Source organism: Mustela nigripes, chromosome 2 (genome assembly GCF_022355385.1).
Source record: "Mustela nigripes isolate SB6536 chromosome 2, MUSNIG.SB6536, whole genome shotgun sequence".
NCBI lineage: Eukaryota > Metazoa > Chordata > Mammalia > Carnivora > Mustelidae > Mustela > Mustela nigripes.
Window position 1 is genome coordinate 207965097 of NC_081558.1, and position 72089 is coordinate 208037185.

The 72089-nt window shown below is 43.5% G+C and overlaps 1 protein-coding gene and 1 pseudogene across 1 annotated transcript; both read left to right on the forward strand.

Moving 5' to 3' along the window:
• The first annotated feature begins 16637 nt into the window (after positions 1-16637).
• LOC132010653 (mRNA turnover protein 4 homolog) lies at positions 16638-17356 on the forward strand (annotated as a pseudogene).
• A 10576-nt stretch (positions 17357-27932) lies between these two features.
• On the forward strand, positions 27933-52097 carry IFNAR1 (interferon alpha and beta receptor subunit 1). Its single transcript, XM_059392278.1, has 11 exons — positions 27933-28123; positions 32300-32423; positions 36882-37060; positions 38976-39133; positions 39259-39397; positions 41494-41608; positions 44139-44338; positions 44443-44600; positions 47395-47545; positions 48419-48564; positions 49516-52097. Exons 1-11 carry the CDS (start codon positions 28051-28053, stop codon positions 49753-49755), a joined length of 1683 nt encoding a protein of 560 aa, XP_059248261.1. The 5' UTR covers positions 27933-28050; the 3' UTR covers positions 49756-52097.
• Positions 52098-72089: the final 19992 nt, after the last annotated feature.

The following is a 72089-nucleotide window of genomic DNA, read 5'->3' on the forward strand; positions in this document are numbered from 1 at the left end:
GGAGTCTAGCCTGATGGGAAAGGAACTCACCACACATCCTCATGGGGCCCCTGTCCTGATGCCCTTAGCTACCAAGGCATTCTGGTTCCCTTCTCACATCTGTGGGTGCCCATTGTAGCCACCTGGAGAACATTAGAAAAGCCAGTGTCCTGGCCTTGCCCTGACCCATTAATTCCGGCTCTCCGGGGGAGGGATTCAGGCATCACTCTTTTGTAAAGCTCCCCCACGTGATTCTAGTGGGCAACCAAAATGGAGAACCATGGCTCTCTTTGAGTGTTTATGCTGCCGTCCAGAAGACAACCATGAGCGGGCCCAAAATGGTGCCTCTGAGACCAAGTCGCCAAACTGGTGCTTGATACATAATCTAATTGCAGTTTCGACTGCCCCTAGAAATGCAGTCTTAACTGGTCAGTCACAGGTGTTTCCCTGAGTGCCAAGGAGTCTGCCACAGGGCTCCCCTTCCATCCCCCAAGGGAAGATGCGGTCATCTGCTTGATAAGACCCCTTGCTCTTCCCTCAAGGGAAAGCTTTGCATGGAACAGTTCTTTGCTCCTGCTAATAACTTTTGTGCCCTACCCTCTTTCCAAAAAATCCTTCCATTTGGTACATCTCAGAGCACTCTTCTACTTTCTAGATGGGATGCGGCAACATTCACGAATCATCGAATAAAGCTAGTGAGATCTTCAAATTTACTTGGTTGGGTTTTTGTTACTTAACAGTAGCTTGTGAGTACCTGCTAATGGCACTCCCTGGGTCTTCCTGTTCTCCAGCCTTCAAAGGAGGCACTCTTGCTTTTAATGCCCAGCTAACACGGTCCACCCACCATCCTGTGCTTTTCTAGGAAAGTCAGAGGTCACCCGGGGTTGTAAGCATCTCTGGGAAGTATTTTTGTGGCCGACATCTTCCCCTTCCCCCAGCACTGCTTCAGGCTTCTGACATGCTCACCACAGGCCATCTGGGAAACAGTTGTGGGTGCTGCTACCCCTTTCCCTGGGCCAACACCTGTCACAGAGCCTAGTGCTAAGAAATGTCTATTGAATCAATAGCTAACACAAAATGGTAGACTGCAGCCTTCTAGAACATGCAACAATGGCACACGTGGATGGTAACAAGAGTCATTAACATGTATAGATCAAACAGAGCAGATTCTGCTCAGATTCAGTAAGTTCACAAAACACCACTAAAACACAGGAAAGAGAGCAACAAATCCAGTGAAAAATTCCCAGCTAAAAGAAAAAAGGGTTCTATTCTGTAAGGCAATCCTGACTACTCCTTAATTGAGCTGAAGTTGCTTTTCAGACCCAACCATACATCAGGAATTACTCAGAATGTTACTGCATCTCCATCCATTCCCCATTCTTAATATTTTGGTTTCTCATCACTAAAAGGTAGCCTCTACTTTAGCTGGCAGTGGAAGAGCCCATTGGGAATCAGCCCCTTAATGGCAAACTCCGTTTTCATGTTAAAAGCCATCTTGGAGCCCAAGGACCAATCATGGAGTATTTTTTGGAATGAGCTTTTGAAATAGCTGGCTAGCTATTTAGAGAAGCCCAGCATCAAGGTGTTTCTAGATCCAGAGTTTGGTCCAATGTTCTCGGTGCTCATTGAATTCTCTGATCATCCTTAGAGGCAGATGTGAGAGTTAAAGGGTTCCTGTGCCCCCAGGTTTGTTTTTTCCCTCAAAGACTGGCTTTGCCTGTTCCTGTCAAGATGGGCTCCTGAGGCTACCTCCATCACTAGGTGTCTGCTTGCAGCTTCCGTCATAGGAAATCACATCTAATTTCTCAGATTCTCTTTCTCACCAAAAGGTGAGGAAGAAACAAATGCAGAGATAGAATAAGGGTAGATCAAATAACTGTGGAAGAAAACTTAAGTTAAACAAAAATCGCTGTTTTGCCTTTCTTTTTCTAACCTTCCAGAAATTAACACAGTCTTAAAAAGTGACAACAGATTGCATTTGCCAAATAAAATCAGGGAATGCTCATATTTGAGTGCTTCCAATCTGAAACTGGAGGATGGTTTTGTGGCTGATCACAGCCCAGGAGGGCCTCCAAGAAGCCACAGAGACATGCAGTACTAATATCAGTGCAAAAAACACAGGAAGTGCTCCTTTTAACCTCAAGGGAGTTCATGGCCCTCTTCCGTCCTGCCCAGCATCCTGTGTAAAGTGCAACTTCAGTACTTTAAAAACTAATAATAATAGCATCTTTCCTGAGATGTAATTCAGCTACCACACAATGGGCCCATTTGAAGCAGACTAGGCAAACGTTTTAGTGTATTCACAAAGTCAGGCAGCTGTCACCACCATCCACTTGAGGAACATTTTCATCTCCCCAAAAAGAGGTTCTCTACCCATTCAGCAGTCCCTCCCATTCCTCCTTCCCCTTTCAGCCCTTGAGAACTACTAATCTGCTTTAGATGTCAGTGGATTTGCTAGTTCTGGGCATTTAACATATGTGGAATCCATACAGTCTGTAAGCCTTTGTGACTGGCTTTTAAAAAAAAAAGATTTTATGTATTTATTTGAGACAAAGACAGAGACAGCATGAGTGGGGCAAAGGACAGAGGGAGAGGGACCAGCAGACTTCACACTGAGCACAGAGCCTTTATGTGGGGCTCAATCCCAGGACCCCGAGATCATGACCTGGGCAGAAGTCAGGCGCTTAACCGACTGAACCATGCAGGCACCCCATGACTGGCTTCTTTCACTTAAAAGAATGTTCCTAAGAGTCACCCATGCCATACAGTGTGTAGCCAAGCTTCATTTGTCTTTATTGCCATTTATTGCTTGGTCACCATTTATTATATGGATAGACCACATGGTGCTTATCCATTCACCAGCTGGTGAACATGGGAGTCACTTCCACTTTTTGACCCCCATGAATAAAGCCATTGTGAACCTTTGTGTATAGATTTTTGTGTGAACATGTGTTTTCTGTGCTCTCGGGCAGATACAGAAGAGCGGAATTGCTGGGTCATATGATAATTTTCTGTTTGGCTGTTTGATGAACTGCCAGCTTGTTTTCTAAAGCAGTTTCATACTTTCTAAGTCTCTCTGAACTGTGCCTCATAAGGTTAATGAGGTTAAACCTATTACCAGCAAGACCCCACTGACCACCCTCTCCTTCTTCACGGGAATGGTAACTTCATCTTTGAGAGGCAAACAAGAAGAACTCAAATGGCCCACCCTGTTGAACTCAACCACTGGCTCACACCTGCACAGATGGACCAGGGAGAGGAAAGGGCAGAGGATAAACACCGAAAGACAAGTATGGCTGGCTGTCCAGCTGGCTCAATATATCAGTATTGGATAAATCTCATGAGTGCTTTCTCAACTCAAAGTCTCCATCTCCAGCAAGTCTCTTTAAACTCATACTTATTCTCTGGGCCATGGTTAATGGATTCTCTGCATTATGCATCAAACCAGAGAATTTAATGATATGAGGACCCTGATCTGCAGTTTCCTTTGTCCTCACCACCCCAGCCTCCACACCAGCCCTTCTCCAGGAGCCCCACATCCCCACATTTCTCAGATGAATCACAGGAGCTGGCTCTGTAGGTGGGTTTGCAAAGTCTTCTAGTCTCAGAGGGGGCTCATTCCAACGGCCCCTTCGCTACACCCATCTCTGGCTTTGGACTTGCCTGGAAGCACGTAGTCCCATCTGTCCTTTCCTGTCTGACCCACTCTCTGTGATGGTGAGCCAGAAATAGAAATAGCAGGTGAATAGTTCTGCTTCCTGTTGGGTCTCCACTTACAATTCACCTTCTATCCAGAACAATGGGCTTGCCCCTCTTTGTTCTTCTTGTTTCTCAAGAGCTCATAAAAGACTCTTGGCTCATTCTGGTGCTGCAGTCTCCCTCAACACTCTTGTTAGAAGGTTCTAGCTGCTCTAAAACAATTGCCTTTGGCTGTGTGCCCACTTAGAATCTTTAGAATGGATCCTCTTTGAGTCTGGGCTCAAAAAACCTTAGTGGGTAAACATTTATTTATGACATTCCTCCTTCTCCTTTACATGTTACTATATAGTCAGAATTTCAATTCTTAGCACCTCTTCCTGACCACCATGCCTCAGTGGCAGCCTTAATTTAGACTAAAACATTACAACTGGCTTTCTTACAGTCTATGATTTCTGTGCCTCTCAGCCTTTCCATGACTGGACCATCATGGAGGCTGTGTTTCTCCTCTTAGACCACAAAAGCATCATGTATTAATTACATCATGGAATTAATCAGGCAGTAGGATGGAAATAGTGTGGTAGCCTGGAAAATGCTTCCTCCACCTCCCCCCCCCATCTCCCCACTCCCCACCCCCCCATCAAAGATATCCAGGTCCTAATTCCTTGGAACCTGTGAAAGTGGCTTTATTTGGGGTGGGGTGGGGGAGGTCTTTGAAGATGGGATTACGTTTAGGGTCTTGAGATAAAGACATTATCCTGGAGTACTGTCATGGGCCCTAAATGCCCTTATAGTGAATGAGTGAAATCTTACAGACTAGCTTCTCCTTCACGGTGTTTCCCATAACAATAGGCTTCCTCAAAATGGTCACCAAAAAAAGAAGATGGATGATCTAGGAACTGGGGAAGCAGTCAGTTATACAAAATTAGCATATTATGTCTATATATTCCCAGAGGGGGAATACAGCACAGACCATTTTTCAACATTTGATGATAAGGTCCTTGTTTGGAAAAAGACCCATGAATACAGATGCCAGTCAAGGAATGTAATATTGATTTAGTGATAGCTATGTGGAAAAGAAGAGGAACTAGCCTAGGCAATAATATAGTTAGAAGCAACTGTGGCCGGGGCACCTGGGTGGCTCAGTCAGTTAAGCATCTGACTCTTGATTTCAGATCAGGTCATGACCTCAGTGTAATGGGATAGAGCCCTCCCACCACCACAACCCAACTCCCCCAAATCAGGCTCCATGCTCAGCAGGGAGTCTGTTTGTCCCTCTCCCTCCCCCCTCTTGCTCTCTCTCTCTCTCAGATAAATAAAAATCTATTTTTTTTAAGATTTTATTTATTTGACAGACAGAGATCACAAGTAGGCAGGGAAGCAGGCGGGTTGGGGGGGGGGGGAGCAGGCTCCCCGCCAAGCAGAGAGCCAGATGCGGGGCTCGATCCCAGAACCCTGAGATCATGACCTGAGCTAAAGGCAGAGGCCCTAACCCACTGAGCCACCCAGGCTCTCCAGAAAACCTTTTCTTTTCTTTTCTTTTCTTTTTTTAAGAATAGCAAATAGTTAATGATGTCGCAAAGCATAAGGAATTAACAAATACAATTAAGTTCTGGAAGCCATTCCTTTCAAATCTGTAGATAAGACAAAGCTGAGATAAGTGATGAGCATATTAAATGAGACACTCAATAAGACTTTTGGCAAGCAGTGGTGGGCTAACACTAACAAGATATCCTCAGCAGGAGCTATTCATTGAATCGGGGTTTCTCGCGGCTGAGTGCCACAGAGAAGAAGGCAGGAATTGAAAATGAGCTGGAGAGTGTATTTGACGTCAGACTGGGCCTGTGGTGATGGTGTGCTGAGCTGTGTCCTAGAAAGCTAGGTAACTTCCGCCTGCATTCTCCAAATCCCAGCACACAGACCATGAGAACCATCTCTGGAGCCCTCCAAGGGCTTGCCCTTGACCCACCCTGTTTTCTAGAGAAACATCAAGTGCCAAGTGGAGCACCCGGGTTAAAGACATAAAGGAGTTCTTTGTATGATTCTCACAACTTCTCTATAGGCTTTCAATTACTTCAAAATAAAAATTTAGGGGAAAAAAAAAAGGAAGAGGAAAACTTAAGGGTCCAGGACCTGTGTCAGATCATACATAGAAAACTACATTTTGGTCCTGTACCACCATGAGAACCTGCCACACATTATGGAAAAGGTAGCAGGATAGGGATGCTTTTAAAGGAAGTCGAGATACGATGGGGCCAACCTTTGTGTGGCTGTCTCCTGGAGGACTAGTGAGAAGACAGAACAGTGCGGCTGGGCTTGAGAAGAAAGAGCTCGCTCCTTGAAGGCAGGCATTTCCATCTGTCCCTTTGGTCTAAGAGGAAAGAAGCTGTCTCAAGAGGTGATGGTTTTCTTCCAGTATTAAAGTGATCAGTCAGGGTTGAATTAGATTGCCATCTGAGCTGGATCAATGGTATTAAGGAGACTTCCCACCCTAACTTGGTGGGTATCTATAAGGCTATTTTAAGAACGTCTGGGTGGCTCAGTCAGTTAAGCATTGGACTTTTGGTTTTGGCTCATGCTATGATCTCAGGGTCGCTCATGAACTCAAGACCTGCATTGGGCTCCACTCTGGGTGTGGAGCCTGCTTGAGATTCTTTCTCCCTCTTCTTTTGCCCCTTCCTCCCTGCTCATGCTATAAATACATAAATAAATAAAATAATTTTTTAAAAAGCTATTTTAGATGCCCAGGGAGGCAGAATTATATAGATGGTACATCTCAAGACTCACTGTGATTGGTTGTTTGCTCAAGACAGGCTCACTTTATCTCATAGTTTTGTCCTATTCAAGAATAAATCTTAGATAGCTAATACCCAAAATAGCTGAATAATTTACACAACTCAAGAATGGCAAAACAAATAATCCGATTAAGATTGGGCAGAGGACCTCAACAAGCATATTTCTGGAAAAGACATACAGATCGCCAACAGACACACAAAATGATGCTCAACATCACTGACCACCAGGGAGAATCAAATCAAAACCATGATGAGATACCACCTCACCTGTCAGAATGGCTACTATCCAAAAGGTAAGAAATAACGAGAACACAGAGAAAAGGAACCTTTGTGTGCTGTTAATGGGAAAGTAAATTGGTGCAGCCACTGTGGGAAACAGTGAGGAGGTTCCTCAAAAAATTAAAAATAGAGCTACCCTATGATCCAGCAACTACTGGATATTTATCCAAAGAACATGAAAGCCCTAATTCTCAAAGATATATGTATGCCAATGCTTATTGAAAGACTATTTATAATAACCAAGTTATGGAATCAACCAAAGTGTCCATCAACAGCTGAATGGATAAAGAAGTTGTAAGGTACACACACACACACACACACACACACACACACACACACACAGAGGAATATTACTCAGCCATAAAAAAGAATGAGATCTTGTCATTTGGGACTACATGGATGGACCTTGATGATATTCTGTTAAGTGAAGTAAGTCAGATAGAGAAAGACAAATACAATATGATTTCACTCATATGTGGAATCTGAAAAGTAAAACAAATAAACAAAATATAGAAACAGAATCATAAATACAGAGAACAAACCAGTGGTTGCCAGAGGGGAGGGGATTGAGCGAATGGGCAAAACAAGTAAAGGGGATTAAGAGGTACAAGCTTCCAGTTATAAAATACATAAGTCATAGGGATGAAAAGTACAGGACCGGGAATATAGTCAAGAACATTGTAATAACATTGCATGTTGACAGATGGTAACCACAGTTGTTGTGCTGAGCACAGAGTTGAACACCTGAAACTAATATCATGTGGTATGTCAACCACACTTCAGTTTAAAAACACTGATAATCATTAGGGAGAAAAACAATAAATCCTAGAATTAGAATACAATAAATTGTCCATAGCTCTAGATTTCAGAGAACCTCAGAGCCATGATGTGAAATAATTTGCAACTAGTGAAGATGAATATATACAAACGATGGGAAGTTGTACTGAGTTGAATAAAGTCCCTCCAAAATTCACAACCACCCAAAACCTGAAAATGTGGCCTTATTGGAAAATAGTGTCTTGGCAGACACAATTAATTAATTTAAGATGAGGTCATACTAGATGGGCATAGACCCTCGTACACTGCCTGGTGTCTTTTAAGACAAGACACACAGATACACACAGGGAGAAGGTCACATGCCTCTGGAAGCAGAGATTAGAGTAACATGTCTATGAGCCAAGAAATGCCAAGAAATGCGAGCCACCATTGGAAACTTGGAAGAGAGGGGGCATGCCCATCTGGCTCAACCGATAGAGCATGTGACTCTTAAGTTCAAGCCGTACGTTGGGTGTGGAGCCTACTTAATATCAGAAAAAGAGAAAAAAGAAACTAGGAGGAAGCAAGGAAGAACCTTCTCCAGAACCTTTGGAAGGAGCATGACCCTGCCACATCCTGACTTCAGACTTCTACTCTCTAGGAGAGTGAGAAAATAAATATCATTTTAAAGCACACAATGTGCTGTAATTTCCTAAGGCAGCCATAGGAAAATGACACTTCAGTGAAAGCCTCCATCCCTTTTGTGTGTGTGTAGTTTTTTAAAGATTCTGTGTATTTATTTGAGAGAGATAGAGAATGATCAGAAGGGACAGAGGGAGAGGGAGAGAACCCCAAGCCAACTCCACCCTGAGCAGGGAGCCCAATGCGGGACTCAATCACAGGATCCCAGGATCACGACCTGAGCAAAAGGCAGACACTGGATTGATTGAGGCACCCAAGCACCCCATGCCTCCACTGTTTTATCCTGACCAGATATAACCTCCTTTTAGTGCTTAAAATGGGGAGGGAGAGCAGGATGTCCGGAACTCTTGCCCTCTCCTCTGCAATGGACTTCTGTGAGCTGTCTTGTATCCTGGACACAGTGGTTCAGACAAAGCTCGAGCCAAGCCACTTCCCTGAAAAAGAAAAGGAAAAAAGAAAAAAAAAGAATAGTTTATCTCAAGTGATGGAGACTCCATGGGATTTTCTTCCTGAGTCAAGTTCACGTGTCTCCTGGCTGCTTTCTCCTGGCTCCTGTCTAGACCAAGCAGACTCCCAACGATGCCTTTGTGGCCACACCCATTAGCACTCTTCATGAAACAGTCACTCACTAGTGGGCTAGCACTTTCTGAGCCCAGATTAATTGCCTTGGTTCAGGACTAAAAATATACCCAAAAGACTTAGCAATGGGAGTAAAGCCTCTGAGCAGGAAAAATCATGGCAAGGACAGACTCAAGGCTAGATTGAACAATTCCACAAGAATAGGAAACCCAGCATAGCTGTGACTCCCCTTCCTTTGGGGGCCGCGCTGCACACCTGCCCCAACGAGGCAGGAGAATAGCCAATCCCTGTGAAGCAATAGCTATGTACAGGCCCTGTTTATGCATTTGCCGATTTTTATTTAATTTCCACAACAATCCTATGAAGCAGGTACTATTATTTGCGTCATTTTTCAAAAGTTGAAACTGAAGTACAGAGAGAGTAAGTAACTCACCTAAGATCACACAGGGAAGAAGTGACAGAGTCAAGCCACGGTTGGAACCTAAGTGCACTGCTTCAGAGTCTGTGCTCCTATCCACCTGTGACGGGCAGACTAAGAAGAGCACCCATGCCCCCATCTCCTGGTAGTCACAACTTTGAGTAACCCCCTCTCCTTGAGTAAAGATGGTTCCTGTCACTCAACAGAATATGAGAAAGCTGATGGGATGCCGCTTCCATATTTAAGTTCTGGGGGATGGTAATTTCCATTTTACTAGCAGACTCTTTTGATTGTCTTCTTGGCAGTGATAAAAACTTAATCAATTAAGCTCTTCGAAATGAGAGCTTGATGAAAATGATGAGCCAAATCATGAGATCCTTTTAAATTCTTTCAATATCTTAAAAATCTGATACACACGAATACAATGATTACCAAATTTTCAGGAGGAACCCTAAAAAATATGTTTGCAAAAATGTCAGTCTCCCGGATCTAAATTTACTTCTTCATTGTCTTTGCTTTTCCTCTTATTCTCTCTTTTTCATATTGCTTCCCTGGGGCGCTGGAGACCTTCCCTCTGCCTCCCTGGGTCCATTCTCCCTTCATCTGCCCTGCTCCATGCTCTGGGAGACTCACTGTAGAAAATGCATCAACAGAATCCTTTACCCCAGTCTTTGCTTGGGTTTTATCAGCGGGAGGCATCAGCTCGAGATTTGAGGGTGAAGGAACAGTGAGGTGTTGGGCTCCTTTCTAGAGGAGTCTGTATGAGTCGGCTGTGTCTCTCAACAGAACGTCATATACCCTGTCACTGACCCCAGCTCCCTGTGGTGTGAGAGTGCCTCCCTTTCTCCTCCAGGCGTGGAACTGATAAGCTCCCCATGCTCTTGCTCCTGTATTTTTCCTTTTCGGTTTCCCTTAACCCTGCCCATCCCTCTACGGGAGAGTACCTTCACGCCACCCTCCCCAGTCACTCCACTGGAGCATGCTATCTCTTTCCTTCTGGTCTGTGACTTATAGACTGGATTACAATTTTATTTGCTTGACTTGGAGAGTCAGAGTGACCTTTGCTGACCAGTTAGGTGACCAATACAGATTAAGATTGAAGATTATGAACCAGGGACAGAAGACTTGGATCTGCCACCTAGAGGATTCTGTCCAAGTGGAATAGACTCTTTATCTTTTTTTTTTTTTAAGATTTTATTTATTCATTTGATAGAGATCACAAGTAGGCAGAAAGGCAGGCAGGGGGGTGGGAGGCAGGCTCCCTGCTGAGCAGAGAGCCTGATGTGGGGCTCGATCCCAGGACCCTGAGATCATGATCTGAGCCTAAGGCAGAGGCTTAACCCACTGAGCCACCCAGGCCCCCCGACTCTTTATCTTTCTAAGGACAACTTTTGTCCATTACCTGAGGACCACCCAAGTGATTGGCTCTAACCAATCAGTTTTGCTTTGATTTTTTTTTTTTTTGTGCCCTTTGTCTTATAATTCTTTGAAAAAAATAATGCTGTTTGAAGGTCTTATCTTCAAAGTAGAGCCTGGGTGTTTGTGATGCAACCAACATAAGACATTTTGCAATGACTTTTTCAAAACCCCAGAGACTTACCGCTATCTGTCATGTGACATATTTACTTATGCTCATTGTCTACTGTATTAGTCAGAGTTCTCTGAGAAACGAACCAATCAGATTTGTTGTAGGAATTACTTCACATGATCGTGGAGGCTGAGAAGCCCCATGGTCTGCTCTCTGTAAGCTGGAGGCCCGGGAAAGCTGGTGGTATAGGTTTCAGACCAAGTACAGAGGAAGACCTATGTTGCCTTTCACAATAATTTCTTTTCTTTTGTTCTATTCGGGCCTTCAACAGATGAGATGAGTGCCCCCCACCACGGCGTGTGTCTTCTTTACCGCTGGATCCCCAGCCCTTAGAACAGTGCCTAGCACTTAATAAGTGCTTAAGATCTACTCATTGAACACATGAATGAATGAAGTAAATCACGGCAAATTCAGATCCAAAGAAAGACTTCTGTGTCCCTTTTCCTGGTCCGTGTATTACATCCTAGGACTCCCCATTTTCAGATTCTTAGACACTATATGTACCTGATTTGGAATCAGCACACATATAACCTTTCTCACATTGTTCAATTTGTGGTTAAATTATATCTGTACCCATAGCTAGGACTTTGACAGCATTGGTTTCTTCTCTTCTGAGTGGAAATGCAAGCACTTTCCTATTGATTCTCTTCCATTCCTTCTAAAATGCAGAATTTGTGGCTGAGATCCTACCCCACTCATTTCTTTCTCTCTTCTGCCCTTGTCCCTTTGCTTCTGTCTTTATCACAGGAGGCTTCATGCATTAGGGCTCTTTCTTTCTTTCCTTCTTTCTTTCTTTAGGGAGGTAAGGTGGCTGAGAGTCAGCCAGCATCAGGAAAGTGTCCCAATCAGGTCCCTAAGGTGCGCAGATTCACTGCCCAGCTGCAGTGCACATTGGGGACAGACCTGGGGGATGGAGTGAGAAGGCAGAGGGAAAGGGGTCTTTTGTCCTCACAGGTGCAGACGGTCCAACCTGTTCACCCTCAGACCTTCAGACCGAACTGGCCAGAGACCTTCAGTTGTCTTGAGGTACTAGGGTTAGACTGCTGAAGGGCCACAGAGAGAAAGGAGAGGGAGAAAAGTGTCTCTCCTAAGGGCTAAATTGGACACCCCTTACGCTTTCCAGCAGGGGCAGAGCAGCTGGTTCCTCTGGGGCTTTGGATCCTCACCAAGGAGTCACCTTAGCTGGAGGTCGTCAGTTCCCCCAGGAGCCCTAGAGTTGGTCCTCCAAGGAAAAGTCAGGAGAAATTGCCAGAGAATACAGGGAGATCCCAGGGCCAGAAAAGGCTCTCCATGCATTGTCCACCAAATGTGGGATCCCCCAGTTGGATAGGGACCACCAAATGTGGGGCAACTCAGTTGGGTGGAAGCCCACAGATGCGGGCAAAGAATTCACACAAGGCAGAACAAAGGAGAGAGTTTTGTTGTTGTTGTTTCAGCATAACAGTATTCTTTGTTTTTTGCACCACACCCAGTGCTCCATGCAATCCGTGCCCTTTCTAATACCCACCACCTGGTTCCCCCAACCTCCCGCCCCCCCTGCCCCTTCAAACCCCTCAGATTGTTTTTCAGAGTCCATAGTCTCTCATGGTTCACCTCCCCTTCCAATTTCCTCCAACTCCCTTCTCCTCTAACTCCCCTTGCCCTCCATGCTATTTGTTATGCTCCACAAATAAGTGAAACCATATGATAACTGACTTTCTCTGCTTGACTTATTTCACTCAGCATCATCTCTTCCAGCCCCATCCATGTTGCTACAAAAGTTGGGTATTCATCCTTTCTGATGGAGGCATAATACTCCATAGTGTATATGGACCACATCTTCCTTATCCATTCATCCGTTGAAGGGCATCTTGGTTCTTTCCACAGTTTGGCGACCGTAGCCATTGCTGCTATAAACATTTGGGGTACAGATGGCCCTTCTTTTCACTACATCTGTATCTTTGGGGTAAATACCCAGTAGTGCAATTGCAGGGTCATAGGGAAGCTCTATTTTCACTTTCTTGAGGAATCTCCACACTGTTCTCCAAAGTGGCTGCAACAACTTGCATTCCCACCAACAGTGTAAGAGGGTTCCCCTTTCTCCACATCCTCTCCAACACATGTTGTTTCCTGTCTTGCTAATTTTGGCCATTCTAACTGGTGTAAGGTGATATCTCAATGTGGTTTTTAATTTGAATCTTCCTGATGGCTAGTGATGATGACCATTTTTTCATGTGTCTGATAGCCATTTGTATGTCTTCAATGGAGAAGTATCTGTTCATATCTTCGGCCCATTTTTTGATATGATTATCTGTTTTGTGTGTGTTGAGTTTAAGGAGTTCTTTAGAGATCCTGGATACCAACCTTTCGTCTGTACCATCATTTGCAAATATCTTCTCCCATTCCATGGGTTGCCTTTTTGTTTTCTTGACTGTTTCCTTTGCTGTGCAGAAGGTTTTGATTTTGATGAAGTCCCAAAAGTTTATTTTCACTTTTGTTTCCTTTGCCTTTGGAGACATATCTTGAAAGAAGTTGCTGTGGCTGATATAGAAGAGATTACTACCTATGTTCTCTTCTAGGATTCTGATGGATTCCTGTCTCACGTTGAGGTCTTTTATCCATTTCGAGTTTATCTTTGTGTACGGTGTAAGAGAATGGTCGAGTTTCATTCTTCTACATATAGCTGTCCAGTTTTCCCAGCACCATTTATTGAAGAGACTGTCTTTTTTCCACTGTATATTTTTTCCTGTTTTGTCGAAGATTATTTGACCATAGAGTTGAGGGTCCATATTTGGGCTCTCTACTCTGTTCCACTGGTCTCAATGTCTATTTTTATGCCAGTACCATGCTGTCTTGGTGATCACAGCTTTGTAGTAAAGCTTGAAATCAGGTAACATGATGCCCCCAACAAATCAATCAATGTGATAGAATAAATTAATAAGAGAAGAGAGAAGAACCACATGGTCCTCTCAATTGATGCAGAAAAAGCATTTGACAAAATCCAGCATCTGTTCCTGATTAAAATGCTTCAAAGTATAGGGATAGAGGGAACATTTCTGAACTTCATAAAATCTATCTATGAAAGACCCACAGCAAATACCATCCTCAATGGGAAAAAGCTTGCAGCCTTCCCGTTGAGATCAGGAACACAACAAGGATGCCCACTCCCACCATTCTTGTTCAACATAGTATTAGAAGTCCTAGCAACAGCAATCAGACAACAAAGAGAAATAAAAGGTATCCAAATTGGCAATGAAGAAGTCAAACTCTCTCTATTCGCAGATGACATGATTCTTTATATGGAAAACCCAAAAGACTCCACCCCCAAACTACTAGAACTCATATAGCAATTCAGTAACATGGCAGGATACAAAGTCAATGTATAGAAATCAGTGGCTTTCTTATACACTAACAATGAAAATACAGAAAGGGAAATTAGAGAATTGATTCCATTTACTATAACACCAAGAATCATAAGATACCTGGGAATAAACCTAACCAAAGAGGTAAAGGATCTGTACTCGAGGAACTACAGAACACTCATGAAAGAAATTGAAGAAGACACAAAAAGATGGAAGACCATTCCATGCTCTTGGATCGGAAGAATAAACATTGTTAAAATGTCTATACTGCCTAGAGCAATCTATACTTTTAATGCCATTCTGATCAAAATTCCACTGGTATTTTTCAAAGAGCTGGAGCAAATAATTCAGAAATTTGTATGGAACCAGAAGAGACCCTGAATCGCTAAGGAAATGTTGAAAAAGGAGAGAGTTTTTGAACACACTGCAAGGGAACAGCAGGAGGGACAGCAAACCAGAGACTGTCTGCCCTATTAGGGCTCTAATTACATGAGTCAGGCTTCCCTCCTCTGCTCTGAGGTTGGAGATGTTGGAAGAAGCATCTGCAAAATTCATCCCCAGGTGCTCTGGGAGAGGGAGGTTGATGGGCTGCAGGCAATAGTCTCTCTCTCTCTTTTTTTTTTTTTAAACTGAGGTGAAATTCACATGACATAAAATTAACCGTTTTAAAGTGCACAGTTCAGTGGCATTTAGTACATTTGCCATGTTGTACAACCTATTTCAAGTACCACCATTTTCATCACCCCAAAAGAAAACCAGAACGCATTATGTAATCACTCCCATCCCCCACCCCGGTCCCTAGAGACCACTATCTACCTTCTGTCTCTATGGATTGACTTATTCTCCGTAGTTCATATGAATGGAATCGTATCTGTGACCTTTTACGTCTGGCTTCTTTGACTTCACCTAAAGTTTCAGAGGTTCATCTACATTGTAGCGTACTTCGGAACTTCATGCCTATTTGTGGCTGAATAACACACACACACACATTGCATTCTGTGCATCCATTCATCCACCAAGGGACATTTGGGTGATTCCAGGCAATGTCCTTTCAAGCAGGTTTGTAAAGATAAAGCTGGGGCTAGAAGCTAGTGCTTTCTGACTCGCAAAAGATCCCCATAGTAATAGCAATTTCAAATACACACTGGTGTGGTTGTGGCATGGATTGCCTAGATTGGGGAGGTATCACAAGTGTGTTCATTTACAGTGTATTGAGCAACTCTAAGGACAAACATAACTTGTTGTGTATTTGTCATCAAATAAATTATACCTCTGGGCACCTGGGTGGCTCAGTCAGTTAAGCATCTGGTTCTTGATTTTGGCTCAGGTCATGATCTCAGGGTCATGGACCCGAGCCTCATCAGGCTCCCCACTCAGCAGGGAATCTGCTTCTCCCTTTCCCCATGCTGAGTGTGGAACTTGTTTAGGATTCTCGCTCTCCCTCTGCCCCACGCACCCCCCTGCCCTGCTCACGCACCTTCTCTTCAGTGTGCTCTCTCTCTCTCTAAAACAAATATGTAAATATATAAATAAATAACATTTCTTCACAAAGCCCTATGTTTCTCCTCCTCCTCCTCCTCCTTCTTCCCTATGATGAACCTAAGGAGATTGATAACAGGAGATACATGGAAAATGGCCCCTGTGGTATAAGCTATAATGAACTTACCCCACCTGCCTAACGATATTTTATATAAATTAAGCTCTAAACTTCTTTTTTTATATCTCACTCTTCAACACAAAAACTGGATGCCACACTGTTTCCTATTTCATAAAACTGGGGCATATTTCATGATTAGGAGACAACTTTTGCTTTGTTCCTTCCAACTTAGGGTATGCTTTTTGCCTCCCCTTGCCCCCTTTCTCTCCAGGCCTCTGCCCCCCAAGCTGCCTTGCTCCTGCTTCCCTGCTCCTCCTCGCTGATATGCCCAGGTCCTGGACCCTGCAGGTCTCTACCATGCAGTTGAGTTTTGCTGGTGGCCCCCCTTGCTCTCCACAGCTGGTCCCCCAGCTGACATCTTTTCTTCTCTCTGCCCCTGCCTGGCATCAGTACCCACAGAACTTCCCAGAAACTCCTCAGGGCACCTCCTTCCTTGTTCTGGGAAATAGGATGCAAATATAATTAAGGAAGAGAGCAGAAATTTTCCTTCAAAGCCTATCACTTTATGTATTTAAAAAGTGTCCTGAAAGACTAGAAACCTGATAAATTTCCACAGAATCTGCACTGTATTTGCAATACATTTGGATATGCTAACTAAAAAGAATGAGATTGCTTGTCCATGTTAAAATTAAATGGGGGAGGGAAGCAACACAAAACTTTAAATTAAATTAAATTAAATGAAGGGGCACTTGCCTGGCTCAGTCGGTAGAGCACACGACTCTTAATCTTGGGGTTGTAAGTTCAAGCCCCACATTGGGTGTAGAGATTACTTAAAATCTTTAAAAATGTTTAAATTAAATTAAATTAAGTGAGGTAGACACCTTCTGCCACATCTGCCTGCAGGGCAATGCCCTAATCCAAGTGTGACAAGAATGTTTCCTTAACCAGAACTCCCAAGAAAGGCTTAGAACTGAAACAGAGCCTGACAGAAGCGCTTGGGGGATGTGTGGACACGTCCAGGTACCTTTTTGTCTTCTCGATGGCTCTCACGCGGGAAGACATCTGGATTGCCTAGAAGCACAGCTGGGTGTTCTTTGGTGAACACAGCTCGATGACAGTGGCCTCGGGTGGAAGCCCATCTGACGAGTACAAAGACAACCTGTGTCAGGTCCGCGAGAAGTAGAAAGGGGAGGTTCAGTCTCCTGTCCACCGAACACACCAAGGAGGAAGTGAACGGGTGGTTCACCATACACATGGAAATGGACTTCACTGGTGCAGAAAACCAAGCAACTTTCACCATAAGCCTGGCCCCCCGGGGCTTCTGGGGCAGCACGCCTTCCCTCACCACGGAGTCACAGCAGAGACAGCCCGGGCTGCCCACTGTCCTCAAGAGAGGCCTGGTGACCCTGCTGTCTGACCAGGAGATATGCAAGGGGGGCGACGCGCTGTGCCCAGAGCAGCCCCACGTGCTGAAGCTTTTTGGGTGTGAGATGGCTGAATTCAAGGTAACCATCAAATAGACGTGGGATGCACAGTCCAGAAGGTTCCCGCAGATAGATGGGAGAAGGCTTGCCTGGCAGCGCGACCGAGGGGGCAGAAGAATGAGAGCGGGAAGACAACGGCTGACAGGCACCTGCGGCCAGGACGCGTGGGACCACCAATCCCGCTATGGGGGAAGCTGTCTAGCTGCTTACATCGCTGTGAATACAGACAAGGGAGGGCGAGAGGGACAGTTTGTTCTTCTATAAGGAATAAAACCAAAGGGTTTTATTGCTCCTTGTGAACAGCAAAGAAGAATTTTCCTTTAAAAAAAAAAAAAAAAGGTCTTGGCTTTGGGGTTTTGTCTGGATTCCCAGGATTCCTCTGTTTACCTGGAGCCAGCTTCCAGCACTGGATCCTTCATGGGGACTGGGGATGTGGTCTGGGGATGCGGAGAGCTAGGGCTCCTCTTCTCCCCCAGCCCTCCACGCCTCTCTGCTGGAAACAGGGGTGTGCATTTGTCCAGGAATATGGGAACCCTGGCTGCCCTCTCTACCCCTTTCTTTCCCTTCCTCCTCGCCTCAGCCCACCTCCTACCTTACCCCTTCCCTCCCTCCCAAACCAGGGCCAGGAGTCTTACAGATGACAAGAAGATGGGATCCTTTCGCTAAGACAAGAGTAAGGCCACTGCTGAAACCCAGAGCAGATATGAAAATGGCTCCACAGCAAAAATAAAAATTAAAAATTAGATGAATCAGGCTAATGTTTTCCAAGGTTAAAAGAACTGCTAATGTAGAATATGCCAGCCCAAGGATGCCTGTATTAGTAGGAAACTCTAAATATCCTATCATCACTAATAAAAGACCTTGACTCAACTAGCAGCAATACAATTACATGGAAAACTACCTAGATCGTATTAGAAGAGTCTACAAAAGGAACAGACTGTAAGATATAATCACCTAAGCTAGGAGGGAGAAGAACATCAGCCCCTTGAAGCAGGTGTTCTTAAAGTGTGCTCCCTGGACAATAGCAGTTGCCCAGAAACTTACTAGAAATGCAAACTCTGGTGCCACTTAGACCAAGTGGATCAGGGACGCTACGGGTGAGGACTGGGGTTTAATCTAACATGACTTCAGGTGATCTTGATGCACACCAATGTCAGAATCACTGCCTGAAAAGATACCCAAGTTGTTCATTGAGTATAAAATCTGCATATTTCTGGGTTATTGTGCTTTTGATTTTTGCAGGAGCAAAAAAAAAAAAATTACCTTATTTTGGTAGAGATGAACAGATACGAAACCCCAACATCAGCAGAAGAGATTCTTTGTGACAGCTGGAGCCTACATTTCAACTAGTCTTGCAGATTTGCATTCACTGTGGTTTAACAGTCTAAGTAAGAGACAACTCTGCCACATTCTGGGGGTCTGAATTTTTCCTGCCATAACAGGATCGAACACATTCTGAGAAGCACAGAAGTGGGAATTTGCTCCTCTTTATCAATCTCTCTATTGAACTTTTAGAGAGAAAAGAGTTGGGCTTTTGGTGTAAGGAGATATGGGAAGGGTGTCGACCTTTGGCCCGTACTATCACTGATCTTCATTGGATCTCCCCCCAAGAAGATCCTGAGACGACTACTGAGGGCATGTAGTTTTTCTGGGAGGTGTAGGACAGCGCCAAAGCACAGGGAAGTGATACATGGAAGGGAAAACTTCCAACAAGTCAGTATCAAAGTGGGAGAGTAAACCTTAATCCCATGGAAAAGCTCAAGGAAATGGTGTAGAGCACATTCCCCAGAAATATACTGGCCAGGGGCACCTGGATGGCTCAGTCAGTTAAGTGTCTGACTCTTCATTTTGGCTCAGGTCATGATCTCAGAGTCGTGAGATCGAGCCCGGCATTGGGCTTCACACTCAGCACGGAGTCTGCTTGAGATCTTCTCTCCCTCTCCCTCTAGCTCCTTCCCCCATTTGTATACACACAAGCTAAATAAATAAACAAGCAAATAAATAAAATATTTTTAAAAATAAAAGAAGAAATATACTGGCCAAGGGGCAGGGAGCTAGGATATTTATACACCTATCCATCATTTCTAAGAACTTCTGGCCCAAAAAGAGGTGCAGGTGCTTGCCACTGAAAATGCAGGCTGCTGGACCCAAATAAGTAAAGAGGATGCCAGGTGTCATGGACTGGCCACCCAAGCATTACTATATGCAAGTCTGCTCCAGGTCCGAAAAGTGGACAATGAGGACTTGGTCCCTGTTTAGGATGGAGTTTTATTTGGGTTCATTCCCAAAGCAACAAATAACCCTTGAAAGTGATCAAAATGAGGTAAGAAACAGATGGGTGCCTGTGGCTCACTACTGTTTCCCTTTTGCCTCAAGCTCACAGTTCTGTGGCCTCAGCCTTTGTACTGAGAAGAGCCCGCTATTGTGGGTTCACAAACTTGTATTGCCTCTAGTGCACAACAACTTATCCTACTAGTAAGACATTAGTTATGGTGCCCAAGAATCATTTTTTATGCCTCTTTAAGGGAAAGAAAAATAGCTTTGACCTTTTAAATATAAATGGACACCTAAAGATTACCAGACAATGAGAGAAACAAGCAACATAAGGGAGAAAGACAAAAACAAGCAAACAGAGCAAATTGCCTCTTGAAGAAATAAAATGTTGGAAAGATGAGAATGTCACAAAAACCCAAAGACTTAAAGATTTGACATATTAGAGCATCCATAAAACAAAGACAGGGTGCTATCTTTTTTTTTTTTAAGATTTTTATATGACAGAGAGAGAGAGAGAGATCACAAGTAGGCAGAGAGAGAGGAAGCAGGCTCCCTGTCAGGCAGAGAGCCCAATGAGGGACTTGATCCCAAGACCCCGAAATCATGACCTGTCCTGAAGGCAGAGGCCCAACCCACTGAGCCACCCCAATACCCTGGCAGGGTAAGAATAAGAAAGTGCTTTTGAAAATTAAGCATGTACTTGCAGAAATAAAAATTTCCCTAGAGGTCAAGTAAATCCCTCAGAACCAAGAGTAAAATATACAAAGAGATAAAAACTAGAGAGAACAAATGAAGAGACATCAAGGGTAAATCCTGGAAGTACAACTTTTTGCTAATAAGGAAAAAGCACAAAAAATGGAGAGGAGAAAGTATCTAAAAAACAGCACGATATTGGGGCTTCCGTTTCTGGCTGTCATGGAATAACACAGACCAGATTGACTTTCCTGCCTTAAACAACTAATAAACAAAAGACAAAATATATTTTAAATACATAGATGTTAGACAATAGATAGTTCAGGACAGTACTTCCTGAGAGAAGAAAAATAAACAAGTAAGCCCTGTAAATACCCAAGCTGACTTCCTGGAGATAATTTCCAGCCCTCAGCACAGAGAGGAGGAACCCAGAGCCCTGTGAACTGAGGATATGTCACCAGGAGCCCAAGACAGCTGAGGTAGTTGGATCTGACAGGAAGAGGAGAATGCTGTTCCAGAGAAAACTCTGGAAGTCTACAAAAGGTCTCTCTGAAGTATTTCGCTAAGTACTGATTCGAGCATGTGTTGTGAAGAAACTTGAAGCTAGAGAAAGAGCTACTCCTGAAAAAACAAAGGACCAACCCCTAGGGCTCCTACAAAGAAGGGAATAGTTTACCAGCCAGAGTGGAAAACCTCATCATTCATGAAGCATCGGGAAGAGTACTCAGGAGTATATCAGTGGGGCAAATTTAGCCCCATGTTAAGCCCCTCTCTGGGATCACCTAACAGAACAAGCCTCCAAAGGACAAAACTCTTTCTAAGTGACCTAACTACATCCCAGAACAAAACTCAAGCATATTTATAGGAATACAGAAATTCCTAGCATCCAATAACGTAAAATTTAGTGTCTGTCATCCAATCAAAAATCAACAGGCACTCAGAGAGGCAGGAAAACAGAACCTGTAAAGAGAAGGAAAATAGATCAATACAAACAGTAAATAGAATTAGCAAACCAGAACATTAAAACAGTTATTAAAACCATATTTTGTATGTTCCAGAAGGTAAAAGAAAGCGTTAGTATGTTAAGGAGAGACACAAAAGGTATATTAAAACAAAAACAAAGACAACCCATATCAAACATGAAAAACACAATGTCTGAGATGGAAAATATACTGAAATAGGGTTAACAGAGATTAGACATGGCAGAGGAAAATGTCAGTGGACTTGACAACATAACAATTGAAATTGTGCAAAATGAAGATTCGAGAGAAAAAAGACTGAAAAGAAACAAAAAAGATACCAGTGAGCCACACCAGAGTGTCAACATAACCTATGTGTTATGTTGGAAAGAGAACAAAGAGAGGGCACAGAAGAAAAAAATATTTGAAGAAGTCATGGTAAAAAATGTTCTGAATTTGATGAAAACCATAAACCCACAGATCCAAAATACTCACAAACTCCATTTCCTTCAGCCAAAGAGAGACCACAGGCTTCCCAATGGGAAGGGCCCTCTGAGTGTCCAGGTAGCCCACTAGGACACAAGCCCAACTGAAAAGAAAACGCAAAGCCTTGATTCATTTATGGCCCCCGGGGCCAAGCAAGAGAGGCACGGGCTCCCCAGGGTCCCCGCCACTCCAACTGGAACTGCTCAGAGAAGTCCGATAGGTGAAGCAGATGGGGAGAACTGTCTCACCGACAGGGATCCCCAAACAAAGGCTCCTGAACAAAAGCAGGGTGTGGCGAGGGAGAAGGACTAGGAGTGGAAAGGCAGGGAGTCAAGGTAGAGAAAAGGGTGTCCGCCCGGAGGTGTGGGGAACACAGAGATGCTGATGAGCGTGGCTGGCCTGGGGCAGCCTAAGCTTTTTGTCTACAGCTCCCTGTAGAAAACTGTCCTGAGAGCTGCCCCTGGGCACTCAGAGGCTCCTTGCCCCTTCCCTGTCCTTGGAATGTGGGTTTTGCTTGCCTTTCCCACGCCCAGAGGCTGCTCCAAGGACACAGCCTTGAGATGGGGATGCGGTGTTGAGAACACTTGCATGGTGTACGAGGCTGGACCCGATTAGGGCTTCTATATCCACTTTTAAGATTTTATGTTAGAGTGGGTGCAGGTATCCATTCGTCCTGCTCCTCCTGAGACAAGCCTCATGGATAAATTCCCTTTGGTTATTAAAGCTGCTACCTACCAATCAGGGGTGGTCTGTCTCTCTCTTTTTTTTTTAATTTTTTTTTAAATTTATTTATCAGAGAGAGGGAGAGAGCGAGCACAGGCAGGCAGAGAAGCAGCAGAGGCAGAAGCAGGCTCCCCGCTGAGCAAGGAGCCCGATGTGGGACTCGATCCCAGGACACTGGGATCATGACCCGAGCCAAAGGCAGCTGCTTAACCCACTGAGCCACCCAGGCGTCCCAGGGGTGGTCTGTCTCTTTCGTGGATCTCTCCCCACCTTTCGTGTACCGAGATCCAATTTCCCATTAGACCTGGAAAGCTCCAGGGAGGGCTGTGAATCAGCAGCTGTGCACCAAGTCTGGGGTGGGGAGGGCAGTTTCCCCGGTGACACCTGCCAGGCAAAGCTTTGGAACTGCTTGTGGTCAGGGCTGACAGATCACACATAGTATTTTGCCCTGGAACTGGACTCCTCGTGTGGGGAGCAAAATAATTGGGGAATATTTCCAGCACATTGGTGGATGTAAAATCTGGATGTCAGATGTCAGATCTAGGTCAAAGACAATTTAGGGAGCCACCAGCAAAAATGATAGCTAATGAACTCATACAGGGGAGGAGACCATGAGGGGATATCACTTAAAGTGAGAAGAAAGGGGGTAGGACAAAGTGGGAAGTGACACCAATATTTCAGTGGCAAGCAGTGGCGTGGGTTTGGAATGGAGGTTGAGAAGAATGGCCAGAGGGGAAGAAGGAAAGAGAAATGACAGAAATCATGAGACCCCAAGAAGAAGAGAATGAGGGTGGGCAGTGCCTGGGTGGCTCGGTTGGTTAAGCAACTGACTCTTTGTTTTGCCCCAGGTGGTGATCTCGCAGTCATGGGATCTAGCCCCATGTCCCACTCTGCCCTCACCAAGGAGTCTGCTTCATATTCTCAGTCCCTCTCTATGCCCAGGTCACGGTCTCACTCTCTCTCCTCTCGAAATAAACCCTTTTTTTTAAAGGGGGTAGGAACAGGGAATGAAATATACTAAATGATTCTGAGAAGTCAACTATGACAGAGGCTACAGAATCTAATGGGTCTGAATCCTAGAAATTAGCTGGTGATCTTGGTGAGAATGGGGTAAGCCCAATCAACAGGAAGGACTGAGGAGCCAGACTCAGTGGGCTGAGAAAAACACGGGCAGTGAAGAAATACAAATAGGTCTGGATGAATGTAGTTAAATCTGGTTGTGAGTGATAGGACAAAGGACCACTTCTGGACAGAGTAATGGCTATGCCTTTTTAAGACAGGAGAGACTTGAGGGTATTTCATTGTTGATGAAAAGGAACCAACGAGAGAAGATGAAGTCGCCGGGGAAGGGAAGGATCATCAGTGGAAAGCCATCCCTGGAGAGGAGTTGCTTACAGAAGCAGGAGGGGTTCTGATGCCACATGTCGTAGGGAAATATTTGTTCTGCTTGCCCCTGTGTGATGATAAACTAAGCATATTCCTTTGTCAGCAAATGCTATTAGGTTATAGAAAATGTGGTTGTAGATTTGAAGAAATGAGTTAACCTTCCTGATGGGGGGAGTTTGCCATAAAACTCCAAGGCAACGAGATACAAAGGCAGATGTTCCTAACAAGCGCTTTTCTAATATGAAATCCACAAGGAATGACTTTGTTAGCCAACCAAGAGAGAGACAAAGATACACATGCAACACTAACTTACTGCTTTAATTAAAACAAAAAGTTTTGGGGCGCCTGGGTGGCTCAGTGGGTTAAGCGGCTGCCTTCGGCTCAGGTCATGATCTCGGGGTCCTGGGATCGAGTCCCGCATCGGGCTCTCTGCTCTGCAGGGAGCCTGCTTCCTCCTCTCTCTCTCTCTGTCTGCCTCTCTGCCTACTTGTGATCTCTCTCTGTCAAATAAATAAATAAAATATTTTAAAAAAAAAAGTTTTAGTGCCCAGATGTTTGTTACTAAATACTATTTCCCACTAAAAGAAGCCAAGGCCCCTTGGAGAAATGGCTGATTTCAAGGCTGAGGCAAGAAAAGTCTAAGATGACCTAGAACATCATGCTAGAAATGCTAAAAGAAAAAAAAAAAAAGATAGGCTATATCAGAAGGAACAAGAACCAGCTTGAAATAACTCTCACTGGCCAAAACTAGAATGATTTGCGCATTAAGGGGGATTTTGAAAGCAGCAAAACTGTAAGATATTGTAGTGGTGAATAAGGGACATCATCATTTAGAAAAAACCATAGACCCAGACTACCAAAAAAGTGAACCCTAATGTAACCTGTGGACTTTAGGTAATAATAATGTACCAGTATGGAATCATCAATTGTAACAAGTATACCATACAAATACAAGATGTTAACAACAGGGAAATTGGAGAGACTGTGGGGGTAGGACCGAAAGGGAGTATCTGAGAACTATGTATACTTTCTGTTCAGTCTAGCTGTAAATGTAAAACTGCCCTAATAAGTAAAATCCATTAATTAAAACAATTTTAATAAGGATAGCAATGAACCATAACCAACTGAACACAGTAAGAATCTATGAGTCCTTAGTAGTAATAAATGGAAAGAAGAGAAAGCTCTTCCATATCCTATGTCGACCAATAGTTGTATTTGGAGAAGCAGGATTGTAAAATTACCATTTCACAGCCACCAAAGTAGATTGTTTCAGACAGGGATCACTTAGGAATGCTAATTCTAGATGTGAAAGTTTGATAAAGAGCAGGGTAATTTGCAAGATCTCAGGGTATCTCTCCACAGATTAGCTGCAAGGGGAAAAAATAGCAGCTCTACAATGGAGAAATTGGATAACACCTTGACCATCCGATCAAAATTAGCATTACCAACCAGGGGCTAAGGAACATAGGGTGACTACAGGTGAGATATCTGGGAACACCACATAATTTATGCAGTATTCTAGCCAGGAAAATGTAATGTAATCTGAATCTAATCATGACCAGCATCAGACAAGCCCAAATTTAAGTAGCATTCCATAAAATAATTGGACTGTATTTTTAAAAAGGGGGGGGGGAGGGGCAGTGTTGTGAAAGACCAAAGGCAGGTGCTCCAAATCAAAAAAAGCTAAAGAAGTTCGGGGAAACTCTAAATGTGGACAGAAATATTTCATTTGAACTGGAGAGTACACATGTGGCAAAATATTAACAGTTTGGGGAATCTGAACAAAGGGTAAGGAGTTCTATTATTTTTGCAACTTTTTGGTAAATTTGAAAGTATTTCAAAACAAAAAGTTAAAAAGAACATATTTTATGGAAAACTCCATAACCTTTGATTAATCATTTTGACATGAATAAAGGGAGTGGGGGGCAGGTTCTGAGTTAAGATTACAAAGGCAGTACCACAGGGGAAATTAACTCATGTTTTATCCACAAACCATTACAGCAAATAAATTGAAACTTTTACTTACAATGTATTTTATTAAGATGGGGAAAGACCATGAAAATCTTCTGTGCGTAAAAATGCTATCAACTTAAAGATGAATTTTTTTTTTTTTTACAAGCTATTTACTAACCTCTGTAGCAACTGGGTAACACTAGCATGTCATGTAGCAGCATTGAAAAAAAAAATGTACCATAAAATCCTTTAAAGCTGCTTTAATGAACAAATGAAGATAAAAATATATGTAGACCTATACTATACATAACTCTTGCATTTTAAAATACATTTGGATTATTTCCGTATGGATGTAATTTTTGTTGCCAAAAATGCTTTGTGCATCTGTTAAAAATAAAATAATAATAATAATAAAAAAAAAAAACTCTTGCTTCGGGGGGGGGGGGGGGGGGGGAGGACTGCCAACATATTTTTAAATATTTCAAATGGAAAGTTTCAGTCCATGAACTATTTTAGGCCCATTGCTCTAAATGCAAAATTACAACCTATTTCAACTAGTTTGCAAGAACAACTTTGGACAGTAGGAAATGGAAATTTTAATTAAAACCTTAAGTCAAGGGGGGCCTGGGTGGCTCAGTGGGTTAAAGCTTTGGCTCAGGTCATTATCCCAGGATCCTGGAATCCAGCCCTGCATCCAGCCCCCAATCCAGCTCTCTGCTCAGTGGGGAGCCTGCTTCCTCCTCTCTCTCTGCCTCCCTCTCTGCCTACTTGTGATCTCCGTCTGTCAAATAAATAAAATCGTTAAAAAAAAAAAAAAAAAAAAAAAAAACCTTAAGTCAAAAAGTTGTTGGAAAGTCTTTTAAAAATAAGTATGATTTAGTAAGTGCAACAAGGAATTTCCTTTTTCCATTTGGACCCACATATTCTCATGGGATATTTTCCATCAATGACATTGCTAAAACACTGGCAAACCCAAAATCAAACCTAAAATTCTTGACTGACAAAGTAATAAGCCAAGGCTTAAGAAAATACGAGGCCTGGGCGTTAGTGGCCCAGTCCGGTAAGAGTTTACTGCCGAGTTTGGCTCAGGTCATGATGTCGAGTCCTGAGATGGAACCCCTCCACTGGGCTCTGCGCTGTTGAGCCCGCTTTAGATGCTCTCTTCCTGTATGCCTGCCCCTTCCTCCACACACCCCGACCCCAACCCTTAACACCTGGCTCTGGCTTTCTAAAAATATAAATAAATAAATAAAAATAATGATGCCTAACACTGATTATTTACTAAAAATCATTTTAGTAAATATTTCCTTTGAAAAATTGGGTGAATTTCATGGTATATAAATTAAACCTCAAAGTTGTTTATAAGGCAAAATCTAAGGGCATTGTTCTCTACAAATATTCATTTCATCACATGATTGATAATATGGTTTAGTTGTAATTAAGAGCTAAGCATGATTATTTCATCTCTCATCCTTTATATTTTCCGTTTTGCACCTTTTAAGAACAGACCATCTATTATCGAAGCGTTTAAATAACGAGTTGAATGGTGGACCCAAATTGTTTACTGATAAGGGTGAGCGATCCAAACTGCTTAGAGACCGGGGTCCCGGAGGCCCTCCCAAGCCCCGACGCCGTCACGACTGTCTCCAAGGGTCCCGTGAGCCGCTCGGCCAGGTCGCCCGAAAACGAGCGCCCGACGCTTCCTGGCTTAACTCCGGGCACCCTCGCCCCTCGCTCACAGCGCTCTGCGCACAGAAAACGGCCTGGTCCGCTCGGCGGCTTCCTCCTTCCTGCCTCCCCCAACCAGGCAGCCCCGACACCGCGTCCCACGGCCTCCGCGACCCGGACGGGGACAGCGAGAGCCGGCAGCGCGCGATCTCCGCCGCGATCGGAGGGCAGGCGTGGGGTAACCCCACGGCCGCCAGGCCTGAGCCAACACACGCCGCGTTCCTGTTTGGGTCAAGGCCTCCTGTAGGGCGTAGCCTTCCCGGAAAGGGAGGGCGGACCGCCGTGGGCGGTCACTGGCGGTAAAAAGGAGGACCGAGAAGACAGCAGGCCAGACACCCCAATTCCAAGTGCGCATGCGCAGACTACCGCCCTCCCACCAGGAGCGCACGGGCGCGCTAAACCCAGAGGGCGGCGCGCGCACGCGAAGGGGAGAAGCTAGCGTGGAGGGGACGCGCGTGCGTGGAGAGGCGGGGCGAGTGCGGAAGGGCGGGGCGAGCACGGAGGGGGCGGGGGAAGAGAGGGGCGGGGCGGAGGCAGGGGCGTCCCCCTCGCGCTTAGGCTTGCGTCCCGTACTTCGGTGCTGCGCGAAGTAACCGAGGATGTGACTTCCTTGGCCGGCGGTGGCCCGCGGACGATGCTCGCCCTCCTGAGCGCGACGACCCTGGTGTTGGTCGCCGGGGTGCCGTGGATGCTGCCGGCAGCCGCAGGTGAGCGACGAGAGGTCCAGGCGCAGGCCGGGGCGGGGCGAGACTCTGGGCGGCGAGGGTGTTGGAAGCCTCGGCCCGGGGAGGCTGGCGTGCGGTCCGGGGCACCTCCGTTAGTGCGGGGTCACGGCGCTCAGATCGAAACTCTGGAAGCAGCGGTGTTCCAGAGGATCCCTCCACGCCGCTTGCTTGGACACCGGTAGACCCATCCCCGGGCGGGGCGCGCCCTCCCCGCCTGCTCTGTGCGCTTCCACCGCGGGGTGCTGGGTGAGCCAGAGCCTTCCTGCCGGCTTTGTTTCTCTTCGATGAAGCCGGTCGCCGGGCTGGACCCTTAAGTAATAAACAAGGCGACAGCGGCGAATCGTGCTGCTGTTCCTGAAACATTGTCTCAATTTAGGGAAACAGTTATTCAGCCCCACGTGGGAGGGGGGATAAAGATTGCAAGAATTTCGCTGCCCTCGGGATTCGTACAGTATCATAAAAAGTCATAATAAAAGAAAAATACGCAACCAAAATAGGGAGGCCAGGACCACCAGGCTAGTTTGCTGCCTTTATTAGTACTTAACGGGGAGGCATCGGGGGAATAGCAACTATTACAAGGTTGACTTCATAGTCAGGAGGGGTACCCAAAGAGAAAGAGGGACTAGCACCGAAGGGCAGGAATCCAAGGGGTCACTGAGGCCACCTAGTAGGTCCAAAGTCCTTAACTGTGTGCTCAGAAAACCGTACCCCCATACGGTACAATGGTGTCCTATTTCTCAAACCCACCCTTAAATATATATAGTATGTGAGTACTATGGTCCTGGTATAATCCGCCGTAATTTCTTTGAAATCTTTTCTTGAAATTCTTGTATTCAGCTCATCGTGCAGTGATATAAGAAGAACTTCCCCAGAATTTTCACATAAAAGTAGCATTCCAAGAGGATGTCCATTAAGATCTGTATTCTAATCTAAATTAGGGGAGAGCTGCTAAATTAAACTTTATACACAGCTAGCATTTATTGGACTCAACTAAGTGCCAGGCAATTCTCTAGGTATTTTAATGGTATAAACTCATTTAGATTTTAGTACAAATCTACACACTATTATGCTCATTTTATTGTAGAGCAAACTGAGACACTGAATAGCTTTGGCCATGCAGCTAGCCAGTGGCTGAATGGGAAATTAAACCCTGGGAACCAGGCTGCAAAGCCCTGGGCTTAAGAGTAGTCTGTTTTCCTAAAGGTTAAGCAATTTAAATTCTCAATTCTCCATCAATATTTGTTAAGCGCCTAGTTACCTTTCAGTTAAACAACGTACTTTTTTCCTCTATGGAACAGTAAAATGGTCAAAACTCAATAAAATTATGCTAATGTTGCTCTCTTTCGCAAGTCATTAAAATATTCGTACTTTTAAACCTAGTCAGTTCAGTTCTGGGACCCTAGCCTAAGAAAATTACCGAAAATATGGGAGGAAGTTTATTATTTGTATGGACATATGTGTTTGGATTTATGTCAGACTTAAAACGAGTAAATCGTTTCTGATCATCCATTAAGAATGTGAAAGGCTGGGGGCGCCTGGATGGCTCAATGGGTTAAAGCCTTCAGCTCAGGTCATGATCTCAGGGTCCTGGGATCGAGGCAATCCAGCCCCGCATCGGGCTCTCTGCTCAGTGGGGAGCCTGCTTCCTCCTCTCTCTGCCTGCCTCTCTGCCTACTTGTGATCTTTGTCAAATAAATAAAATCTTTTAAAAAACAATGTGATAGGCTGGAAGCAACTGGATTAAGTGCCCATCTATTGATCTTTCACACTACAAATGTGAAATAGACGGTTTTCAAAAGAAGATTGCTTGGTCTTCCAAATGCTAAGATGTCCCCAGCTGCTGTGTCTCCATCCTTTAGCAGAGGAAGGGTGCAGCCCAGAGGAAATCCTTGTTTCAACCCCATCAAATTTCTTCTCCCTGTCTCAAGGGCCACAGTTAGTGAGATTAGACTAGTCTAGACCAGAGACTACAAATGCCGTCAGATCTTCTGTTGGTTCCTATAAACCCAGTCAACCCCCCTTTGGCTGCATACAATCTATAAAATCCCAATAAATGGGATGAAAATTAAGTTTAGAGGGAGGAGTGAAATAAGGAAAGATATTGTCCTTTGTGATGAAGTCTCAGAGAAAGTAAGTGCAAAAAATAAAATTGAGGGTGGGGAGACTCAACAGGGAGCTCCCCTGATTTAAAAAAAGAAAAAAAATTGGAAGATGTTTCCTCAGCTCTTCCCCTTTGGACTTCATACCATATCTCTAGCTGGAGACCAGATGAGACAGTCCCAATAAAGAAAGTTCTACGTAAGGACTCCTATGGTGGAAAGTCTGCCAGAAGTTACCTTGCTTGCCCCGAGGCAGAAGTAAAGGCTAGAAATATTATAGGAACCAGAAATAAATTTGAAAGCTGATCTTTTAAAAATTTTAGCTCCTCCCAGTGAGAGATCAGCACTTGGTGCTGTTGAAGAAACTTCTGTGAACCCAGCACTATGCTGAGTCCTTGAAAAATGCAGATTGAGTAAACCACTGTAGAGATCCTGCCCTTAAGGAACTTGGCATCTGAATAGGGATCTGTGTCTAATGCAAGAAGCAACTGGCTTTCTTTCGAAATATCTTCATTCAGCAAGTTTTGAGATCCTACCCGATGTCAGGTACTGTGCTGAGTACATCTGCTCTAGTGTGAAATTGACACTAAAGATCCGTAGTCTAGCATATAATGAAAGAGCCAAGTTAGCGTGAGCTGCAGTGTTAAAGGAAGTTTTTCTGTAAGGAGTCAGACTTGAGCTGGGTCTTGGAGTATTTGGGTAATCAGAGAGGAAGAAAACAAGTTGGAGGGGCCAAAAGGAGAAAATAAGAAGAAGAGAGGACATCCAACTCAGGGAAGATTCCTCCTGGAAGTGTAAGAAGTAATAGATCTCTAGACGGAAGTCCTTAAAAGTAAAGGGAAGGGTTCAGGCTCGATATGAACACCTTTCCAAGTTCCTGTAGGGCTTGGCTGACGTGATAAACATTCATGCCTCTGTCTCTCAATTCTGTCATGTGAATATTTGGTTTCTGTGACTAGCTGTTACCTTTGAAATCACAGCTGCTCCATTCTGTATCAGAATATATGAAGCATATATACAGGATGTGAAACCAAACTGAGGCCATTAACAGTTGAACCTGGTATCCTGTACATCACTTCTAAGATCAAAGACAAGTTTTATGCAGAGACGACTTTTTCTCTCTCTTTTTTTTTTTTTTTAACCTTAATTGCTAAAAAATGCCAGCTGTCATCTGAGCTTTCAGCAAGTTGTAATCCTTTTGCTGGTGGAAGATCTTTTTTTTTTTTTTTTTCTTTCCAGCATGATGAGTGTAGTCTTTAGTCCCCTTCACCCATTTCCCCATTGCCCCACCCCCTTCCCTCTGGTGACCTTCAGTTTGTTCTCTAGAGTTAGAAGTCTCTTTCTTGGTTTGCCTCTCTCTTTTTTTTTTTTTTTTGCCTTTGCTTATTTGTTTTGTTTCTTAAATTCAACATATAAGTGAGATCATATGGTGTTTGTCTTTCTCTGACTTACTTGACTTAGCATAACACTCTAGTTATATCCATTTTGTCGCAAATGGCAAGATTTCATTCTTTTTATGGCTGAATAATATTCCATTATATATGTGTGTGCATATATGTATGATATATATATCATATATATATCATACATATCATATATATCATATATATGTATATGACATATTTTCTCTATCCATTCATCAGTCAGTGGACATTTGGGCTGCTTCAATAACTTGGCTGTTGTAAATAATGCTGCTGTAAATGTAGGGGTGCATGTATCCCTTTGAATTAGTGTTTTTGTATTTTTTCAGGTAAAGAGACTTCCAATTAAAAGATCAACACTGATTTTCTTTATTTTTTCCAGCTTTATTGAGATATATATGATATATAAAGCTTCCTTTTTATAGATTAAAACACTTCAACCTTTTTCTGGCTCTCTCAAATGTGGAGATTAAATACATAATTAGCAGCCTCCCTGTGCTGAGAGCAACTGTTGGGGGTTTTTTGGATTTTTAAAAAATGCTTTGTATTTGAAATGAAAGGGAGAGTAATATTTTTAAGAATATCTACATCTACAGTGTATATGGAACTGTCTTCTTTCTTGTTGCCTTGATTTCTAGGAGGAACAAATCTAAAATCTCCTCAAAATGTTGAAGTCTACATCATTGATGATACCTTTATCCTGAGGTGGAACAGGAGCAGTCCGTCTGTCAGGAATGTGACTTTTTCAGCAGACTATCAAATGTACGTGACTGTAATGATTGCTTTGCAAAAATCGCTGGAATCATTTTGAAAATCGTAACACCATCATTTATTTCTCAGATTTGGGAACCAGTTGTTTTTTCCATCTTTGAGAGAAATTTTATGTCTACGTTATGTTTATAACTTCCTTTCTACAAACAGAGACTTAGTCCCGTTCATCTTTGGGTGGTGCCCAAGAGAGATTTGAGGGATGGGGATGGCAGACAGTTTCCACAGACCACAGCCCTACCTTCTCTTTGAGATACACCACCTTCTTTGAGTATAAATCAGGCTCTAAACTAGAACATGTCTTGAGGATATGGAAGAGTACCCCAAAAACTCTATCCAGGGACTTGAGATAGGCCCCATAGTTCTCTTGGGGTCAAGCTTTTTTATTATCCCCATCATCTATATTGTTTTAATTTAGATAAAACTTATTGACATCCGTATATAGGATCCTGCCTTTCCACAGACTCCGTTTCTGGAGTTTCTGCCTTCTCCCCAGCGCTCACATTCTACCTCGTAGCTGCCAAGAGGTTGGGCAGGCGGGAAGTTGCTGAAGAAAGGATTCCAGAAGGAACGAAGCTCAGGAAGTACAGTACCTTGCTTTGGGTGTCAGAGCTCTGTGTGCTAACTCTGATCCCCGCCCAAGGAAGAGCGGCCGGTAATGGGACAAAGAAACAGGGTGTGGGAACCCCAGAACCAGGATCCCCACTTCAGCCACGGCCCCAGCACTCAGCTCTCCAGCTAATGGTTAACAGAACTGTGAGATTAATTTCCTCTCACAGCTTTAGTCATTTGCACGCACACGTGTGTGTGCATGTAAATGTGTGTACACATACACAAACATGGATACATACATCAGTGGTTTTTCTCAGAATTAATCGTTTAAGAATTTTTATCTTGAGAGATTTTCTTTAAATTGAACTTCAAGTTTTGCCCATTTCATTCTTTGCTTTAGTTCAGAATTTTCTATTAAACAACTATTTTAGGTATAACAGGTTGTTTCAGATACTCTTTTTAAAGTTGCCCTTTTAGGGGCGCCTGGGTGGCTCAGTCGGTTGGGGGTCTGCCTTTGGCTCAGGTCCTGATCCTGGAGTTCCGGGATCGAGCCTCGTGTGGGGCTCCCTGTTCAGTGGGGAGTTGGCTTCTCCCTCTTCATCTGTGCCTCCCCGCACCGCAGCTCTTGATGTCTCTCTCTCTCTCAAATAAATAAATAAATGAAATCTTTTTAAAAAAATAAATGAAGGCACCCTTTTAGTCAAGAGCATAAACCGTGCCCTCGTATTGTTCCTCCACACGTTCTGTTGTCATTACTAAATTCTCCAGCCCGTGATAGCCTGCCTTCATCCTTTCGTTCTAACTTCAGCATCACATGTGTTATTTCAGTATGTTCTCATTCTGTTCTCTTCTACCAGCTTTATAAATAATTGCCCTATAAAGATATGCCAGACTACAAGTTTAGGGAGACAGTAGAGCGATAGTGTGGTGCACTGGGGACTTGGGCCAGGCTGCTTGGAGGCAAAGCCGTCCCATGCTGTGTATGCTTTCCCTGTTTCCTTGTCTGTTAAGTCGTGATAAAAACTAACATGACCATGTGGAACTTATTGCCCAAACCAATACCTTTTTGAGTTAAAAGGGCCAGTTAATTTTAGATAAGCTGGACCAACAAGCTGAAACCGGGGCCACCCCGGGCACACTGGGATGGGACACCGCCCTGCCCCTCCCCCCACCGTATTAAGGTGTCTAACTTAGAAGGCTGTAGAAGTGTAGAACAATTGTTGGTTTGTTTATGATTTTATTTATTGATTTGAAAGAGAGAGGGAGAGCACAGAGGAGAGAGAGAAACAGACTCCTCGCTGGGCAGGGAGCCCTACATTGGGCTGGATCCCACGACCCTGAGATCATGACCCAAGCCAAAGGCAGACACTTAACCCACTGAGCCACCCAGCCGCCCTGAAGCATGTAAAGTATGAAAAGTGCCAGAACAGTGGCATGGAGTAAGGGATCAATGGAAGTATAGTTAATAGCAGTAAACAACTATCTTTTTAATTAAAAAAAAAATTTTTTTTTGAGACAGAAAATGTAAGTGGGGGTGGGACAGAGGGAAGGAGAGAGAGAGAGAATCTCAAGCAGGCTCCATGCCTAGAGTGGAGCTGGGCATGGGCCTCCATCTCAGGACCCTGAGATCATGACCTGAGCCAAAATCAAGGGGAGAACGCTTAACCGACTGAGCCACTCAGGCGCCCCTTGCTGTAGCGCTTCTCCAAACATAGGACAGATGCCACAGGTGATAAATGATACAGAGACACATAAATAAGCTGTTAGGATTTCAGTGACTGTAGAACACATGGTAAGACATCGGTGTTAGTGACCTATATCCAGAATTCTGTTACGATGTGTGTAGTGTTAGTATTCAGTCTTCCATCCAATATGCTAAACACTCTCCTGGGTACTTAGAATATTTGGGCGAATAGGAAAGGCAAAGACGGCATGTGATTGTATTATGACACGGGTTTTACGAAATGAATTTTCTATGAGTTACCTCATTGTCTTCAAATCATGTTGTGTTCTGATCTAAATACTTTATATGATAAAGCTGTGTTTGGTTGTTTTTTTTTTGTTTGTTTTTTGGGTTTTTTTAAAGGCTAATATAAAAGCAATTGCCATTGCAGTAGCTCCCTCGTAATACAAAACCCTGGAGTCAAGCATGCTTCTGCACCTCCTGGAACAGGAAAGATGGAGGGGAAGAGGGCGAGTGGGTTGGAACCTTGTCAGGGCTTCGGTCTACAATTTTTATAAAGTTTTCTGTTTGTTTGTTTGTTTGTTTTTAAGATTTTATTTTTTATTTATTTGACAGAGAGACACAGCTAGAGAGGGAGCACAAGCAGGGGGCCCCGGAGAGGGAGAAGCAGGCTTCCTGCTGAGCAGGGAGCCCGATGCGGGGCTCGATCCCAGGACCCTGGGACCATGACCTGAGCCAAAGGCAGACGCTTAAAGACTGAGACACCCAGGTGTCCCTAAAGTTTTCTGTGTCTAATAAGGGATTCTGGCTTTTTAACACAGGTTCTGATGTGAAGGGGTTTCTCAGGAATGGTATCATTAAATGCCAACTCTGGCCTCACAGCTCAGAGAAGTAGAAAAGGAAACTGGTCAGGAATAAAGTTTCCCACATACCAGTGTATATTTTCAGTGATTTTTTTTAAATGTTTCCTTTTTGAAAAATGAGATGGACTTCTATTTGGGCAGCACAGAAATGATGTGGCTATATCATTCCTAAAGTCTTTTATCTTAAATCATTTTTAAAAAGTCTATAGGGATGCCTAGGGGGCTCAGTTGTTAAGCATCTACCTTTGGCTCAGGTCATGATCCCAGGGTCCTGGGATCGAGCCCCACATCGGGCTCCCTGCTCAGCAGGAAGCCTGCTTCTCCCTCTCCCGGCCCCCCTGCTTGTGTTCCCTCTCTCTCAAACAAATAAAATCTTTCAAAAAAAAATAAAGAAAATGAAAATGTATCCCTCCCTCCTCTGCCCCCTTCCCCTCCATAAAGCTTGTGCTAGAAACTATAAATCAGTCTTGACAGAAATGCCTTGTCAGAGGAGAGTTTCTCTGCCTGGTTTAAGGTCGACAGGGCTTCACATGGGCAAAAATTCCAGAACCCAACTAAGTTTGTTTTCGGTCTCACCTTCCCATCAACCTCCTGAGGAGGGGGAGTGCAGAGTGACATGTGGCCACATGTCCTTTCTTGATTTCTTCATGTGTTGGAAGAATCTGAGTAAGTTCTGCTTTTTAATGGACTAAACAAGGAACTCGTCAGTGTATATAAACACTTTAAGCTCTTCATTTCTAGTGATGGAGTAGGAAGAATTACGGCAGACGGCAAACAGAAGGGAAGGTTTGGTTTTGACGAGGACAGAGGAAATTCTCCAACCCTGCTCATTTCTGAGGCCTTTCTTTGGTCTGGTAAACCCAGTCAGGAAAGTTCCAGAGGGAATCCTCAGATCCAGTCACCACGTTTTCAGTGAGGAAAAGATCCAGAAATACAGAGGAGTTGGCCTGAAGTCACACAGCTGTTTTTAACAAAGGGGACACTTAAGTCCACTCTTGGTACCTTCTAGGTTATTTCTTTCTCTGCTTCTTTGAAATCCTCATGCAGCCCATCACAGAATTACAGAACTGTGTGAAAAAATTAACCGTCAGAATGATTCCACTTTCTAAACAATAACTTGGTACATACGCACTGGGCAAGGGTGCCACGTTGCCACTAAAATGTTCACAGGTCATTAACTCAAACAGAGTAACTGCTGAGCCTCGTAGTTTCTAGTTTTAGTAAACAGTAGTCATAATAGTGGTTATACCAGTAGTTAGAATAGTTAAGAGTTTTAGTGAACAGAAACTGTGTTTGACTCTTTTGTATTCATATATTTGCTTCTTCATTCATCTCCTTTTTTTAATCTCAAAGACTTGAAAATGGCGCTTGGCTCCAATTGCCTGGCTGTCAGTCTGTGGCCAGTACCGAATGCAACTTTTCTTCAGTCAAGCTCAATGTTTATGAAGAAATTAAACTGCGAATAAGAGCAGAGGAGGGCAACAACACTTCTCCGTGGCGTTATGTTGACTCATTCACACTGTTTGAAAAAGGTAAGAAGTTGCCCACCTAACTACAGGCTGTTCCTCCTGAGCTACTCTTGTCACAACTCACTTCCCAAGCCCGTTCTGGTGTGACATCTCCTGTTAAAAAAAAAAAAAAAAAGGCCAAACTGTTTTCATGATAATTCTAAGACTTATCCGCCCCTTCCTTTCCATTTTGTCTTGGGTATACACTGGAATTTTCCAGAGGCTGATGGGTGACAGAGAGACTGACTGTCTGACTTGCAGAAGTAAGCAGGAGATACATCTGTCTTCTTGGTGAAGCCAGACATTAATGAAACTGGAACAAGATGTGACATAGCTCTACTTTTCTCGCCATGTCTGTTTTGGGAAATGTTCTTTTTTTAGAACAAATATCTGTCACAGAGCAATGGGTTTACCACTATTAACTCTTCATGAATTAATATTTGAAAATACCAGTTTTCAGGTTTAATATGCTAAATAATGAAAGACATAACCTCTATAAACAAAAACGCTCTTGGACTCTCAGTTTCTTTGAGTGTGAAGGGCTCCCGAGACCGAAACAGCTGGGAACCCCAGCCCTCTGTCAGAACTCCCAAGAAGAATGATGTCTGGCCTCTCTGCGCTTCTCTGCCCACCACTGTCTCTGCAGCCCTGTGCCCTCAAACTCTTCCCTCCTCGCTGCCCAGAAAGCACTCTTGTCAAGGACCCTGGTGACTTCCTCAGTGCCCAGTGAGTTCCCAGTCTCTTCTGGCTCGGTTCCTGTGAACCACCACGGAGATCACTTGAAACTCTTCCACTTCTGGATCTCCAGGGCCCTGCTTCCTGCCCGCTCTCCTCCTGCCATCCGCCTCTCCTGTGCTCTTTCTCCTGCCTCCCAGACCTTTCAGTGCTGGACTGCTGCGGGACTGGGTTGTCCTCCATCTTCTCTTGCCACACTCGGTCTGCTGGGAATCTTACGGCTTTGAATCCCATCTGTGTGCTCTTGAGAAAAGCCCAGACTTACATCTCCAGCCCCATCCTTCCCCTTGCCTTTACCCTGTATCACCAACTCTCTTTCCACAAACATCTCTGCTTGGGCATCCAGTCATCTGGTCAACCAAAGCTCTTGATTTCCTCCTCAAAATATGCTCTTCTGGGAGTTTTCTCCATCCCCGCTATGGACAGCATCTGTTTTAGTTGCTCAGGGCAAGAGCCTTGGAGCCATCTTTGGCATCACTTTTCCTCACACCCTGCATCCGGTCTGTCAGAACATTCTGAAGGATTGAGCTTCATCCCGAAGCAGATCTCTCGTCGCATCCACCGCTGCGACCGGCCTTCATCAAGCTGCTCTCTCTCGAGCTACTGCAGAAGCTTCTTCCCAGCCTTCCTGCTTCCTCATACCTCAACTAAGATGATCTTTCCAAAATGTAAATCCCAGCCTGGCACTCCACCAATCTCAGGCCTCCAACAACCTCCCGAAGCTAACTGCCGAGCTCTTCCTTTGTCATCTGGCTTCTAGCTGCTTCTCTGATCTCATTTTCAGCCACTCAGCTACACGAGCCTCCTTGTTGCCTCTTGAAAATGTGAAGCCCGTTCCCACCTTGGAAGCTCAGTCTGGAATATTCCTTCCCTAGATAAGTTGCCTGACTGACTCCCTCAACATTATCTGGGCCTTAGCTCAAGTGTCACAGAGAGATTTTCCTGACTGACATCTGAACCAGGTCTCGCCACCGTCTTCTCTTCCTCCGTGTTACTTCATCTTTCCTTACAGCACACACGACATTATATGCATTTGTCTGTTTGGGGATTTCGGCCATATTCCCCCGCTCGGGTATAAGCTCCGTGAGGGACTTAAGTGTGACTAATGCCGGGTACATAGGACATGCTGAGAATTATTTGCTAAATGAACATTTCGATCCTGTATTAATGAAGTTATATAGTAAACGTGTTCTTTTTTCTACAGCTCAAATCGGTCCCCCAAAAGTACACTTAGAAGCCGAAGATAAGGCAATAATCGTCAACATCTCCCCGCCTGGAACAAAAGATGGTGGCATGTGGGCTTCCGATAGCTCAGGCTTCATCTACAGCTTAGACATCTGGAAGAACTCTTCAAGTGGAGAAGTGAGCATTCTTTTTACCTTTGTTCAGTGTGAGAGAAAAAAGACCTGAATGTGTTCAAAATACTGACCTTAGACTTTAATTTTAAAGAGCAGACTTCTTTTTTTTTTTTTTTTTTTTGATTATAGAGAAAGACTAAAACTGTTTACTCCAGAGACAAAATTTATGAACTCTCACCAGAGACCACCTACTGTTTAAAAGTTAGAGCAAGACTTTTGCCAAGAAAAACTGGTGCCTATAGTCCCGTGTATTGTATAAAGACCGCAGGTAAGGAGGAAGTTCCATTTTAGACTCCGTAAACGTATATACAGAGGGGCACCCTATTCATTCTGGCAGTTTTCCTCCTGGTTGCTAAGTGTGTATGATAATAGATACCAAAACAAAAATATTACAGCATTTACATAAGCAAAAAAAAAAAAAAAATGTCACAGTAACTGGGATTTTTTTGTCTTAAGTAAACAGTAATGAAAGTTCTGTCGAAAAGTCTAAATATTTTCCTCATGACAAGAACTATTTTTGGGGGGCACCTGGGTGGCTCAGTGGGTTAAAGCCTCTGCCTTTGGCTCGGGTCATGATCCCAGGGTCCTGGGATCGAGCCCCGAATCGGGCTCTCTGCTCAGTGGGGAGCCTGCTTCCCCCTCTGCCTGCCTCTCTGCCTACTTGGGATCTCTTTCTGTCAAATAAATAAATAAATATCTTTAAAAAATAAAAAATTTTTAAAAACAACTATTCTTTTCTTCAGAATCCACAAAAGGGAGAAAGTAGTTGCTCAAGGAGCAGTTAGACTTCCAAAAAGTATACCTTTATAAGTGAAACTTTAAGATGTGAAAGCTTCCTGATATATTTTGTCTGTGACCTCCTGCCTATAATTAAGGTCAAAGGTTAGGAGCTTAGATTTGTTTGTTATTTGAGTCATGATTTTAGTATGCTTCGTTTTTAAAATCAAACATACAGGAGAATTGAAAGTCAAGTTTTCTTCTCCCGCCTCCTTACCCCGGTTCCATTCATGAGCATTTAGCCCTGCTGGTGGTTTGGTGTATTCTTTCCTGCTTCTCCTACACACTTCCTACACACTTCCTTCTCCTACACACTTCACACTCCTACACACTGCTTCCTGCTTCTCCTACACACAGACATGTAAACGGTTTCTTGGTTTTGGTTTTTAAAATGAAAAAATAGGGGGCGCCTGGGTGGCTCAGTGGGTTAAAGCCTCTGCCTTCGGCTCAGGTCACGATCCCAAGGTCCTGGGATCGAGCCCCACATTCGGCTCTCTGCTCAGCAGGAAGCCTGCTTTTCTTCCTCTCTCTCTCTCTGCCTGCCTTTCTGCCTACTTGTGATCTCTGTCTGTTAAATAAATAAACAATCTTTAAAAAAATAAAATAAAATGAAAAAATAGGATCCTACTAGATCAATCTTACAACTCACTTATTTAACCTACTACATTGAGGATTCTTTTGTATGTTGGCACATACAGATCTATCATATTCTTTTTTTTTTAAGGTTTTATTTATTAAAGAGAGAACACAGGGCAGGGGGACATAAGGGGCAGGGGGATGGGGGAGGCAGACTCCCCACTGAGTGGGGAGCCCGATGTGGGGCTCCATCCCAGGACCCTGAGATGATGACCTGAGCTAAAGGCAGACGCTTAACCGACTGAGCCACCCGGGTGCCCCTTCACGTTCTTCTAAACAGCTGCGTACTATCACCTTGTGTGAGCAGACACCAGTTGTAACTCCCTTAGCTGTTACCTCCTGATAACATGTAAGCCTTTTCTTTTCTTTCCCATGCTGTTAAGCTGTTAAGAATTCTTACCATGGGGACACCTGGGTGGCTCAGTCACTTAATCGACTGCCTTGGCCTTAGGTCATAATCTCAGGGTCCTGGGATCAAGTCCTGCATCAGGCTCCTTGCTCAGTGAGGAGCCTACACTTCTTCCTCTCCCTCTGCGGCTCCCCCTGCTTGTGCGCTCGCTCTCTCCCTCTCACAAAAACAATAAATAAAATCTTAAAAAGAAAATTCTTACCATGTATCTCTCTCTCTCTCAAATAGATAAATCTTTTTAAAAAGCAGGGGAGCGGGGGGCTCCTGGGTGGCTCAGTTCTGTTAGCATCTGCCTTTGGCTCAGGTCGTGATCCCTGGGTCCCGGGATCGAGCCCCGCACCAAGCTCCCCACTCAGGGGGAGGCCTGCTCCTCCTTTTCCCTCTGCCCCATCACCCTGCTCGTGCTCACACTTTCTCAAAGAATAAATAAGTAAATAATTTTTTAAAAATTACTTAATTTGGTACTCATGGTACCCTTCCTACCACGTCTTATCTCACTAAAGTAACAATGTTTGCTTCTCTGTGTATTCTTTATCTTTTAGTTGAAAATAAACTGCCTCCACCAGAAAATATTCAAGTTGAAGCTAAAAATCAAACCTATATTCTTAAATGGGATTACGCGCAGGAAAATGTGACTTTTTACGCTCAGTGGCTCCAGTAAGTTCTCTTCCATGAGTTTCCTTTTGCTCAATTTATGATGATTCCTTTCCTGCCGCTTCAGCCCCCTGCAGCTCCAGGCACAGGGGCAGACTGCTTGGGAGGATTCTACCGTTTTGGAAATGGGATATTTAATTCTGGTCCCTGCTCTGCCGTTAACTAGATGACCCCGAGCTAATCCCTTCATCTCTTCCGGCCTTGGTTTCTTCATTTGTTGCAATATTGGCATATTTAATAACATCTCGTGTACTTACTGGTGCTTTTTTCTTTTTTTTTTTTAAATGTGCTTCTCGCTGCATGTCTTAATTCCCGAATCTGGAATCCTTGCCACGTGACCCTGACCTTTTCCTCAGAGCTCACTTGTTCCCCGAGTCCTAGGAATGACCTCAGTCCAATCTGTCTTACTCATGTCGAATCAGTCTTCCCATTTTCTTGACAGTGTTAGTGGTTTTGACAGATTTTTTTAGGGATCACGTCAGCGGGAAATGAAGAAAGCAGGACAGCGCTGTGTTCCAGCCGACAGCGGGTCAGGTCTGAGAAGCACATTTAGTTCCATGTTGGCTGGAAAGTTGTAGGGGATGAAGAGGTAAAACCCGCAGAAGGAGGAGTAGGTTGTGGGGAGGAAGGGGACAGGTAAGCAAGCTCTCTTGAGAGCAGGGGTGTGGAGAGACCAGGGGCAAGTGTGGGAAGGGCAGGACAGGGAGAGTGTGAGGAGGGAGAGAAGCAGGAAGTGAACTGAGGGTGAAGGGAAGAGAGGACCCCGCTCTGGTGACTCTCCGTCCTTCCGTCCTTCCGTCCTTCCGTCCTTCCGTGTTGGTCATGCAGTGGGAGCGCGTCTCTGCGCCTGCAGGCCCTTTGACCCTGCCTGACCCGGAAACTGGGCGGTCATCTTGCCTGCGCCAGCCTTGAGAGGGCTGGGTTTCCGGTGGCCCGTCTCAAAGTCTCTTGGGAGCACTCGGGCACGCTGTAGGGAGCACCGAGGGGATGACAGAGGCGCGGCAGTGCAGCACCGTGGTTCCTGGAATCCAAAGCAGATAGCTGAGGCGTCGTAGTGACGGTGGTTTGGGGCCGAGGAGTGGTCTGCAAATGATGAGGGTGACAGAAATCGAAAATGTAAAGGTGGCTGTGGCCAGAGAGACCCAAGGAGCCATGTGGAGAGAGACGAGATGTGAACAAGGCCTTCTTCATTCGTGAATCGTGTATTTTAAAATTGGACACACGAGGGCACGTTAGGCAGAGCTACAGCGCGAGGGAAGCGCCGGCTACAAACAGATTGAAAATCAGGTTAAGGTCAGAGGTAGGGGGTGTTCCTGCTCCGTAACAAATCACCACAGATTTTATAACAGCTTCAAGAGTGCTCTTACCCGCCAGTGACTTCTGGTCAGGGAACCAGGCCTGGCTTGGCTGGGCCCTCTGCTCAGGGTGTCACAAGGACTCTTGGAGCCCATCCAGAATGTGGCCTACCACATGGGAGAAGCCCTGCCTGAGAACAGTTGACTGTTCGGGCGGGGGAGAGCAATGAGAGAGAAAACGGAATACGCAGGGTGGGGTGAGATGAGGCTTAGCCTCAGACCGTCCTGGAGGCCTTTGGGTGCCATTCAGAATTTCACATCGAGGGGCAGGTGACATGAAGTGTGTGTTCGAGGAGAGGAAGACCGCCGCGTTGTATGTGGACCACAGAGATGCCAAAGGCGGGAGAACCAGTTGGGAGGCTGTTGGAGTCGCAGACTTGAACTGGGTTGCTTTGAGCTGCTGGTTTCGGAGTAATTTACTTGACCTCTCCAGGCCCCGTTAATGTCCATGTTCTGTGTAGACTTGCTCTTACCACACTGTGGCGGAATCTCCATTTTAACACTCACCCATTGGTGTATGGGTGATATGTTTTACAGCTGGCTTTCCAGAAGGAAAAAAAAAAAAAGCCTTACTTGTAGCGCTTGCCAGTTTTCATACCATAAATACACCTACCGTGGTCCCTTTCAGCATGATATCACTGACCGTGGCATTGGGAAGAAATGCACAGGAGAACCCCGTTACAGAGCATTGCCACCATAGAGATACATTAGATGTAAATAGCTTTGAGCACAGATAATAAAGTGGAGTGAAATAACCAGGACAAAATGAGTTTCTGTCCTGTGCTGCTGACCTGCCAGCTATAAATTTAAAAAAAAAAAAAGTTTTGAGTATTTTTATTTTTAATGCAACCTGTTTATCAGTAAGTCGATGTACTTTATTTTGTAATAATGGCTTTTAATAACTGGCTCGCACCCTTTGGGAAAATTCAGGGGTGGTTCTTGTGGGCTGGCTTGAGTCGACTTTGGTGAAACAGCGCCCCCTTCTGGTCACGCCCCAGAACGCTTTGGTTCTCTTTGTGGTGGTGTGTGCTGGTCTCTTACACTGTAGTGTGAGTTTCCTGAAGGTGGCGACTGTTCTCCTCTGTGACCTTAACCCCGAACAGTATCTAGCATGTTCTAGGTATTTCTTAAATATTCATTGAATTACTATGTTTGTAATATTTTTTTTGTCTTAAAAGCGCCTATTTAAAAAAGATTCCTGGGGACAATTCAGGTAAATGGAAACAAATACCAAACTGCAAAAATGTCCGAACTACGCAGTGTGTCTTTCCCAAAAATACTTTCCATAAAGGAATTTACCTTATCCGTGTTCGAGCATCGGATGGAAATACCACATCGGTTTGGTCTCACGAAGAAAAATTTGATACTCAATTACAAAGTAAGCCAGCAGTTTTTACTTCGGATTGTGCTTCTCTGATTTGGTACAGAGTCTTAACATTGTTTTTCCAAGTTGAACGTTGTGTCTGTAAACTTTTTTCCCAGTTACCCTGTTTCCTCCGGTTATTACCATGAAACCCACTAACAATGCTTCCCTGCGGGTCTATATCAGCGCTCCGGGAGAGTCGGAAAATAAGCCTGTGAACCATCTTTACCCACTAATTTATGAAATTGTATTTTGGGAAAACACTTCAAATGCTGAGGTAAGAAAAAGAAAAATAAAAATAAACTATGTGATGTAAGTCTATAATGTAGTGTTGTAACTAGGATTTGGGGAAGCAAAGCTGGAGATTGAAATTTTAGGGAGATTTTTAAACTTGGGACTGTGATTACAACGAGAAGGGTATTAGCATCTTTCCCTGTTTACGACTTAGTTATAGATCACCTGCCTCTGGGCATCCCGGTATGTTGTTAACATTCAGATCCCTGCACCTGTTACTACTCAAATCAAAATCTCTTGGGTGGAACTCGGGAATCTGTGTTTTTAACATGATTCCTGGGCATTCATCTAAACCAGAGTTTCTCGGCACTGGCAACATTCAGACTGGATAAGTCTTCATTGTGGGAGCTTTCTTGTGCATCGTAGGATGCTTGCCCTGCTGGTGGCCAATAGCACTGCCTCCCCATGGTGACAACCACACTTCTAGACTTTGCCAGATATCCCCTGGGGACAGGGTACCTCCGAGGGGGCAAAGGAATCTCAGATGGTCCAGTGGTTTGTGGCCCTCCGAGAGGAAAGCATGCATCCAGAGTTCAGCTTTGCTGCACAAAATCCTGTTGCTAACAGTTCAGTTTCATGGCAGGGAAAGGATTTGAAAACAGTCCTCTAAAAAGGCTCCTCAGCAGGGGCAGTCATGGAAAAAAGAGTCAAGAAACACAGGTTTTTAAACACTAACAATCGAGGGGTGCCTGGGTGGCTCAGTGGGTTAAGCCTCTGCCTTTGGCTCAGTCATGATCTCAGGGTCCTGGGATCAAGCCCCGCATTGAGCTCTCTGTCCAGCAGGGAGCCTGCTTCCTCCTCTCTCTCTCTGCCTGCCTCTCTGCCTACTTGTGATCTTTCTCTCTTTGTCAAATAAATAAATAAAATATTAACTAACTAAATAAATAAATAATAAAACACTAATACTCAAAAACCACAGACAAAGGCAGTACACAACATCAGACTGACTTTATTTTCTGTTGGAAATCTAAGAAAATTATAATGACTTGGCCACTTCCCTTTTAACTGTGTGAACACACTGTAACTGAAGCATAGTTTAGCCCACTGAGAATTACAGTCGGTTCTCAGTTGTCCCTACATCAGGGAAACCTCTGTTTGTGTCTCAAGCCATCAAATTGTGTAACCTTAGGCAGGATGCTTTTCCTCTCTGAGATTTTGTTTCCTCTTCTCTAAAGTGGCAGTAGTCATAGTAACTCCATTTTTTTTTTAAAGGATGTTTATGAGGTTTAAAATGAGGTAACGGGTGCCTGGGTGGCTCAGTTGTTAGGCATCTGCCTTCGGCTCAGGTCATGGTCCCAAGGTCCTGGGATCGAGTCCCGCACTGGGCTCTCTGCTTCTCCTTCTCCTCCTGCTTATGTTCCCTCCCTGCCTGTAAGATTAATTAGTTAATTAATAAATAAAATTCAACCATAAAATAAAGTAAAGCAAAAATAAATAAATAGAATAATAAAATAAAATAAATAAAATGTGAGGAGCACCTGGATGGTGGAGTGAGCAACTCTTGATATCAGGGCTGTGGGTTCAAGCCCCACATTGTATGTAGAGATTACTTACATTTTTTTTTTAAGTCTTAAAATATAACGTAAGAAAACACTTAGCACATCAATTAGCAAATAGATAGAGATAAAATAATTTCAGTTGCTGGCTTATCCTGACTGTAATCACAACCATAATAGCAGCTCACTTTTACTAAAAGCTTATTACGTACCAGGTACTGTGGTAATTTACAAGAATTGTCTCAGTCATTCTTCAGAACAATCCCGCCAGACTGCCTGATCGACCAAGTGGTCAGCAGACCCTTGGGGCAGAGAATCTCTTAGCGCTTCCCTGACACCGGGCTGCCAGCGGTACAACGTGGGCGCGGTTGTGATGCCAGGACGGTTCAGCGTGGCTCTGGGGCTTCTTTGCGTGCTGCATGTGGTTTCTGGTCCGAGGAGGACGAGGGACGTGGGGAGGGCCCACAGCCTCAGTACGGGCTCCACAGTCAGTCAGGACACGCGTGAGTGGGAAAAAAATCAATGGGTTTTGAGCCACAGGATATTTTGTTATAGTACATGACATCACGTGACGTTATTTTGTTGCATTATTTTTGTTGTTGTTATACAGTATTGTTGTGGCCATAGCTGACTACTGCAGGGAGCGGCAGTAATTGTCCTCATTTTACAGATCTGAAAATAGGGCCAAGAAAAAAAATGAAACAACTTGCCTGAGGCCACATAACTATAAGCGATACCATAATACAGGCAATTTAAGGTCCGAGCCCCCCCTCCTAACTACCCCTGCCCCTGAGCAGGGGAAATACAATGACATTTAAACCAAACCAGCAGGTATTGTAAATTTAGAGTTGTCTTAAGAATATGTCATATTCCTTTTTGGAAGCAGCATTTTTAAGTTTGACTTAGGTTGTAACATGTGCTCCAAAATGAATGTATATTTCTTTTTTTTTTTTTTTTAGATTTTATTTATTTATTTGACAGATTACAAGTAGGCAGAGAGACAGGAGGAAGCAGGCTCCCCGCTGAACAGAGAGCCTGATATGGGGCTCGATCCCAGGACCCTGGGATCATGACCTGAGCCAAAGGCAGAGGCTTAACCCACTGAGCCACCCAGGCGCCCCCCCCCCCCACCAAATGTATATTTCTTAAACATATACCAGCTAAGTGGTTGGGAGAGGCCAATCTTAGACTGAATCTCTAGAGAATTTAGGAAATCGACATTCCCTATCTGATTTCATAAGGTGACTAAATGTTATCAATGATCTACTTATTTTCTTATAGAGAAAAATTTTAGAGAAAAGAACTGATTTTACTTTTCCTCAATTGAAACCGCTGACTGTATATTGTGTCAAAGCCCGAGCACTCATTCAGGATGAAAGGTGGAATAAAAGCAGTGTTTTTAGTGATATTGTGTGCGAGAAAACAAAACCAGGTCAGAATCTTTCATTATCTCTCTCTCTCTCGTTTTTTTTTTTTTAATGTAAGTGGACTTTTAAAAAATAATTCAATTCACTGAAAATTGTAAAGTATTTCCTTATTACTACACAAGTATAAAGAGAATACTTTCTTCATGAGCTACATGAATCAAAAGTAGACCTTCGGGCTAAGCCTTGCAGTTTTAGAAAATATTTTAATGCGCAGTTCAATGTTTTTGAATGCTTTATAGTTCATCCAATATGCATGTAACCAATTGCCTTTTAAAATTACTCCTTAACATTTAAAAAGACTATTTTTAGGTGTTTTGCATAGTTCTTAATGTAATTATCATGGGAGAATCGCTTCATTAGTTCAGTTGTAAGTTTTGGTCCTGGGAATGATCAAGTCCCATCTTGTATTTTACAGTTTCTGGTGTTGGCGTGTAGATGCTGATTAGTCACAGAATGGTATTAATTATGCTAGCTCTGTATTACAGAAGGGCTCCAGAACACTTTGCACGTTGGGAGCTAAATGTCAACATTGCATCCTTTACCTTGCCCAGACCACTCTTTAAATGGAAATGCATTGCCTAAAAAAAGGGGTGGAAGGCTTTCATGTGGCTGGCTCAGATGATAAACATGGGACTCTTGATCTTAGGGTCACGAGTTTGAGTCCTGTGTTGGGCATGGAGCCCACTTACAAATAGAGAGAGACATAAAGGGAAAGCATTGCCTATGCCTGTTGTATGCTCCATGTTACCAGAAATATCTCTAAGGGTATATCATTTCATAGAGTTTTCTCTTTCCTTCCCACATAAACCGTCAGCATTGTTAACATATTTGTGTGTCGAGATCTATGTTGTTGCTAAATATCACTTACTAATTTTTAGGAAATACTTCCAAAACCTGGCTCATAGCTGGAGTTTGTGCTGCGCTATTTTCCATCCCAGTTGTCATCTATGTCATGAAACTTCTCTTTCGATGTATCAGTTATGTGTTCTTTCCATCAAGTAAACCTCCATCCACTATAGATGAGGTATGTGACTTTTGTCAGTGGGTGAATTTTTCTTAAAATGAATGGGAAATATATTTTATTTCCATGCAACACATGCATTTTCTCGATATCCAGAAGACAATACAGACTGGGATGTTTTCTTCACTTTGGGTAAATTGGCCGTAGAAACAGTCATTTAGTATCAAATAACATGGACTAGTAAGGTTTGTCCTTAATCTCGTAGTTTTCTTCAGTTTGGCTATGTTGGCATTTGTTTTATCATGGAGAAGCTAGGTACCCACCCAAAGCCTACTGCACCGTCATCAGTACGCCCTGTGGGTGACATCACAGAAAATGAAATAACAGAATGTAGCCTCCTTTCAGGACACCTCACAGGCTCCTGTTCGACCCCACCGCGAGGTTGGCATATCTAATGAAAGCACTGAAGGACAAAGACCTGAACCCAGGACCGAGCCAGGGGATGGCGTGGCCACCTGGGGCGGGGGTTCAGGCTTTCTGCCTTGAGAGTATCTCTTAGAGCCCCGGCTTTGGAGCTGGCGAAACCCAAAGGGGAATTGTTGATCAGCTATTGTATGTTTGCAGCTGTTAACTCTGTAGACTTAAGCAGATCCATTAAGAGAACTTGAGCAAATGCTTTTATGCTGTTAAGTTTCAAAAGAAACTGTCCACGGTCCCAGTGCACCCCCTTTCCTTCCTTCCCATGATCTCCGGCACCCTGGGCCCCCTCTTGGGTCCTCTTCATGTACCTGCCCCAAGACAGTGCCAAGAGGCGCGGGACCTCACTAGTGAGGGGTTTATTCTAAATGTCAGTTAGCAGTTTCTAGGCTCTGAACTGGTTTTTAATGTTTATGCATATAAACCAGTACCACTGGTTTTCTCGGTAGCAGATTTAAGAAGCTGACGCCGCTGGAACTAAAAACTGTTATATTTTAAATAATTTGTTCCTGTTTTTCCCCCTTCTTTTTCATTTAGTATTTCTCTGAGCAACCGCTCCGGAATCTCCTCCTTTTCACTTCCGAAGAACTGACAGAAAGATGTTTTATAATTGAAAACACGAACACTATCACGGCAGTAGAAGAGACTAACCAAACCGATGGAGAGCACAAAAAATACAGTTCCCAAACCAGTCAGGACTCGGGGAACTATTCTAATGAAGATGAAAGCACTGGAAGCAAATTCAGTGAAGAGTTCCTGCATCAGGAAACCGAGTGACCAGAAGCAAGTTCTAGAATGCTTGGGAGTTCTGGGGGAGCCGTGCGCAAAGCCTGGGCTCCTGCTCCCCTCAGTAACTGTGCAGTGGGTACCTGCTCATTCGAGAAGGAGGACGTCTTTAGGTCACGGGCCAAAAACTACAGGCAAGCACTTACCTCTTGGACAGAAGTTTTCTCTATTGCTTCCCATGGGTAGAGCCTTGAAAGACCTGCCGCTGGGTGTATCTGACGAAATGAGTGAAATCCAGAAAACGTTCTCAAATGGCATCTCAAGTTCCGTTGCGCTAACGGCTTGTGGCAAAGCACACACGGTCACTGTGTCCCTGTCGGTGACACTGTCACCATGTGCCTGTGGCTGCCCGTGTCGCCACTCATCCTCTGTTCTGTGTTACACACCGTTCAGGATTTTTCCGGAAGTATTTTAGATACTTTTGACACTGAAGCCTAGGCCCTCGGGAAATTTCTTTCGCAAAGCTAGATGTCATAACCACTGGCATTCTGTAAAATAGCTTCCTCTGGAAAACATCTGCAGGTGCCGGAAATGTGACCCGTACAATTTTCAGGGGAACCCTGTCCATGTGTCCCCAAAACCTTGGCTCCTACATCACAGTCACCTCTCCCTTCTGTGGTTTAGGATTCACACCAGGACATCCTTTCCCGAACACTAATCCTTCCCGGCTCACAACCTAATTCCCAACCTAGTGGAACAGTAGCAGCTTCTGATGTGAATCTGCAGTCAATGAAGTGACAGAGAAAGGGACAACTGTCTAATTAGAGAAGCTGTTAGGATATTTTAAGGTAAGGAAGTATGTAGAAGTTGGTCACAGTGTCTGCAGGAAGCCTTGGGACCAGAAAATGCTCCTGACAGAACAGAGTAAGAAGCAGAATCATTCAGTAGGAGGAAAGCAGGTGACATTCGTGAAAAATAAGAGAAATGGGTCTAATCAGCTTTTAATTATTAACATGCTATGGGGTCGCTCATGGTTGTTTTGGGGTTTCTTTCCTTTCTCAGTTTTATTGAGATTTAATTGACATGTAACTCCTCTGTGTCCTGTTTTGAACCCGGCCCTTCTCTGTGGGTGCCCCTTCTCCTATGCTTCCATGCACTAAGGAAAGGGAAGGTTCACTGTCACAGTAAGGAAGAAAAATGTAACTGGAAGGAAAACCTAAGTTTAAGAATGACATGATGTTTTTCCAAGGCCATCTGGGGTGGACTCTTAAATTATTCATGGAGACCCTTTGTAGAAATCAGTCTAGGGATTTGGGCGGCCTCCCAAGGGAAGGGAGAGAGCCACACAGCACGCTGGGACGTACGCCACCAAAGGCCAGTATTATTTCTGTCGTCGCCCCTGCTGATGTCCCACGTTCAGCTGTGGGGGAGAAGAGATGGAAGGCGCTGCTCTGGGACAGCTACCCCTCGGCATCGCCACAGCTCCACGGAGCACACCGCGTGCTTTGCTGGACCCACAGCCCTGAGCACACCGCATGCTTTGCTGGACCCGCAGCCCCGGCTTCTGGCAGAGCATAGCGGGGATTTGGGAGTGAACCCAGATGTGGGTCACATCCCATTAGGATAGCCATAAAGTACTTGCCAGTAGAGATTCTAATTTGAAAATTAGAAACGCTGCTCAGAGCTATGAACTTTAGAATCTGACCAGAAATTTACAACCTATAAAGTTATTTTTTAAATAAAGAGTTTGTAGGGCGCCTGGGTGGCTCAGTGGGTTAAAGCCTCTGCCTTCGGCTCAGGTCATGATCCCAGAGTCCTGAGATCGAGCCCTACATCGGGCTCTCTTCTCAGCGGGGAGCCTCCTTCCTCCTCTCTCTCTGCCTGCCTCTCTGCCTACTTGTGATCTGTCTGTCAAATAAGTAAATAAAAATCTTAACAATAAATAGTTTGTATCTTTTCCCCCACATGTGACCTTAAAAAGCAGCCCTGGTTTACTCTTAACGAATTCTATGTACAAAAACCTTCCTTCTGTGCCCCTCTTGTGACTCCTCAACATGTTATGTTTGGTTTTTGTCTGGTATCTGTCTGTCCCCCTCAGAGATCAGAAGGTCTCTCAGCACAACGACTTTCTTTTATTCATCGCCGTATCCCCAGTATCCGCAGCAGTGCAGGGCCCTGCTCATGGACGGTGCGTGGAAAGTTATTATCGAATGTGTGGAATCCACAATTTGAACCAAATGAGTGCTTCTGACTGTTGTCTACATGTTGGTTGAGTTGCAGAAGGACAAAACCACGTGTCCAGTGTTTCTTCGCAGTAAACTTGTACTTACGTTTTTGTTTTAAACCCTATTGCCATGAACAATTTTCTGTAATAAACACTGCAGCCAGAAGAAGTCTTTGATTTTGTTGTTGTCGCGCTTAGACCTGATAAATTTTCATGGAGAAATGCCACTACAACCCACACCTTCACGAGATACTCGCGGCAGACGGGCCGGATGCCCGGGCCCAACGTTGCAATGTCCAGCGCTGGGTAACCACAGCTCCCGGACAAGGAGCTCATTCGCTTGCTTTTCGCCTTTTCACAACCTCAACTTAAGACTTGGAGGGAGCACAGCCCTGATTAAGTGAGTTTGTACTGGCATTGCCAACTCTGCTTTCCTGAACCGAACTGCATGCTTTTTTCAAATCCCTCTTCTCAGAATACACTCAAACTTCTAAGGATACTCCCCAATCCCACGTGTAAACTGATTCCTCCTGCCATCTGGACAGGTTTATTTTTGGTTTTTTGTTCTTTAAAGATTTATTTACTTTAGAGCGAGAGAGCAAGGGGAGGGGCTGCGGTAGAGAACGGAGAATGGGGGAGCACGGAGCCCAGGGCAGGGCTCGATCTCCTGATCCATGAGATCATGACCTGAGCTGAAACCAAGTCGGATCCCTCACCCCCCTGAGCTACCCAGGCGCCCCTATCTGGACACGTGTACTCTGATGTTGAACACAATTGATACTCAGGCTGGGGACCCTTCAATGATCTGTTTTTAATAAGCTTCCTCAAATTTTCTTTCTCAAAAGGAGCAAGGAAGTGAATGCTAATAAATACATCTCTGACACCCACGGACTGCCCTGTCACTTAACCAGTCCCAGTAACACCCAGTTTCTTGTCACTGCATTTTTTTCTTAGGTGTAGGTGACCACAGATTCAAGGTATGGGGACCACATAAATACATGTGGGTATTTGTCATGCGATACTTATATTGATGGAGGAAAACTAGGACTATTTTTTTTCTGTCACCCGAGAGGAAAACGTCAAGAAGAGAGAATTTGATGGTTTTCATGCAAAAAATAACACCAGTTTCCTACCTTTCATGAAGCCCGTCCCATGTGGGACTCACATTCTAGCAGAAGCTATCTTGTGGATGAAGTAAAAGTGGTGAGGGAGAAAGAAAAAGTTGGTGGAGTAGATAGTCTGGCTTAGAAAAAAGAGGTTTGGGGAAGAGGGAGAAAATAGATTGTTGGGCGCCTGGGTGGCTCAGTGGATTAAGCCGCTGCCTTCGGCTCAGGTCATGATCTCAGGATCCTGGGATCGAGTCCCGCATCGGGCTCTCTGCTCAGCAGGGAGCCTGCTTCCCTCTCTCTCTCTCTCTGGCTGCCTCTCTGTCTACTTGTGATTTCTCTCTGTCAAATAAATAAATCTTTAAAAAAAAAAAAAAAAAACTTTAAAAAAAATAAAAAATTAAAAAAAAATTAAAAAAAAAAAAAGAAAATAGATTGTTGTTTTCAGTCCCCCGTTTAAATTAAACTGTCCTTGGGGCACCTGGGTGGCTCAGTCCATTTAGCATGGGACTCTTGATTTCGGCTCAGGTCATGATTGCAGGGCGGAGGCGGGGGGAGGGGGGAGGGTCTGCTTCAGAGTCTCTCCCCCTCGGCCACTTCCCCCCTTAAATAATAAATATTTTAAAAAATTAAAGTGTCCTCAGGGTAAATCTCACTGCCCCCACCCCCGATCCTCCCCCAAAATTTCCTAGCTCCATCGGAGAGGAAGGAACTGAGGGAAGAATGAATTGAACAAGAAAAACATTCGCCTCTCCTCTGTCAAGTGGAAAGTCCGTTTTTCCAAGGGATTGGAGTTAGTCCTTAAGTAAACAACGAAGAGCATAGTCCCAAATCTCATCAATTTTTCTAAGAGTCTGGAATCTGAGTTCGAAAAAGAGATGATTATGACTTTTATAGGATAAAAAGGTACATTGTCCAGTCTGAAATCTTCCTAAAAAGACCTCCACCTCTTAAACACATAGAAGCCATCGTGGTGACTCTGCACCCACTCATTCATCCAGGTGCTACCCAGGAGAGATTTTAGAGCGATCTGCCTCAGTATAGCCCATTCTGCTAAAAGGCAAGCTTCCCAAAACAAGGACTCTTTTTTTTAAGATGTTATTTATTCATTTGGCAGAGAGAGACACAGTGAGAGAGGGAACACAAGCAGGGGGAGTGAGAGAGGGAGACCCAGGCTCCCCACCGAGCAGGAAGCCCCATGCGGGGCTGGAGCCCAGGACCCTGAGATCCTGAACCGAGCCGAAGGCAGACACCCAACACCTGAGCCACCCAGGCGCCCCGGGAATCTTTTTTTTTATTATTATTTTTTTTAACTCTGTAGCTTTTTTTTTTTATTATTTTTTTTAACTCTGTTACTCAAGGACTAACTCCAACTTATTTAACACTCCGTTAAATACTGCAGAAGTGATGAAGTGAGGCATTGGACGTACATAACGTAGACCAGGGCCGCCACTAGATGAGGACAAATCACCCTGTTCGGCTGGTATGACAGACAGTCTTACCGGCCGGGCGCATCGTGGGGAAGCAGGAAGAGAGCAGCATGCAGCTAATGGCTGCGTGTGGTTTCAGTCCCTAGATTTAGCAAATAAAAATACAGCATCAAGTCTGAATTCCAGCTGAATTTCAGATGAACAATGAACAGGTCCTTTTCCCAAACATGTCATGGGACCTACTTATACTAAAAAAGAAGAAGAAGAAGGAGAAGGAGAAGGAGGGGGAGGGAGAAAATTTAAAAATCTTGTTGCATAATCCTTTGAATACTCCGGCATCTTAACCTATAGAAAGATTAATACGAGTTTTTTAAGTATAAAAATGTATCATTCCCTCTCTGAGATTTTCTAAATGACTCCTACCACCTAAAAATGTAGAGGTCATCTTTGTGCCACATATGTCATTTCAGATAAACAACAAATACCTTTATAGTCTGTGTCCCATGCAATATTTGGGGCATCCTTATACTAAAACATTTCTTTTTTTTTTTTAACCTGAAATTTTCATGTAACTGGATGTTCTGTATTTTTCTTTTTAAGATTTTATTTATTTGAGACAGCACGGGTATGCATGAGTGGGGCGGGGTGAGGGGTAGAGGGAGAAGCAGGCTCCCCGCTGAGCTGAGACCCCCCCCCCCCCCGACGTGGGACTCCATCCGAGGACTCTGGGATCATGACCTGAGCCAAAAGCAGATGCTTAAGCAACTAAGCACCCAGGAGCCCCATGGATGTCCTGTATTTTTAATCTGTCAACCCTGCCAATGCGAAGTTTCAAAAACACTATTAGGCTCTCCCAGACCCCTCAACCAATGTAAGTAATGTTTCCTAGAGAAATTACCTTAACATTAACCACAATTAAGAGAATTAATATTGCAAACATTTTCTAGCCAGAAAAAAAACTCCCATCTAATTCTGCCCCTAGGAGAAGGTGTTGAGGGGGGGCATCTGAATCCTGTGGGGGACGCAGGTCCGTCTGAGGGGTCTGCCTGGCTGCCCACCCCTCTGCCAGCATTTCTCCTCTGGCTCTGACCCACATGTTTCATATCACAGTTACTCTCACGCTTGTTTTATTTTTTCCAGTGGACTGTGAGCAACTTGAGGTCAGGTGTGCTCATTTGTCTTCAGTTCCTCAGGCAAAGGGTGCGAAGGGTGGCCTTTTGGGAGACATGCTGAATTTAAACGGATTCACCGTTTTCTTTAGCGCTGTTTCCTCGCGTCACTGTCCAGGAGTAGGACTGGTGGGTCGAAAAGCAGAAATGCTCTGACACGCGATTCTGCTGGATTACTTTTATTTGTGGACGTTCCTTCTTTGCCGGCTCGACTGAGCCCTCCCCCAGGGCAAGGACAGTCTTCAACTCCATCCTTCCTTAGCGCCACTTACTAAGAAATCAATACTCAAGAGACGAATAGATGAACTTTCAAACCTCCTCCTCCCCCAACCTCCAACCAACTCTGCTGTGTGCCACTCCACAACAGACCCCCGGGTGCACCCTTCAGCTCAGACCAGAGCTCTGCGAGGTGTCTCTCACTCTTCCTTCTTGCTCCTTACCCAACCCTTCACCAAGTCCTGATCATTCTACCTCCCGAATAGCTCTTGAGTCCTCTCATTTCCAACCCTACTGCCCCATTGCTAGTCTACACTCTCATCTGGGCCACCACACACCAGACTCCTCTCTAGCTCCGCTTCTTCCTGTCCTCCAGGTCACTGTCCCTCGGTCACTGGCCCCACAAAGCACCCCAGTTCTTAGGAGAAAGTTAAGTCACAATTACACAAGAGGGCAAGGAAGAGTGGGTCCGGAATGCTGCGAATTCCCTTGGGGCACGTTGTGGGGCTTCCGTGTCAAGGAATGACTGGGAACAAGCAATCCCAGGAACAGAAGCTGACAGCAGCCAAGCAAGTGGGCACGAACCTCTCAGGGATAAAGCTCTAGTTTATCCCAGCAGGCAAGCAGCTTAGACCAGAAGAGGTGCTGACTGAGAGTGAGGAGAATCTCCTGGGATGAGAGAGGAGGAAGAAAATGAGGGTTTATTATGGACTATAGCTGTCCCACTAACTTCCCTATTACAAGACTTTTTTTTTTTTTTTTAATTGTGACCAGCCATCACCCAAAAGAATCAGCTATAGCAGAACCACAACTGGTTCTGAGTGGTACAGGTGTTGACTGTAGAAGATTCTGGCTGGTTCCTCTGCCTCCCCATATTTTCACGCCATTCAGTGCTTTTGTGCATGAGGGAACTTCCAAACCTCTGTCTTCCAAAACCCCTTTACCCAAGGATTGATGAGAGCTGACATCTCGCAGGTAGAGGCCAGAGGTATTACTAAATATCCTACAATGCACAGGACAACAAAAGATGAATTTTTGAATCAACTTTTCAGTTTTGGTGGGGAGGAGGGAAGCCAGCTGGTATTTGGTAAGGACTGCACTGAATCTCTAGGCTGACTTGGGAAAATAGTGCCAAATTGGTCATATTGGATCTTCCAATCCATGAATATAGTATATCTTTCCATTTTTTTAAGTCTTCTTTAATTTCTTTCAATAACTTTATTTATTTATTTACTTACTTACTTACTTATTTAAAGTAGGCTACACGCCCAATGTGGGACTTGAACTTATGACCCTGAGATTGAGGATCGCATGCTCTATTGACTGAGCCAGCACCCATCAATAATGTTTTTTAGTTTTCAATATCTAATCCTTGCACTTCTTTGATTAAATGTATTCCTAATTATTTTATTCTACTTGATGATATTGGAAATGGAATTGTTTTTCTTAAATTAATTATCAAATTGTTTTTTGCTAGTGTATAGAAGCAAAAACAAAACAAAACAAAACAAAAAAAAAAACACTGTGAGGTGAGGGGAACCAAACCATTTTATTGAAGGGCTTTGCGGAAAAGTTGAAGGGTAAGAGTACAATGAGATTCAACTTCCTCAGCAGGGCTGGAATCTCCCCAGCCTCACAGCGGCCAAAACTAAAAGCAAAATTTTTATATATTTACCCTTCCACCTTACTGAGATTATTTACTAGTTTTTATGGTGGCTTTGGTGGATTCCTTAGGATTTTCTATATTTTTTTAAGATTTTATTTATTTGAAAGGGAAAGTGAGCAAGAGAGAAAACAGAAGCAGGAAGGAGAGGCAGAGGGAGAAGCAGACTCTCTGCTGAGCAGGGAACCTGACATGGGGTGTATCCCAGGACCCTGATATCATGACCTGAGCTGAAGGCAGACACTTAACCGAGCTACCCAGGTTCCCCTAGGATTTTCATCTATAAATAGAGATAATTTTACTTCTTCTTTTCTAGTACAGATATCTTTTGTTTGTTTTTCTTACCTAATTGCCCCAGATAGAACTTCTAATACAATGTCTAATAAAAGTGAATAGTGTCTTGTTCCTGACCTTAGAGAGAAAGCTTATGGTCTTGTACCATTAACTATGATGTTAGCTGTGGGGTTTTTTGTAGATACCCTTTATCAAGGTGAAGAAGTTTCCTCCTATTTCCAGTCTGTTAGGTATTTTTAATCATGAAAGGGTGTTGTATGTCATATGCTTGTCAGTTGCTTTTTCTGTGTCTACTAACATGATCTATTGTTTTGTTTTGTTTTGTTTTTGTTTTGGTCCTTCTTTTTTTTTTTTTTTTTTTTTTTTTTGGCATGTTAAGTGGACCTGCATTGCCAGAATAAATCTCACTCAATTATGGTGTATACTCCTTTTTAGCAGACTGGATACAGTTTGCTAGTGTGTTGTTGAGGACTTTCACATTCATTTTCATAAAAGATATTGGTCTGTCATTTTTGGACGCATTGTCTGCTTTCAGTCTCAGGGTAATGTTGCCCTTATAGGATGCTTTGGGAAAGGTTTCCTTCTCTGTTTTTGGAAGTGTTTGTGAAGAATTGGTGTTAATTTTTCTTTAAATGTTTGGTAAAATCCATCAGTGATACCATGCTGGTGTGAGTTTTTCTTTGTGGGAAATTGGATTGTTATAGGATTGGATTACTAACTCAATTTTTTTACTTGCTATAAATCTATTCAGATTTTCTGTTTCTTCTTGAATTTTGTAGTTTTCATCTTTGTAGTTTTTTTAGTTTTTGTAGTTTTTGTAGTTTTTCATCTTTGTAGAATTTATCCATTTCGTCTAAGTTATCTAATCTTTTTGGCATACAATTGTTTATCACATTCCTTTATAGTCCTTTTATGTCTGAATGGTTGATACTAGTGTCTCCTCTTTCGTTCCTGATCTCAGCACTTCTGGTCTCCTTTTTTCAGCTAACAGTTTGTCAGATTTATTGATCTTCTCAAATAATCAACTTTTGGTTTCGTTGATTTTCTCTACTCTTTTTCTATTCTCTATTTCTTTTATTTTTCACTCTATTCCCTCCCTTCAGGTAGCCTTTGTTTTCTTTTCTTTTTTTTTTTTTTTATTTCTTTTCAGTGTAACAGAATTCATTGTTTATGCACCACACCCAGTGCTCCATGCAATACGTGCCCTCCATAATACCCCCCACCAGGCTCATCCAACCTCCCACCCTCCCCTCAAAACCCTCAGATTGTTTCTCAGAGTCCACAGTCTCTCATGGTTCATCTCCCCCTCCAGTTTCCCCCAACTTCCTTCTCACTCTATCATCCGTTCTTTTATTCCCTTCTGTTTCTTTGGGTTTAGTTTGCTCTTTGTCTTCTAGTTTCTTAAGGTGAAATGTTGGGTTATTGATTTTAGGTCTTTCTTCCTTTTTTCTTTTTAAGATTTATTTATTTCAGAAAGAAAGAGAGAGAAGGAGATGCAAAGGGAGAGGGAGAGAGTCTCAAGCAGACTCCACGCTGACCATGGAGCCCAACTTGGGGCTGGATCCCAAGTTCCTGAGATCATGACCTGAGCCGACACCAAGGGTTGGATGCTTAACTGACTGCATCACCCAGGGGCCCCTCTTCTTTCTGAATATAGGTATTTACAGCTGTAATTTCCCCTTGAAGCCTTAGCTGCATCCCTTAAGTTTTGGCATGTTGTGTTTTCCTGTTTGTTTATCTCTAAGTGTTTTCTAATTTTCCTCGTGATTACTTCTTTGATCCATTGATTGTTTATGAGTATGTTGTTTAATTTCAACATATTTGTGAATGTCCCAAATTTCTTTCTGTTACTGATTTCTGATTCATTCCATTATGGTCAGAGAACATGTTTTCTTGTTATTTCAATCCTTTTAAATTTTTTGAGACTTTTTGCATGGCCTTACATATGATCCATACTGGAGAATGTTCCATAAGCAATTGAGAAAAATATGTGTTCTGTTGTTAATGTTCCGCAGATGCCTATTAGGTCTATTCGGTTTATAGTATTGTTTGACTCTTCTATTTCCTTGCTGATTTTCTGCATAGTTGTTCTATATATCATTGAAAGTGGGACATTGAAGTCTTCAACTATCGTTTTGTTTCTCCCTTCAATTCTGTCTGTGTTGCCTCATGTAATGGGGTTCTGTTGGTACATGTATATATATTTAGAGTTTCTATTTTGCTTGATGGATTAACCTTTTTGTCATTATAAAATGTCATTCTTTACCTCTGGTAACAATTTGTGTCTTAAAAGTCTTTTTTTAAGATTTTATTTATTTATTTATTTGAGAGAGAGAGAATGAGAGAAAGAGCAGAAGCAGGGAAGGGGAAGGGGGAGATGGAGAAGTAGACTCCCTACTGAGCAGGGAGCCTGATGCAGGGCTTGATCCCAGGACCCTGAGGTCATGACCTGAGCCAAAGGCAGATGCTTAACCCACTGAGCCACACAGGCACTCCTTAAAACTCTATTTTTTTATTATATTTGTACAGCTATATCTGATGTTAGCATAGTTGATACAGTACAGTATTTTTTTAAAGCTCCTCTATTGACTCTGAGGTGTGATCAGGGTTGAGAACCACCAGGACAATAATTATAAGATAGGAGAGCAAGAAGGCCCATCTTTTATCATCAGATCTGTTTATTTAGCAGGATGTTCCTTAAACTTGAGAAATGTTTGGGCACCTTTAAAGGGGAAAAAAAAGCTTTGGCATCTCCCAATGTTGACAATTTTTTATTATAATATTCCCTAAGTATGTGGGAATTTAAAACTAAGTATAAGTTTCAATTTGTAGCTCTCATATAATAAAATCAAATCCAGGGACACCTGGGTGGCTCAGTTGGTTAAGCGGCTGCCTTCGGCTCAGGTCATGATCCCAGCGTCCTGGGATTGAGTCCCACGTTAGGCTCCTTGCTTGGCAGGGAGCCTGCTTCTCCCTCTGCCTCTGCCTGCCACTCTGCTTGCCTGTGCTCGCTCACTTGCTCTCTCTCTGACAAATAAATAAATAAAATCTTTTAAAAAAATCAAATCAAATCCAATTTGTAAATGAATTATAATCAAAAATGTAAAACAATAAAACTAAAGCAAAAAACATTAATTTAATATTTGAGTTCAGCATAGCTTATCTACCACACACCCTGCAATGAATCAATTCAGCCATTACATTTTTTAATCAAACTATGATGAATGTGCGATCATACAATATATGATTAATATTATTTGACTGCCACTTGGCTGAAATAGATCATACTAAGTTGATCTTTGTTTATGTCCCATTACCTAAAAATAGTCAAAATAGTACTACCGTGCCCCAAGAAGATCCTAAACACAAACATAAAACAGTACATTCTGATGATTCCAGAATATGCCTGTATTATACTTTTTTTTAAGATTTTATTTATTTATTTGGCAGAGATCACAAGTAGGAAGAGAGGCAGGCAGAGAGAGAGGAAAAAGCAGGCTCCCTGCCGAGCAGAAAGCCCTATGCGGGGCTCGATCCCAGCACCCTGGGATCATGACCCGAGCCGAAGGCAGAAGCCTAACCCACTGAGCCACCCCGGCGCCCCTGTATTATACTTTTAAGTTCACTATCAAAGTGAAAGCAAATTTTTTAAAAGATTTATTTATTTATTTAACAGAGAGAGAGAGAACAAGCAGGGGCAGAGGAAGAAGCAGGTCTCCTGTTGAGTAGGGAGCCCAATGTGGGGCTTTATCCCAGGACCCTGGGATAATGACCTAAACCAAAAGTAGATGCTTATTGACTGAGCCACCCAGGTGCCCCAAAAGCAAATTGTTTAATTTCTGGAAGAAAGCTCGTGGACCCCAGAAATAAATCTGCCATCTGGAAACACTGGCTTGGAACTTTTCTTTCTTTCTTTTTTCAAGAGAGAGAGGGAGAGAAAGAAAGAGAGACAGCATGTGTGCACATGTGAGGGAGGAGCAGAGGGAGAGAGATAATCTTATGCAGGCTCCATGCCCAGCTCAGAGCCCAACTCAGGGACTGATCTCATAATGCTGAGATCATGACCTGAGCCAAAATCACCGACCTGCTTCACCGACCGAGACACCCAGGCACCTCGAAACTTGTCTTTAATGGTGCGCCTAATCCTTTCCAGAGGGCTTCACATGAATCCCTCAGAGGATACCTTTTCTTTTTTTTTTTTTAAGGTTTTATTTATTTATTTGACACAGAGCACAAGTAGGCAGAGAGGCAGGCAGAGAGAGAGAGAGGGAGAAGCAGACTCCCTGCTGAGCAGAGAGCCCAACATGGAGCTCGATCCCAGGACCCCGGGATCATGACCTAAACTGAAGGCAGAGGTTTAACCCACTGAGCCACCCGGGGGCCCCAGAGGATACTTTTCAAAGTATGGTTACACAAGGAGTTTCTTAAAGTTCTATTTGTGACTATATCATCTCGAACAATGAGAAAAAGAAAGCAAAAGAATCTCATGCTGGTCACCATGATCTGACCCAGAAATTCTTTGGTTGTTGGGTTCACTAAGCAAAAGAAAGCAAGACAAAGCAGTTGAGCAAATGCTTTGTCACCATCTCCTCTAACTAGAAGCACCTTTGCCTCTTAATGAGCAGAACTTTGTAGTAAATGAGTCATTGAGAAGGATGCCCCACATCTGTAGTAACAGCTTTGGAGAAGATGGGAAGGAAGCCCTGCTTAGGAACTGAGTTGGACCATAAAGGAAATAGCACTAGTCCCAGGGTATGATCACCCCAGTGCACACCCTGTTAATTGAGATGACTCATTAAGATGTGACTCAGGCCCCTACACTCACCTGTTGAGCAAGCACCTGAAGATGAGGGTACAGAACAATCAAATATCATGACCCAGGGAAAGTGACTAGTAGTATCTCCGGGCCCATCCACCCTGCAGGGAGACGCCAGACCATACAAGGTAGCACCTTGCAGTTATGGATCGAGTGCAGTATGGGGACAATGTTTGGTACCACCTCTTCCTTCTTTGGCCACTGAACCCAATAAGTAGCCTCCATAAATGACCTGTGAGTTCTCTTCCTACAGAATATGTTCTAATGTATTTAGTTCAATTGGCTCATGTAAGAAAGTTTTGAAAGAACTTGAGTATGATGGTTTCCTTTTATCTTAATTCAACTAGTTAACTCAGGGGCCATATGGAGCAATGCTTAGCTCCTTTTAGAAAATGAAAGAGAACAAAAATGACTTTTCCCAGAACAGTAGGCAAACTAGCTTGTTAGATATACTCAAACTCTCTTCCAAATTTCTTCTCAACAAACCAAGAAACTGGTATCTTCATGTATTTTCCTTGGAAGATTCATTTTAGGCCCAATTTTTATGTTACTGAAGAGTATTCTACTTGCCTTTCACTGACATTCTGTTCAGTCTATGTTAAGACTTTTGCAACGTTCGCTGTACTTTCCAACTGCATGGCACATGGGAGAGCTTTCTAATAGAGGAGGAACATGAGTTGGGTCCTTCATTTCCACCACCTGGCATCTCTTTCTGCTCAATCACACAGCCCATCTATAGTTTAAGAGCTCCCCAGAGAGTTCAATATATACCCAGATCCTAGCATGGTGCCTGGAATATGTACACACTCAATTCCTATCTGCAATGAAAGAGTAAAAAAAGAGTAAAAAAAGACAGGACTACAAAAAAGTATCTTTATTTTCTATAGAGTAATAGCTGAGTATGTCGTCTATTATATTTCCAAATAATGATCCAGCAAAGATTAAATGAAATAAAATTCCCTGTAAAATTGTTTATATTTCCAGAGTGTGGAATTTAAGGCAGACTAACAAATTCAGCAAAGCTATAGTATACAAAATCAATACACAAAAATTAGTCACATTTCTATACATGAACAATGAATGATCTGAAAAGAATTCAAGAAAACAATTCGATTTATGATAGTATCAAAAAGAATAAAATATAGGAATAAACTTAACCAAGGAAGTGAAAGATTTATATACCAAAAATTCTAAAACATTACTGAAAGAAATTAAAGAAGACATAAATAAATGGAAAGACATCCTGGAAGACTTCATATGTGGTTAATACGTCCCATACCACCTAACGTGATCTACGAAACTGATGCAGTCCCTATCAAATCCCAAGGTTCTTTTTGTAGAAATAGAAAAAAATCCAAAAATCTATTCAGAATCTCAAGGGACCCAAACAGCAAAATAATCCTCAAAAAAGAATAAAGTTAGAGGCCTCATACTTCCCAACTTCAAAACATGTTATAAAACTATGTTAATTAAAAAAATGCATTTGGGCTTAAAAACAGATACAGAGACCAATGGAACGGAATAGAGATCCCAGAAATAGTCCCTTCCATCATCAGATGATCTTCAGCAAAGCTGCCAAGACCACAAAAGAGCGAAAGAATACTGTCTTCAATAAATTGTACTGGAAAAATTGGATATCCACACACAAGGAAATGAAGTTGGACCCTTACCTTACACCATATGCCAACTCATGATGGATTAAAGACCTAAACACAAAATCTAAAACTATATAAATTTTAGAAGAAAACGTAGGAGAAAAGCTTCATAACATTAGATTTGGCAGTGGTTTTTTGGTATATGACACCAAAAGCACAGGTAACAAAAACAAAAATTGACTCCTTGAACTACATCAAACTTAAAAAATGTCTGCACATCAAAGGAAACAATCAACAAAATGAAAAGGCAGCCAACAGAAGGAAGAAAACATTTGCAAATAGTGTATCTGTTAAGAGGTTAATATCCAGAATATATAAAGAACTCCTACAACTCAGGACACCTGGGTGACTCAGTCAGTTAAGCGTCTGCCTTCAGCTCAGGTCATGATTCCCAGGGTCCTGGGATCGAGTCCCACATCAGGCTCCCTACTCAGCAGGGAGTCTGCTTCTCCCTCTGCCTGCCACTCCCCTTGCTAATGCTCACTCTCTCCCTCTTTCTGTCTCTGATGAATAAATACAAAAAAAATCTTAAAAAAAAAAAAAGAACTCCTACAACTCAACAACAACAAAAGTAATCTGATTAAAAAATGGACAAAGGACTTGGATTGATATTTCTCCGAAGATGTACAAATAATGAACAAGCATAACAGAAGATGCATGATATCACTAACCATTAGATAAACATAAATCAAAACCTCGATGACATATCACCTAACATGCATTGGGATAGCCATGATAAAAACCACAGAAGACAGCAAGTGCTGATGGGTATACAGGAAATTGGAACCGTGTGCACTCTTGGTGGGGATTGTTAAATAGCAAAAACTCAATCAAGTACACTTTAAAGATCTAGTTGGCTTTCTTAATTGATTCATGGATTGGGCAGCATCCCATCTAGCAAGTAGAGGGGATCTCCAAAGGGCTACAGAAAAGGAAAAGTTTTTAAAGGCAGAGAAGGAGTGGAGATAAGGAAATGATTAGCAAAGAATCTGTGGCTTTAGGCAAGGTCACCCACCAATAGGGACTAGAATGGGTCTATCAATAAATTTCCTAGCACTGACCAGAAAATTCCCATGTTGACAAGCTAAGTGTTACATCTCTAGGGGATTGCAACTTACAGTCTGGTTAGGTATTAAGTCTTGGTTTTACTGACTTGGGGACTTAATCCAAGTGACATCACTAGGGCCTGTGGTTTTCTTCTAAGCAGGATATAAAATGGTGCAGCTGCTATGGAAAGTAGTATGGCGATGCCTCAAAAAATTAAAAATAGAACTACTGTCTAATCTAGTTATCTCACTTCCATGTCTATATTCATAGAATTGAAAACAGGATCTTGAAGACAGAGAAGAACCCATGTTCATTGCAGCATTATTCACAATAGCCAAGAGATAAAAGCAATCGAAATGTCCATTGATGGGTGAGCAGCTGGAGAAAACATATATACATGCAACGGCATATTATTCAGCCTTTAAAAAAGAAATCCCCTCACATACTACAGCATGCATGCGTCTTGAGGACATTACACTAAGTGAAATAGGCCAGTGACAAAAAGACAAAATACTCTAGGATTCCCTTCATATGACATCTCTAAAAATGGCAAAATAATAGAAACAAAGAATGGAAGGAGGGCCTGGTTGGCTCAGTCCCTAGATGGTCTGACTCTTGATCTCGGGGGCTGTGATTTCGAGCTCCACACTGGGTATGGAGATTACTGAAAAAGAAAGAAAGAAACAAAGAATCGTGGTTGCCAGAGACCATGGGGAGGGGGAACTGAGGAGTTGTTCTTCAGTAGGTACAGAGTTTCAGTTTTGCAAGATGAAGAAGTTCTGGGGCTCTGTGGTAGAACAATGTGAACATAGTTAACACCCCTGAGTTGTACATTTAAAGATAAAGACGGCACATGTTATGCTATGTGTTTTTACCACAGTTCAAAAAAAAAGAATTATCTGTGTTTTAGAAATGAGGATTTAGAATTTTTGTGTGTATATTTTTTATTTAGAAGATTTTAGTCACAGTGGAGCAAATTTGCAAGTCAGGATGTCCACATTTTGGCTTTTATTGAAGAGCAAACCTCCATGTTATTTTATGTTTGTTTGTTTTTTTTAATGTGAGATTCTATGTATTTTATTTCTTTCTGACAGTGAGTTTAAAAAGTCAGGTTTGGGTGAAAAATCATCTGAATTGTACACAGAGTGAGTTGAAATAGATTGAGAAGAAACAAACCTAAGCTATCTCAAGATTAAAGGCTAATCAATGAAAAAAAAGTGTCACGATTTTTTTTTTTTTGTTTGAGAGAGAGAGAGAATGAGCAAGGGGAGGAGCAGAGGGAGAGGGAGAGGCAGGCCCGCTGCAGAACAGGGGGCCCAACACACGGCTTGATGCCAGGACCCTGAGATCATGACCTGAACGGAAGGCAGAGGCTTAACCGACTGAGCCACCCAGGTGACTTGTCATGACTTTAATAAAAAAGAAATTTAGGGCAGGCTTACAGTCACTGACCGTTCCATCTCTGTTCCTATACATTCTTTCCTCCTTTCTCTAAAGGGGATCTATTTTCTTCTCTGCCATTATTTGAGCTGTCCAGAATACAAGTATAGACATATTTTAAGATTCATTACATACAAATCTTTTTTGAAAGCAAGCATGCAGTTAGTCACACAGGCTTTTGCTGATGCAAAAGCAAAGCAAGTACTTCCCATTTTTCTTAAACAGTGAAGAAACAGAAATGCCAATGTTCAGGCTGAGAAAAAGGATGGGTAAGTTGGATGTAGGAAGACATTTTGTGTATGTGTCCCCTAAAAGAATTTTTTAAGTCCATATACTCCCTTACACATTCTTTTTAAAAGATGTTATTTATTTATTTATTTATTTATTTAAGAGAGAGAGAGAGAGACAGTGAGGGGAAGGGCATGCGCGCTCTCTCTCTCTCTCTTTCAAATAAGCTAATAATTCATAAACAAACAAATAAATAAATTTTACAAATTAACAACACACCTTTCTTCTGGACTGAATTGTCATGAACATGATCGGTAACAGACACTTGCTCACAACATTTGATGCATCATTTTTAAGTGTAAGAAGCAAAGTTTCAGGGGCACCTGGCTTGCTGGAGCTTGTGGTGCTTGATGTCAGGGGTCATGGGTTCAAGCCCCACATTGGATATGGAGATTACTCTAAAAATAAGTGGATAAAACATGCACCAATTGAGGAATAGGATTCACTCATAACTCAAGCCCTATTAAAGACCCAGGAAAACATTTCTTAAAAAAAAAGAAGAAGTAAAATTTCATTAGAAACACATCTCTTGGGGCGCCTTGGTGGCTTAGTCGTTAAGCATCTGCTTCAGCTCAGGTCATGATCCCAGGGTCCTGGGATCGAGCCCCACATCAGGATCCCTGCTCAGTGGGGAACCTGCTTCTCCTACTTATGTTCCCTCTCTCGCGGTCTCTCTCTCTGTGTCCAAAATTTTTTTTTTAAATCATTTAAAAAATGCATCTCTTGAGGAAATGGTTGGAGCTTCTTCCTTCCATTAGTGCAGGTACTTCTTGTCTGATGCAGACAGAGTCCAACACAGTTGCTGATCTTGCTTTCCATACGATGGGGTGACGCTTTGCTGAGTCACTGGCACTTCAGTGAATTCTGAGTTACAGGTCAGAAGCTACCGAGTGAATCTTCATCAGAACTTATTTCTGTTTAGAACACAGTCCTGCAAAAAGTGAGTCTCCATTCCATTACCAATGTCTTAGTGACTGACAAGGAAAAAGCATTCTTATCAATAGCCTAGCTTCCAGAGACACATAACTCAATTTTCTGGAGCCCCCACATCACCCTCCCCTCCATGATGATGTGGGAAACAGCGGCAGAAGGGAAAGGAAACAAAATTAGTTTTTTTATGACCTTCAGCCCATTGACAAGGACCTGAGATAGGCAGAGTGTGACGTGCCTCCAGAAAGCTCCCAGATTTCAATGTCTCAATGTTGGGGCCTTACTAAAGACAAAACAACCTTAAGGTGACAAAAGCCAGTCTCCCATACCCTGAAAGTCTTCTTTAGCTGATGAAAGTCCTTTGGGACACCTCCTTTTTTCCTTACCTACCTCACCTCCCAAGTATACGATCAGTCTCCCCTCAGTCAACCCCCGCACAGCAGCTCTTTCTGCCCACGGGTCCTGTCCACGGGCTTTAATAAAATCACCTTCTTGCACCAAAGATGTCTCACGAATTCTTTCTTGGCCATTGGCTCCGGACCTCACCAACGTTCCAGAACATCACTCCCCAACCTTCTGCACCTCACAATAGGAACACATCACCATCTTTGGAGAAATCTTGCCAAAAAAATCAGTCCTGTACTGATCAAACCTTAGGTCCAATGACCAATTTACAGGAAACACAAGGAGCAAAGAAACATGCAATAGGACAGCATATGGGTACAACTAGCAAACTCTAGCCAGTGAGCAAAGGATTTGTTCTCACTAACAAGTCAAGTGCAAGGAGAAAGAGAGAGTCCGTTGATTTTCCATTTTGATTTAAACATGCAAACTTCAGAGAAGGAGAAATGCAGAGTTTGAGGGACAGTTGGGACAGCTGAGACAATAAGAAGTTTTAGCACTAACTGCATTTTTATCATATGAAATACTAATTTCTTTTCAGGTGAGATCATGCTATCAGGGTTCCTTGGATGTTGAAGACTTGACGGAACTCACGGAACTCACGTGAGTTCGCTCCTTGGTGAGTCACGGGTAGAGGCCACGTCGGGTGGGGTCATCACACAAAGGACACTTTATCTGCCTCACAGGCACTTCATCTGGCCTCATGGAGAATAGCTTCCGAAGCCGAGACTCCTGGAACAGGGGTGAGTGAGTTCCTTTTATTTAGGGTTAGGGGAGTTTTGTCACCCTGTATAGAGGGGGGCGTACGGTCACGCATGCATCTTAAGGAAACACACCTATACCTACATTACATTCTGATAGTAAGGTCTGTGCTCCTCCTCGAGTGGAGATTTTAACATGGTAATGAAGCAGCAGTCACAATGGGACGAGCAGAAGGGTCTCTGGGCCTCTCCGAGAGCCGTCTGAACGGGATCCGGGACCGGGTCTTGGGCTCGTTATCCTGGGCAAGGATCCCAGGGTTTGCTCACTTTTCCTCTAACCCTGGGAGTTCTTATCACTGCTCTCAGCTCCCATCTGGTTAGGCTGTTTCCTGACCCGGTAGAGCTGGTCGGTTTTATGTTCCCTTCCCTCCGGGGTGGATATCCTTAACTACTGAGATGTGTGCATTTCACTATAATTCTGACACGTCCTAAGAAGTTCTGCAGGGGCGGGGGGGGGGGGGGGGGGGGGGCCCAGATCACGGGGGGAGGAAGAAAGGAAGGGGAACAGGTGGGGCCCTAAAATGGCTTCTCTGTTGTGACTAACGCTGTATCTCATCTTTTCTCTGGGGGCCCCTCACTGTTGGCTTACAATGACGCATAGTGAAGTGTCTACAGAGGAAGCAATACGGAACTCTTTGTAGATGAAATAACAGGACATCTGGGCTCTATTTCAAAATAATACTGGATGCACCAGAGACGCTCAGAACCATAGTGATGTGCCAGTTAGAAGACACATCTAATGTCTGATGAAGAGTCCCTTCCCTTACCTGCTCAAGTGTTGCCCCTATTGTATCTTCAGGGACATCCCCCAGTGAACCCCTGTCTGGGGCAGTCCCCATCCATGGTCTTGGCCATGCCCCGGGGCTGCCCCACCTCAGAATACCTCTGAAAGACTAGCCTAGCTTCAGAGCCCTCTCTTCCTTCCCCTCCCTTGCACAGAGCTGATCCTGCCAGCACTCCCACTAAACCTCCTGCAAGCTAACCTTGTCTCCAAGCCTGCTTCCCAGGGAACCCATTCGGCAGCAAGATGAAACAAGACTGGTCATGGGCTGATCATTCTTGAAGCCAGGTGTGGTTGGCAGAACTCAGAGATGGTGTCCAATACCCCAATGCCTGATGATAAACAGCCTATATAATCCCCAGATTTGTGACTATAATGGATTTTGCTCCCATGATTAATTAGATTAGATTAGATTAGATTAGATTAGATAGCACCACTGACCCTAAGATAAGGACATTACCCTGGTGGGCCTGACCTAATCACATGAGCCTTTTAAAGCTTAGAGTTTTTTCTGGCTCATCTCAGAAGAGGAAGTCAGAAATTTGAAGCGTGAGGAGTCAACACACTCTTTGCTGGCATGAAGATGAAGGGAGCCAAAGGCAAGGAATTTGGGTGACTGGTAGTCACTGGCTGATGTCAGCATGTAAATAAGGTTCAGGTTCTTGGTCCTGAAGGACTGAATTCTGTCAATGAGAAAAAGCATCACAGAGGATCTTCCTCCCCAGGAGCCTACAGAGGAGAACTCAGTCCAGCCAACCCTTTAATTTTTTTATTATTATTTTTTAGATTTTATTTATTTATTTGACAGAGAGAGAGGGGGGGAGCAGTAGAAGGAGATGGAGAACCAGGCTCCCTGGCAAGCAGAGAGCCCAACACTGGGCTCAATCCCAGGACTCTGAGATCATGACCCAAACGGAAGGCAGATGCTTAACCATCTGAGCCAGCCAGGTGCCCCTAACCCTTTGATTTCAATGTCATCATATGCTGAGCAGAGAACCTAGCCATCTCTACATGGTGTTGTCAACAACTCTATAGGTTTAGAAGTTGGGAGAATTCATCTTAAATGACCAATTACTTATATGGTTCAAGTACACGTTTATCCTAACCAGGAAGGGTTCATTTGATTTCATTAAAATTATAACTGGATTGGAAACCATAAAAGAAGTTTATTTTGTTTTGTTTTTCTTTGTTTTCAAGAGAAGAATTGGAAATGAAGTGTCTTGCGTATTTGTTTTCTTCTAAAACTAGATGGGGGTTGTGCCCTAAACCTTCCTTCTGTAACTGGCCCTGCACCAGCTGTGACTGATATCCACTTCCTGTAACACACTTTTTAATGATGATACTCATCAAGAATAAATACGTGAACTGAAGCCTGGGTCTTCCCAGTTCTGTTGCGGTTTGTCATTTCAGGGAAAGGAAGTTGAAAAAAAAAGAAGGCTGAGTGCATTCATTCATCCTACCAACCCCTGACGTGTGTATTGTGTGTCCCACGCTGTACAGATCTCTTCATTTCCAAGTTCAAGCATCACTGACCAAGACTAACTGCAAATGTAGGTTGTGTAATGCTGTCACATTGTTCCTTTCGCTTTAAACAACTATTATGGAGAGATGCAAATTTCTCTTTATCTTCATTGGTTGATAGTTGGCCCTTAAGCCTGTTAACCTTCTTCCTCAAATGTATGTCTGTTATTTCAAAAATTTCCCCTTGACTAAGCATGCAGTATCTAGTTACGCTTCCTCTAATGCCGGGATACTTATTTTTTTCAAGTGTGGAACTTGAAAAGCAAAAATTTAACTACCATAAGAAAAATGAAATTATTGAGTTAATCGTCTTAAAGCATGGGAGGAAATAATTTAGCATTATCATCAAGTGGTACAATGCTGAGTTTTACAGTTAGTGGTACAATGCTGAGTTTTACAGTTAGGCACTAAATAGTGTCTCAAAGGGACAGCGGCTTCAAATCCCAGCGCTACCACCTACTGGCTGAGTGAACTTGGGCAAACGATGTAACCTCTCTCACCAAGCTGGTACATAAAATTAGCCATCATGTGGTTGATAAATTAGTGAACAATTGATTGATTCATTAAAATAAGAGTTCAGTTGCCTACACTGACCTATTGCCACTGAAAGAAAAAGAACATACTGCAAAAATACTTTCCAAT

What these genes read in the sequence shown, in the direction of transcription:
- IFNAR1 (XM_059392278.1), top strand. Translation starts at nt 28,051, where the DNA reads ATGCTCGCCCTCCTGAGCGCGACGACCCTGGTGTTGGTCGCCGGGGTG. An exon ending in AGAACTCTTCAAGTGGAGAA is followed by an intron (nt 39,134 to 39,258) that starts GTGAGCATTCTT and finishes TTTTGATTATAG; the next exon opens with AGAAAGACTAAAACTGTTTA. An exon ending in AAAACACTTCAAATGCTGAG is followed by an intron (nt 44,601 to 47,394) that starts GTAAGAAAAAGA and finishes ATTTTCTTATAG; the next exon opens with AGAAAAATTTTAGAGAAAAG.